The sequence below is a fragment of the Pseudophryne corroboree genome, chromosome 3 (assembly GCF_028390025.1).
Source record: "Pseudophryne corroboree isolate aPseCor3 chromosome 3, aPseCor3.hap2, whole genome shotgun sequence".
NCBI classification, from domain to species: Eukaryota; Metazoa; Chordata; class Amphibia; order Anura; family Myobatrachidae; genus Pseudophryne; species Pseudophryne corroboree.
The window spans coordinates 223,315,113-223,387,201 of record NC_086446.1 but is presented as its reverse complement, the minus strand read 5'-3'; the positions used below and the strand labels follow the sequence as shown (position 1 = coordinate 223,387,201).

Here is a 72,089-nt window from a genome sequence, read left to right as displayed (position 1 = left end):
GAAATGATGGTGCTTCTGCGAAAGCAAGGAGTCACATTTATCCCATACTTGGACGATCTCCTCATAAAGGCGAGGTCCAGAGAGCAGTTGCTGATCAGCGTAGCACACTCTCGGGAAGTGTTGCAACAGCATGGCTGGATTCTGAATATTCCAAAGTCGCAGCTGATTCCTACGACGCGTCTGCCCTTCCTGGGCATGATTCTGGACACAGACCAGAAGAAGGTTTTTCTCCCGGCGGAGAAGGCTCAGAGCTTGTGACTCTGGTCAGAGACCTCTTAAAACCAAAACAGGTGTCGGTGCATCAATGCACGCAAGTCCTGGGAAAGATGGTGGCATCATACGAAGCCATTCCCTTCGGCAGGTTCCATGCGAGGACCTTTCAGTGGGATCTGTTGGACAAATGGTCCGGATCGCATCTTCAGATGCAGCGGCTGATCACCCTATCCCCCAGGTCTTCTGTGGTGGCTGCAGAGTGCTCACCTTCTCGAGGGTCGCAGGTTCGGCATTCAGGACTGGGTCCTGGTGACCACGGATGCAAGCCTCCGAGGGTGGGGGGCAGTCACACAGGGAAGAAATTTCCAGGGTCTGTGGTCAAGTCAGGAGACTTGTCTGCACATCAATATCCTGGAACTAAGGGCCATATACAACGCCCTAAGTCAAGCGGAGCCTCTGCTTCGCAACCAACCGGTGCTGATTCAGTCAGACAACATCACCGCAGTGGCTCATGTAAACCGCCAAGGCGGCACGAGGAGCAGGGTGGCGATGGCGGAAGCCACCAGAATTCTTCGCTGGGCGGAGGATCACGTAAAAGCACTGTCAGCAGTGCTCATTCCGGGAGTGGACAACTGGGAAGCAGACTTCCTCAGCCGGCACGACCTCCACCCGGGAGAGTGGGGACTTCATCAAGAAGTCTTCACACTGATTACAAGTCGTTGGGAACTGCCACAGGTGGACATGATGGCATCCCGCCTCAACAAAAAGCTACAAATGTATTGCGCCAGGTCAAGAGACCCTCAGGCGATAGCTGTGGACGCACTAGTGACACCGTGGGTGTTCCAGTCAGTGTATGTGTTTCCTCCTCTTCCTCTCATACCCAAGGTGCTGAGAATCGTAAGAAAAAGAGGAGTGAGAACAATACTCATTGTTCCGGATTGGCCAAGAAGAACTTGGTATCCGGAACTGCAAGAAATGCTCACAGAGGACCCATGGCCTCTGCCTCTCAGACAGGATCTGTTGCAACAGGGGCCCTGTCTTTTTCAAGACTTACCGCGGCTGCGTTTGACGGCATGGCGGTTGAATGCCGGATCCTAGCAGAAAAAGGTATTCCGGATGAGGTTATTCCTACGCTAATAAAGGCTAGGAAGGACGTGACGGCTAAACATTATCACCGTATATGGCGAAAATATGTTGCTTGGTGTGAGGCCAGGAATGCCCCTACAGAGGAATTCCAGCTGGGCCGTTTCCTTCACTTCCTACAGTCGGGAGTGACTTTGGGCTTAAAATTGGGGTCCATTAAGGTCCAGATTTCAGCCCTATCCATTTTCTTTCAAAAGGAACTGGCTTCTCTTCCTGAAGTTCAGACGTTTGTAAAGGGAGTGCTGCATATTCAGCCCCCTTTTGTGCCACCAGTGGCACCTTGGGATCTTAACGTGGTGTTGAGTTTCCTGAAATCACACTGGTTTGAGCCACTTAAAACCGTGGAGTTAAAATATCTCACGTGGAAGGTGGTCATGCTATTGGCCTTAGCTTCGGCTAGGCGTGTGTCAGAATTGGCGGCTTTGTCACATAAAAGCCCCTATCTGGTTTTCCATATGGACAGGGCAGAATTACGTACTCGTCCGCAATTTCTGCCAAAAGTGGTGTCATCTTTTCATTTGAACCAACCTATTGTGGTGCCTGCGGCTACTCGTGACTTGGAGGATGCCAAGTTACTAGATGTAGTCAGGGCTTTGAAGGTTTATGTAGCCAGAACGGCTGGAGTCAGGAAAACTGAGTCGCTGTTTATCCTGTATGCATCCAACAAGCTGGGTGCTCCTGCTTCAAAGCAAACTATTGCTCGCTGGATCTGTAACACGATTCAGCAGGCTCATTCTGCGGCTGGATTGCCGCCTCCAAAATCAGTAAAAAGCCCATTCCACAAGGAAGGTGGGCTCTTCTTGGGCGGCTGCCCGAGGGGTCTCGGCATTACAGCTTTGCCGAGCAGCTACTTGGTCGGGTTCAAACACTTTTGCAAAGTTCTACAAGTTTGATACCCTGGCTGAGGAGGACCTTGTGTTTGCTCATTCGGTGCTGCAGAGTCATCCGCACTCTCCCGCCCGTTTGGGAGCTTTGGTATAATCCCCATGGTCCTTACGGAGTCCCCAGCATCCACTAGGACGTCAGAGAAAATAAGATTTTACTTACCGGTAAATCTATTTCTCGTAGTCCGTAGTGGATGCTGGGCGCCTGTTCCAAGTGCGGAATTCTTCTGCAATACTTGTATATAGTTATTGCTTCAATAAGGGTTATGTTATGGTTGCATCAGGGTTATCTGATGCTCTGTTGTTGTTCATACTGTTAACTGGGTAAGTTTATCACGAGTTATACGGTGTGATTGGTGTGGCTGGTATGAGTCTTACCCTGGATTCCAAAATCCTTTCCTTGTACTGTCAGCTCTTCCGGGCACAGTTTCCTTAACTGAGGTCTGGAGGAGGGACATAGAGGGAGGAGCCAGTGCACACCAGTATTTCTAATTCTTTCTTAAAGTGCCCTGTCTCCTGCGGAGCCCGTCTATTCCCCATGGTCCTTACGGAGTCCCCAGCATCCACTACGGACTACGAGAAATAGATTTACCGGTAAGTAAAATCTTATTTTTCTTTTGGCTCATGGTGTCCGACATGTAGATATGGAATTCGTTCCGGAAGTAAGTTTTTGTACTGCCATAACCAGAGTTTACAATGTAGCAATATGTCCTGAATAAATAATGTGGTAACGGTACTTTTTTCCATTAATTTCAAGATGCATGTAGCCAGATATCTAGCCGCCGAAGCCATCCAACCCCAACCTGCCCCTCATCCTCCAAGGCAACGGAGCCGTGCAAGGCCTTCTATTTTCCATACCCATGTCACACTTTTTGGGATACCAGATGATGAGGTTGTGCGGCGTTACAGGCTGCCCCATCATATCATCCTAGAAACTCTCTCCATAATAGAGATTGATCTAGATCAATCAATTCGGTATCCTACAGCAAAACCAGCATTGACACAATTTCTTACTGTGTTACATTTCTGTGCCACTGGTTCCTACCAGCATGTAGTGGGCGTGCTGGTAGGAATGTCGCAGGGCAAATTTTCCAATGTGCTGCAATGCTTCCTACATGCATTTATCAAGCGAGTAAAGCAGTTCATATCAATGCCATTGGATGCTGGGGCCCTTGCTGTGGTGAGCAGCAATTCCAGGAAGGGGGTAGTCGCTTCCCACACGTTATTGGGGTTGTGGATGGGACACATGTTCCAATTGTGGCACCAAAACATAATGAGGAAATCTATAGGACCAGGAAACTGTTCCACTCTCTGAATGTGATGGTTGTTTGTGGCCCATCCCTCCAGATCCTGTACCTGAATGCAAAGTACCCCGGCAGTGCCCATGATGCCCACATCATTCACCAATCAGGGATATGGCAAAGATTAAGAATGATGGAAGGCCAAGACATTTGGCTATTGGGTGAGTTTGTAGTTTTTATTGATTATGTAAGTTTTGTGTGTGATGTTGTTAAAAGATGACACTTATGATTTGTCGAAGTCAAAAATATTACATAAATAGAACATACAAACTACACACATATAAGTCGCTATACTTGCAAATACGTGCAGCGAGCACAGCAATATATGGTAACACACGCATTTACACGGACATGGCACAGAGATGGATTCGACACTTATTTCATACAGTACATAAATATAATAATATCAAGCGCCAGACATCATGATGATTTAAAATTATATATAATGAAGTAATGTCATGTATGTGTATTATTTGAACGAAACAAGATAGACCGGTCATGTTTACTATTGAAGCAACCAGATTGATGTGTAGATTCATTTGATGCTTGTTGTGAAGTTGTGGGACATTGCAGCGGATAATTATGATTAAATGTATAAAAGCTGAAATTACTTTTATTAGAACAATAGATATTCCAAACAGGAAACTCAGGCCAGCCCCTTTGGACGTCCCCAAGGCTGAACCTGATCAGCACACGAACAAACCAGTGACTCATCATGAATCCCTCCCCCAAAAACTAGATAACACACTATTGATCACACAGGAGCTCAGTTGCTGTAAGGTCTGAGACGATGATGGAGTTATTGCCAGCTCAGTTCCTGTTTTGGTCTCAGCGTAAGATGGAGTCCCAGCATGATTTTAGAGAGAGAGACATAAGCATTGAGGGAATGGTATTGTATCGCTGGCCTGTAACTGTATGTAACTGTAACTGTATATGTAACTGTAACTATATGTAACTGTATGTAACTGTATGTTTTAACTGCTTACTGTGTGAGTGTAATCATGTAATTATACGTATACTGTACATTGTAATATATATTGAATCCATATCCTTTTAATAACAAATATATACATCAATGAGCTTTGGAACTCAGATAATGTGTGGGTGTATTATTTTCTCTTATGGGATGCAGTGTTTTGCGATGTACAGCGCACTTTTATCGTATATGGTAATAAGATGTGCCTGGCGTCTGCAATATATATTAGAGCGGGCATTTTAAATATTTGTGAGAAAGCAATTTGGCATTCACAGATTGTATTGTGTTCTTACAGGAGATCGTGGATATCCTTGCACCCCCTGGCTCATGACTCCTTACAGCACACCCAGGCCAGGGCCACAGTCCGAGTTTAATTCCGTGCTTACTGCCCTAGACAGCTGGTGGAGCGCACTATTGGGGTCCTGAAGGACCACTTCCGTGTGCTCCACTGCATTGGTGGCGACCTCAAGTATTCACCAGAAATGGTAAGTAAAATTGTGGTCCTGTGTGCCATCCTACACAATATTGCTGTGAGGAGTCGGCTGGAGCTTCCTCAATCCGAGGAATTGCCCAGAGAGGATGAGGAGCCAGGGGTTGGGCGGACATTCTGGCGTGACACGGAGGCCCAGTGTGGTCATGCCATTAGGGCCAGAATAGTGCACCAGCATTTCAGGTATGCTTATGTCCTGAACACATTCTCATTTTTGTTAAGCTACTATTAGATGTGTTTTATTTATGTAGTTAGTTACATACAGTATGTCACTATATTTGAGAGGAATTTAAGTAATATGTTGGTATGGCTAAGATTTAGCTACCCATGGATGATTTAGTGCATTAATGTGTATGTCTTTCGAGTAGTATCCTAACTTACTGTCAACTTCCTACGTCTGTAAATGCTGATAGACCAACAGTATTGTTGCATGTTGTACACATATTTTTAAGAATCCTGCTCATTTTGGTTTTTGCAATTTTAAAAACATTAAGATTGAAACAGAAATAGGAACTTTGTGGTTGTTGCTGTACACATTTCCCATGCACGGCTCTAATTCCCCCCCGATATTTGGAATACAACCTATCCATACCTACAAATTCATACCACTCTCTGGGATTGTTCAGCTGAATCAGGCCTCCAAATGGGGTGAGTGTTGGCTATACATTTATAACAGAGTGTTTTTTTGCAGTGTGTCAGCCGTGAACAGTCGCTTATGCGTATGCAGGGTAAAACACATAACTGTTAAAATACATAATTGTTAATGTCCAGTTATAGTAATAAAGTTTATCAATACAGGTGACACCATCACAGTTTGACCAATCAACAGTCAGCATACAGTATAAATATTAGCCCCTGTTGCTAAAACGCCATTGGCACCATGCGAGCCGCAGCTTTTTCTATGAGGGAGCTGCGGCTACTGACCGCCATTATGGACCACCGTGTAGGCCGCGCGGGACCGTACATTCCGAACTCTCGGAAGCATGCAGCCTACGCGGAGGTCCGCAGAGTCCTGCGGGCGAGGGTCCGCACCAAGCGGACCATTGTGCAGCTAGAGCTCCGCCGCTGCTAGCCTGAGTTGCTGGCGCAACTGCGCCAGCAAATCTGCGTACGTGAGTAATCGCCAATAACACCTTTGTTTGCGTGAGTGTGTATTTTAGCTTGTAAATGGTTAACATTATTAGCAAACAGCATTAGTACACATAGCACCTATATTGTATGCTTTGAGACTGTTTGGGGGTAGGCCTTAGCAGGACACACTGGGGAATGCAGTTGGAGGGGACAATATGTAGGGGTGTGGGCAGTGTCCACAGAAGCTGTAGACAAACACCACTTTGGATTGACAGCCTAATTTATAGTGCATGGAGTGTTGATCTTAATAAATATATCCAGAAATTAGAGCAAGCAGGATAATCACAATGGCTCCCATTAAACGGACATAGTGCTGCATAGTGTAATTGACCATATATATTATGTATAATGAAAGGGACCAAGCTGTAGGTGGAACCCTAGAGGGGCAGGTGGGATGCCAATGCACAGTGGTCCAGCACCGAACTCCGGTGTACTCCTGTGGCACTGAACATCTGTGTGTGTCTGTACGCTTTAGAGTAGCCTAAAAATGAAAAACCAAAAAAAAAAGTAACATTCCAACATAGCAAGCTAGTTACATTTTCTGAGGAAGAAGATGAAAAACAATCCCCCACTCCAGAGGCTGAGCCCCATCAAGCCTCCTCCTCTTCCTCCACCACCTCCCCCTCGGAACCCCCCTCCACCACTGAAGAACCCGGAACCCATCAATCCTCCTCCTCATTCTCCTCATACCCCACCACCTCTCAACCCCACTCAACCACTCGACACCCATCAGTCCTCCTTCTCCTCGTCCTTCTCATCCTCCACCTTTCAGTCCCCCTCACCCTCTCAATCTAACCCCCCCACTCAACCCCCTTCCCCCTCTCAATCTAACCCCCCCTCTCAACCCCCTTCCCCCTCTCAATCTGACCCCCCCTCTCAACCCCCTTCCCCCTCTCAATCGGACCCCCCCTCTCAACCCCCTTCCCCCTCTCAATCTAATCTCCCCTCTCAACCCCCTTCCCCCTCAATCTAACCCCCCTCTCAACCCCATTCCCCATCTGACCCCCCTCAACCCCCTAACCCCTCTAAATCTGACCACCCCTCTCAACCCCCTTCCCCCTCTCAATCAAACCCCCCTCTCAATCTCACCCCCCTCTCAACCACCTTCCCCCTTGCAATATGAACCCCCCTCACCCTCTCAATCTGACCCTCCCTCACCCTCTCAATCTGACCCTCCCTCGCAAACCCAATCACCCATGCAACCTCCTTACCCCACCTCTACGGATACAGCGGAGTGGGCAGCTGAGGCACCCGAGGAGGTGGAGGGTGATGCTCATCCGTCGGGAGATAGTAAGTAATTTTGAACACAGAAATGTTTTTGTAACCTAGTTTACATTTATAAACAGGTACATGCAGTGTTGGACTGGGGCCAGTAGGGCCCACCGGGGAAATGCAGTGGTCGGAGGTCATGTTAGGGCTATGGCCAGTCTGCAGAGGTGGAGTGTCCTGCCAGCTCATTGGCTTGACTAACCATTAGAAAGTGGAATTGATTGACCCCTTCATAAATATATACAGTTATTTCAGCTGCTTCATGCATAATAATATACAAGATTAAGAACAGATTGATAACACCAATTCACTGTAGTCAAAACACCATAGTCCAGTATAAGGTAACATATGTATAATGCAACATTCAAGAGCACAGTCTGGAACCTGATCCTTAGAGGAGGAGGTGGTCTCCTAGGAAGTTAGGCCCACCGGTGCTTTCCCCTGTACCCCTGTGTGACAGTCCAAATCTGGGTACATGTGTTCTTAAAGTGTGACCCTGCAAATACGGTTTGTAAACACATACCAATAAGACCTGTCTCAGCTTATGTATTAAGGCATGCTATCACTGAGTGTGGGCATGCTAGGATATGTAGTTCATCTGCAGATGTCGAGACGCAGTGTGCTGAGGCTGAGTCAACACCCAAAATGGTGATTCCGGGACATTCCAGATGTGGCAGAACTACACATCCCAGCATGGCCTGCACCAGTTTTGACATGGTGTTTTTAACATTTCATTGCAGGACATGCTTGTATGGAAGCTAGAGATGAGCGCCTGAAATTTTTCGGGTTTTGTGTTTTGGTTTTGGGTTCGGTTCCGCGGCCGTGTTTTGGGTTCGAACGCGTTTTGGCAAAACCTCACCGAATTTTTTTTGTCGGATTCGGGTGTGTTTTGGATTCGGGTGTTTTTTTCAAAAAACACTAAAAAACAGCTTAAATCATAGAATTTGGGGGTCATTTTGATCCCAAAGTATTATTAACCTCAAAAACCATAATTTACACTCATTTTCAGTCTATTCTGAATACCTCACACCTCACAATATTATTTTTAGTCCTAAAATTTGCACCGAGGTCGCTGTGTGAGTAAGATAAGCGACCCTAGTGGCCGACACAAACACCGGGCCCATCTAGGAGTGGCACTGCAGTGTCACGCAGGATGTCCCTTCCAAAAAACCCTCCCCAAACAGCACATGACGCAAAGAAAAAAAGAGGCGCAATGAGGTAGCTGTGTGAGTAAGATTAGCGACCCTAGTGGCCGACACAAACACCGGGCCCATCTAGGAGTGGCACTGCAGTGTCACGCAGGATGTCCCTTCCAAAAAACCCTCCCCAAACAGCACATGACGCAAAGAAAAAAAGAGGCGCAATGAGGTAGCTGTGTGAGTAAGATTAGCGACCCTAGTGGCCGACACAAACACCGGGCCCATCTAGGAGTGGCACTGCAGTGTCACGCAGGATGTCCCTTCCAAAAAACCCTCCCCAAACAGCACATGACGCAAAGAAAAAAAGAGGCGCAATGAGGTAGCTGTGTGAGTAAGATTAGCGACCCTAGTGGCCGACACAAACACCGGGCCCATCTAGGAGTGGCACTGCAGTGTCACGCAGGATGTCCCTTCCAAAAAACCCTCCCCAAACAGCACATGACGCAAAGAAAAAAAGAGGCGCAATGAGGTAGCTGACTGTGTGAGTAAGATTAGCGACCCTAGTGGCCGACACAAACACCGGGCCCATCTAGGAGTGGCACTGCAGTGTCACGCAGGATGTCCCTTCCAAAAAACCCTCCCCAATCAGCACATGATGCAAAGAAAAAAGAGGTGCAAGATGGAATTGTCCTTGGGCCCTCCCACCCACCCTTATGTTGTATAAACAAAACAGGACATGCACACTTTAACCAACCCATCATTTCAGTGACAGGGTCTGCCACACGACTGTGACTGATATGACGGGTTGGTTTGGACCCCCCCCAAAAAAGAAGCAATTAATCTCTCCTTGCACAAACTGGCTCTACAGAGGCAAGATGTCCACCTCATCTTCACCCTCCGATATATCACCGTGTACATCCCCCTCCTCACAGATTATCAATTCGTCCCCACTGGAATCCACCATCTCAGCTCCCTGTGTACTTTGTGGAGGCAATTGCTGCTGGTCAATGTCTCCGCGGAGGAATTGATTATAATTCATTTTAATGAACATCATCTTCTCCACATTTTCTGGATGTAACCTCGTACGCCGATTGCTGACAAGGTGAGCGGCGGCACTAAACACTCTTTCGGAGTACACACTTGTGGGAGGGCAACTTAGGTAGAATAAAGCCAGTTTGTGCAAGGGCCTCCAAATTGCCTCTTTTTCCTGCCAGTATAAGTACGGACTGTGTGACGTGCCTACTTGGATGCGGTCACTCATATAATCCTCCACCATTCTATCAATGTTGAGAGAATCATATGCAGTGACAGTAGACGACATGTCCGTAATCGTTGTCAGGTCCTTCAGTCCGGACCAGATGTCAGCATCAGCAGTCGCTCCAGACTGCCCTGCATCACCGCCAGCGGGTGGGCTCGGAATTCTGAGCCTTTTCCTCGCACCCCCAGTTGCGGGAGAATGTGAAGGAGGAGATGTTGACAGGTCGCGTTCCGCTTGACTTGACAATTTTGTCACCAGCAGGTCTTTCAACCCCAGCAGACCTGTGTCTGCCGGAAAGAGAGATCCAAGGTAGGCTTTAAATCTAGGATCGAGCACGGTGGCCAAAATGTAGTGCTCTGATTTCAACAGATTGACCACCCGTGAATCCTTGTTAAGCGAATTAAGGGCTGCATCCACAAGTCCCACATGCCTAGCGGAATCGCTCCCTTTTAGCTCCTTCTTCAATGCCTCCAGCTTCTTCTGCAAAAGCCTGATGAGGGGAATGACCTGACTCAGGCTGGCAGTGTCTGAACTGACTTCACGTGTGGCAAGTTCAAAGGGCATCAGAACCTTGCACAACGTTGAAATCATTCTCCACTGCACTTGAGACAGGTGCATTCCACCTACTATATCGTGCTCAATTGTATAGGCTTGAATGGCCTTTTGCTGCTCCTCCAACCTCTGAAGCATATAGAGGGTTGAATTCCACCTCGTTACCACTTCTTGCTTCAGATGATGGCAGGGCAGGTTCAGTAGTTTTTGGTGGTGCTCCAGTCTTCTGTACGTGGTGCCTGTACGCCGAAAGTGTCCCGCAATTCTTCTGGCCACCGACAGCATCTCTTGCACGCCCCTGTCGTTTTTGAAAAAATTCTGCACCACCAAATTCAAGGTATGTGCAAAACATGGGACGTGCTGGAATTTGCCCATATTTAATGCACACACAATATTGCTGGCGTTGTCCGATGCCACAAATCCACAGGAGAGTCCAATTGGGGTAAGCCATTCCGCGATGATCTTCCTCAGTTGCCGTAAGAGGTTTTCAGCTGTGTGCGTATTCTGGAAAGCGGTGATACAAAGCGTAGCCTGCCTAGGAAAGAGTTGGCGTTTGCGAGATGCTGCTACTGGTGCCGCCGCTGCTGTTCTTGCGGCGGGAGTCCATACATCTACCCAGTGGGCTGTCACAGTCATATAGTCCTGACCCTGCCCTGCTCCACTTGTCCACATGTCCGTGGTTAAGTGGACATTGGGTACAACTGCATTTTTTAGGACACTGGTGAGTCTTTTTCTGACGTCCGTGTACATTCTCGGTATCGCCTGCCTAGAGAAGTGGAACCTAGATGGTATTTGGTAACGGGGGCACACTGCCTCAATAAATTGTCTAGTTCCCTGTGAACTAACGGCGGATACCGGACGCACGTCTAACACCAACATAGTTGTCAAGGACTCAGTTATCCGCTTTGCAGTAGGATGACTGCTGTGATATTTCATCTTCCTCGCAAAGGACTGTTGAACAGTCAATTGCTTACTGGAAGTAGTACAAGTGGGCTTACGACTTCCCCTCTGGGATGACCATCGACTCCCAGCGGCAACAACAGCAGCGCCAGCAGCAGTAGGCGTTACACGCAAGGATGCATCGGAGGAATCCCAGGCAGGAGAGGACTCGTCAGAATTGCCAGTGACATGGCCTGCAGGACTATTGGCATTCCTGGGGAAGGAGGAAATTGACACTGAGGGAGTTGGTGGGGTGGTTTGCGTGAGCTTGGTTACAAGAGGAAGGGATTTACTGGTCAGTGGACTGCTTCCGCTGTCACCCAAAGTTTTTGAACTTGTCACTGACTTATTATGAATGCGCTGCAGGTGACGTATAAGGGAGGATGTTCCGAGGTGGTTAACGTCCTTACCCCTACTTATTACAGCTTGACAAAGGGAACACACGGCTTGACACCTGTTGTCCGCATTTCTGGTGAAATACCTCCACACCGAAGAGCTGATTTTTTTGGTATTTTCACCTGGCATGTCAACGGCCATATTCCTCCCACGGACAACAGGTGTCTCCCCGGGTGCCTGACTTAAACAAACCACCTCACCATCAGAATCCTCCTGGTCAATTTCCTCCCCAGCGCCAGCAACACCCATATCCTCCTCATCCTGGTGTACTTCAACACTGACATCTTCAATCTGACTATCAGGAACTGGACTGCGGGTGCTCCTTCCAGCACTTGCAGGGGGCGTGCAAATGGTGGAAGGCGCATGCTCTTCACGTCCAGTGTTGGGAAGGTCAGGCATCGCAACCGACACAATTGGACTCTCCTTGTGGATTTGGGATTTCGAAGAATGCACAGTTCTTTGCTGTGCTGCTTTTGCCAGCTTGAGTCTTTTCATTTTTCTAGCGAGAGGCTGAGTGCTTCCATCCTCATGTGAAGCTGAACCACTAGCCATGAACATAGGCCAGGGCCTCAGCCGTTCCTTGCCACTCCGTGTGGTAAATGGCATATTGGCAAGTTTACGCTTCTCCTCCGACAATTTTATTTTAGGTTTTGGAGTCCTTTTTTTACTGATATTTGGTGTTTTGGATTTGACATGCTCTGTACTATGACATTGGGCATCGGCCTTGGCAGACGACGTTGCTGGCATTTCATCGTCTCGGCCATGACTAGTGGCAGCAGCTTCAGCACGAGGTGGAAGTGGATCTTGATCTTTCCCTAATTTTGGAACCTCAACATTTTTGTTCTCCATATTTTAATAGGCACAACTAAAAGGCACCTCAGGTAAACAATGGAGATGGATGGATTGGATACTAGTATACAATTATGGACGGGCTGCCGAGTGCCGACACAGAGGTAGCCACAGCCGTGAACTACCGCACTGTACTGTGTCTGCTGCTAATATATAGACTGGTTGATAAAGAGATAGTATACTCGTAACTAGTATGTATGTATAAAGAAAGAAAAAAAAACCACGGTTAGGTGGTATATACAATTATGGACGGGCTGCCGAGTGCCGACACAGAGGTAGCCACAGCCGTGAACTACCGCACTGTACTGTGTCTGCTGCTAATATAGACTGGTTGATAAAGAGATAGTATACTCGTAACTAGTATGTATGTATAAAGAAAGAAAAAAAAACCACGGTTAGGTGGTATATACAATTATGGACGGGCTGCCGAGTGCCAACACAGAGGTAGCCACAGCCGTGAACTACCGCACTGTACTGTGTCTGCTGCTAATATATAGACTGGTTGATAAAGAGATAGTATACTCGTAACTAGTATGTATGTATAAAGAAAGAAAAAAAAACCACGGTTAGGTGGTATATACAATTATGGACGGGCTGCCGAGTGCCGACACAGAGGTAGCCACAGCCGTGAACTACCGCACTGTACTGTGTCTGCTGCTAATATAGACTGGTTGATAAAGAGATAGTATACTCGTAACTAGTATGTATGTATAAAGAAAGAAAAAAAAACCACGGTTAGGTGGTATATACAATTATGGACGGGCTGCCGAGTGCCGACACAGAGGTAGCCACAGCCGTGAACTACCGCACTGTACTGTGTCTGCTGCTAATATATAGACTGGTTGATAAAGAGATAGTATACTCGTAACTAGTATGTATGTATAAAGAAAGAAAAAAAAACCACGGTTAGGTGGTATATACAATTATGGACGGGCTGCCGAGTGCCGACACAGAGGTAGCCACAGCCGTGAACTACCGCACTGTACTGTGTCTGCTGCTAATATATAGACTGGTTGATAAAGAGATAGTATACTCGTAACTAGTATGTATGTATAAAGGAAGAAAAAAAAACCACGGTTAGGTGGTATATACAATTATGGACGGGCTGCCGAGTGCCGACACAGAGGTAGCCACAGCCGTGAACTACCGCACTGTACTGTGTCTGCTGCTAATATATAGACTGGTTGATAAAGAGATAGTATACTCGTAACTAGTATGTATGTATAAAGAAAGAAAAAAAAACCACGGTTAGGTGGTATATACAATTATGGACGGGCTGCCGAGTGCCGACACAGAGGTAGCCACAGCCGTGAACTACCGCACTGTACTGTGTCTGCTGCTAATATATAGACTGGTTGATAAAGAGATAGTATACTCGTAACTAGTATGTATGTATAAAGAAAGAAAAAAAAACCACGGTTAGGTGGTATATACAATTATGGACGGGCTGCCGAGTGCCGACACAGAGGTAGCCACAGCCGTGAACTACCGCACTGTACTGTGTCTGCTGCTAATATAGACTGGTTGATAAAGAGATAGTATACTACTAATATTATATATACTGGTGGTCAGGTCACTGGTCACTAGTCACACTGGCAGTGGCACTCCTGCAGCAAAAGTGTGCACTGTTTAATTTTAATATAATATTATGTACTCCTGGCTCCTGCTATAACCTATAACTGGCACTGCAGTAGTGCTCCCCAGTCTCCCCCACAATTATAAGCTGTGTGAGCTGAGCAGTCAGACAGATATATAATATATATAGATGATGCAGCACACTGGCCTGAGCCTGAGCAGTGCACACAGATATGGTATGTGACTGACTGAGTCACTGTGTGTATCGCTTTTTTCAGGCAGAGAACGGATATATTAAATAAACTGCACTGTGTGTCTGGTGGTCACTCACTATATAATATATTATGTACTCCTGGCTCCTGCTATAACCTATAACTGGCACTGCAGTAGTGCTCCCCAGTCTCCCCCACAATTATAAGCTGTGTGAGCTGAGCAGTCAGACAGATATATATAATATTATATATAGATAATAGATGATGCAGCACACTGGCCTGAGCCTGAGCAGTGCACACAGATATGGTATGTGACTGAGTCACTGTGTGCTGTGTATCGCTTTTTTCAGGCAGAGAACGGATTATAAATAAAACTGGTGGTCACTGGTCACTATCAGCAAAACTCTGCACTGTACTGAGTACTCCTAATGCTCCCCAAAATTAGTAAATCAAGTGTCTCTCTAATCTATTCTAAACGGAGAGGACGCCAGCCACGTCCTCTCCCTATCAATCTCAATGCACGTGTGAAAATGGCGGCGACGCGCGGCTCCTTATATAGAATCCGAGTCTCGCGATAGAATCCGAGCCTCGCGAGAATCCGACAGCGTCATGATGACGTTCGGGCGCGCTCGGGTTAACCGAGCAAGGCGGGAAGATCCGAGTCGCTCGGACCCGTGAAAAAAAACATGAAGTTCTGGCGGGTTCGGATTCAGAGAAACCGAACCCGCTCATCTCTAATGGAAGCCACAAAAAAAACACATCCCTGATGTAGTTACTGTGCGATTAAAGTGTGTTTTGTGCCTTGCTTCGATAATGTGTAACGTGAGTAAGTAATGTAGTTTGTTTGACATTTATTTCAGATGATGCAGTTGGAGATCCCCATGTCCTGATTGGACAAAGCCTGCAGAGGCTGGAGGAGCACTGCACGGGCATGCTGTGTGAAATAAAAATTCTGCTGCAATTTTTTAATGTTGGGAAAAAAATCAACATTCTGTTAAAAAAAAAAAAATAGCGTTTCCCAAAAAAATAAAACTACATTGTTGATTCTCATTTTAGTTTGTGTTGTGTTTTTTTTATTGGGACAAAGGTACAGCGGTTTTACCAAAGGAAATTGGGGCCATTAAAGAGTTAAAAACGGCTAGTTAATAATACTAAGAAACTACACTTCAACACCAAAGAGTGTTTTCTGACAGTTAGGAGCTGATTGCTTTGTTATGTCCAAATCGACATTTTAACACACACTACACCTCAACAAAAAAAACAGGTAATGTACATTAGGACAGGCATGGATAATACATATTTTGTTTTTAAAAAAATATATTTAAAAAAGTCACTTTAATACATCACACAAATACGATTGTTATTGGTCAATTATGTTGACAAAGGGGGTAATTCCAAGTTGATCGCAGCAGGAAATTTTTTTAGCAGTTGGGCAAAACCATGTGCACTGCAGGGAAGCAGATATAACATGCAGATAGAGTTAGATTTGGGTGGGTTATTTTATTTCTGTGCAGGGTAAATACTGGCTGCTTTATTTTTACACTGCAAATTAGATTGCAGATTGAACACACCACACCCAAATCTAACTCTCTCTGCACATGTTATATTTGCCTCCCCTGCAGTGCACATGGTTTTGCCCAACTGCTAAAAAAATTCCTGCTGCGATCAACTTGGAATTACCCCCAAAGTGTTCTGTTTGAATTCTTTGATGACTTAATTGTCCAATAACATTAGAAATCATTACACTAATTGGTATATTAATTGAGGAAGGGATATGCTAAAGTATGTAGGGTTTCCCAAAAAAACAACAAAGTACTGTGCGAATATTTGCAAAGAAACAAAGCTTGTGTACTCCTGCGAAGGCATTGCACAAATACGACGAGGGTGTATTAATAGCAATGCGTATGGTAGCCATGCGATACTACATAATGCACGCCTACTTTGTGCATTGGTACGTGGTCGTTTGTTTGCATTCGTGCGATGTGTTCACTGTTGTGCGTACGCCACTTGCGTACGTTAGAAATAGCGAACAACTCGGAATGACCCCTAAATCTTAACTAAAACAAAGCAAAAAAAAGTGACAAAGACTAAAAGGTGCATACACACTATGCAATATTTTAGTAAATATTGCTCATTTCCCCCCCTTCTGAGCCATATTGACTAAAATATCCCACAGTGTGTACACTACGAATGATGAACCAAGCACGCTCCTGCCAGTCATTAACAAGGATTGCTGTCAGCTGTGCATGCAGCTCAATTTTGGCTTTATCGTTTAGTGTGTACGCCGCCAATGACAAGCGACGAACAACAGCCCAGTATTTACATTTTCCTCCTCTCAGCCTACTGTTGATGACTATGGTATATCGTTCGTCGTTTGTCGTTCATTAGTAATATCGTTCATTGTGTATGCTCAATAGCGTTTGTCCAAAGACACCAGGAAGTTTAAGGGAAACTGTTCAGTGATATCGTTCACGGAGGAAATCGTCAAGTGTGTATGTATCTTTAAGGTCATTTAAAACTAAATTAAAAATCCTTGTCAAATGACACTGTAATTAACACTGGAAGTAAGGTTTTACATTAAATTATATGTTCTAGATATTTGCAGAAAATATATATGACCTGTTGTGATGGAAACAGAATTGTGTATTGCACTTGTTTATTATAACAAACTCAGGGGGTAATTCTGAGTTGATCGCAGCAGCAAGTTTGTTAGCAATTGGGCAAGACCATGGGGGTAATTCCAAGTTGATCGCAGCAGGAAATTTTTTAGCAGTTGGGCAAAACCATGTGCACTGCAGGGGGGGGGGGGGGGGGGGGGCAGATATAATGTGCAGAAAGAGTTAGATTTGGGTGGGTTATTTTGTTTCTGTGCTGGGTAAATACTGGCTGCTTTATTGTTACACTGCAATTTAGATTTCAGATTGAATACACCCCACCTAAATCTATCTCTCTCTGCACGTTATATCTGCCCCTCCTGCAGTGCACATGGTTTTGCCCAACTGCTAACAAATTTGCTGCTGCGATCAACTTGGAATTATCCCCTTAAGGCATTAATTTGTGTATGATATTTGCGAGCACTACGGTAAGTTAGACTCAGTATGTAACCTACTGAGTCTAGATTGCTAAACACACATAAAGTGCATCCAGAAAATATTCACAGCGCTTCTTTTTTTCCACATTTTGTTATGTTACAGCCTTATTCCAAACTGGAATAAATTCATTGTTTCCCTCAAAATTCTACACACAATACCCCATAATGACAACGTGAGAAAAGTTTTTTTGGAGATTTTTGCAAATTTATTAAAAATGAAAAACCAAGAAATCGCATGTACATAAGTATTCACAGCCTTTGCCATGAAGCTCAAAATTAAGCTCAGGTGCATCCTGTTTCCACTGATCATCCTTGAGATGTTCCTATAGCTTAATTTGAGTCCACCGGTGGTAAATTCAGTTGATTGGACATGATTTGGAAAGGAACACACCTGTCTATATAAAGGTCCCACACCTCACAGTGCATGTCTGAGCACAAACCAAGCATGAAGTCAAAGCAATTGTCTGTAGACCTCCAAGACAGGATTGTCTTGAGGCACAAATCTGGGGAAAGGTACAGAAAAATATCTACTGCTTTGAAGGTCCCAATGAGCACAGTGGCCGCCATCATCCGTAAATGGAAGAAGTTCGGAACCACCAGGACTCTTCCTAGAGCTGGCTGGCCGTCTAAACTAAGCGATTGGAGGAGAAGGGCCCTAGTCAGGAAGGTGACCAAGAACCCGATGGTCATTCTGTCAGAGCTACAGCATTCCTCTGTGGAGAGAGGAGAACCTTTCAGAAGGACAACCATCTCTGTAGCAATCCACCAATCAGGAATGTATGGTGGAGTGGCCAGACGGAAGCTACTCCTTAGTAAAAAGTAGAGATGAGCGATTTCGGTTCCCTGAGAACCGAACCCTACTGGACTTCACTACCCGAGCCCGGATCCAAGCCCGGCTCGGGTTTTTCTGCCTGAATCGGAAATCAGAACGAGGCAAAACGTCATCATCCCGCTGTCAGATTCTCATGGGTTTTGGATTCCATATAAGGAGCCGCGAGTCGCCGCCATTTTCACTCTGGCATTGGAGAGTGTAGCGAGAGGACGTGTCTTCATCCTCAGTGTCTGTGCGGGAGGGAAAGTGGGGTGGCAATTCCAGTGCTGTCTTGTGCTACTCAGTCCAGTGTAGTGTCTTATGCTGCATCATTCCAGTCACAGTGGTGGTGTCCTCTGCAGCCATATGTCCAGTGTAGCTGTATAAGTCCAGTGCAGTGGTGCTGTGTTGTCCTGCATCAGTACAGTGGTAGTGTCTTGTGCTGGATCAGTCCAGTCACAGTGGTGGTGTCCTCTGCTGCCATATGTCCAATGCTGCTGTATGAGTCCATTGCAGTGGTGCTGTGTTGTGCTGCATCAGTCCAGTGGTGGTGTCTTGTGCTGCATCAGTCCAGTCACAGTGGTGGTGTCCTCTGCTACCGTATGTCCAGTGCTGATGTATAAGTCCAGTCCATTGCAGTGGTGCTGTGTTGTCCTGCATCAGTCCAGTAGTGGTGTCCCTGTGCTGCTGTACAAGTCCAATGGTACTGCCGTATATGTCCAGTGACACTGCTGTATAAGTCCAGTGATACTGCCATATAAATCCAGTGGTACTGGTGTATAAATCCAGTCCAGTGATACTGCCGTATAAGTTCAGTGATACTGCCGTATATGTCCAGTGGTACTGCCGTATAAATCCAGTGATATTGCCGTATATGTCCAGTGGTACTGCCATATAATTCCAGTGATACTGCCGTATATGTCCACTGGTACTGCCGTATAAATCCAGTGGTACTGGCGTATAAATCCAGTCCAGCAATACTGCCGTATAAGTCCAATGATACTGCCGTATATGTCCAGTGGTGCTGCCGTATAAATCCAGTGATACTGTTGTATATGTCCAGTGATGCTGCCATATAATTCCAGTGATACTGCTGTATATGTCCAATGGTACTGCCGTATAAATCCAGTGGTACTGGCGTATAAATCCAGTCCAGTGATACTGACGTATAAGTCCAGTAATACTGCCGTATAAGTCCAGTGAAACTGCCGTATATGTCCGTCACTTCCGTATAAATCCAGTGGTACTGGAGTATAAATCCAGTCCAGTAATACTGCTGTATAAGTCCAATGGTACTGGCGTATAAATCCAGTCCAGTGATACTACCGTATAAGTCCAGTTATACTGCTGTATATGTCCAGTGGTACTGCTGTATAAATCCAGTGGTACTGGTATATAAATATAAATCCAATCCAGTCCAGTGATACTGCTGTATATGTCCAGTGGTGCTGCTGTATAAATCCAGTGATACTGTTGTATATGTCCAGTGATACTGCCATATAATTCCAGTGATACTGCCGTATATGTCAAATGGTACTGCGTATAAATCCAGTGGTACTGGCGTATAAATCCAGTCCAGTGATACTGCCGTATAAGTCCAGTATTACTGCCGTACAAGTCCAGTGAAACTGCCATATATGTCCAGTGGTACTTCCGTATAAATCCAGTGGTACTGGTATATAAATCCAGTCCAGTGATACTGTCGTAAATGTCCAGTGGTACTGCCATATAATTCCATTGATACTGGCGTATATATGTCCAGTGGTACTGCTGTATAAATCCAGTGGTACTGACGCATAAATCCAGTCCAGTGATACTGCCGTATAGGTCCATGATACATGCCATATGTGTCCAGTGGTACTGCCGTATAAATCCAGTGGTACTGCCAAATAAATCCAGTGGTACTGGCGTATAATTCCAGTTCAGTGGTACTGCCGTATAAGTCTAGATATATTGCCGTCTATGTCCAGTGGTACTACCGTATAAATCCAGTGAAACTGCCGTATATGTCCAGTGGTACTGCCGTATAAATCCAGTGATACTGATGTATATGTCCAGTGGTACCACCGTATAAATCCAGTGGTAATGGCGTATAAATCCAGTCCAGTGATACTACCGTATAAGTCCAGTTATACTGCCGTATATGTCCAGTGGTACTGCCATATAAATCCAGTGATACTGCCGTTTATGTCTAGTGGTACTGCTGTATAAATCCACTGGTACTGGCGTATAAATCCAGTCCAGTGATACTACCGTATATGTCCAGTGGTACTGCCATATAAATCCAGTGGTACTGGTATACCAAACCAGTCCAGTGATACTGCCGTAAAAGTCCAGTGATACTGCCGTATATGTCCAGTGGTGCTGCCGTATAAATCCAGTGATACTGTTGTATATGTCCAGTGATACTGCCATATAATTCCAGTGATACTGCCGTATATGTCCAATGGTACTGCCATATAAATCCAGTGGTACTGGCGTATAAATCCAGTCCAGCGATACTGCCGTATAAGTCCAATGATACTGCCGTATATATCCAGTGGTACTGCCATATAAATCCAATGGTACTGGCATATAAATCCAGTCCAGTGATACTGCCGTATAAGTCCAGTGATTCTGCCGTATCTGTCCAGTGGTACTGCTGTATAAATCCAGTGATACTGCCGTATATGTCCAGTGGTACTGCTATATAAATCCAGTGGTACTGGCGTATAAGTCCAGTCCAGTGGCGCTGCCATATAAGTTAAGTGGTGCTGTCCTGTGCTGTATATTATTTACTCCAAATAAAGGTGTTATTAATATTTAATCCAAATAATTTTTACAGGGTTTGCCCTGTGTGGTGCAGAGGTATTTTGTTATATAACTCCAGAGAAATAATGGAGAACGAAAATTTGGAGGATAAAATAGGGAAAGATCAAGAACCACTTCCTCCTATTGCTGCTGCTGCTGGGAGTTGATCGTCATCCCAGAGGGAAAGTCGGAAGACCACTTGTACTACTTCAACTAAGCAAATGACTGTCCAACAATCCTTTGCTAGGTAGATGAAATATGACAGCAGTCATCCTGTTGCAAAGCGGATAACTGAGGCCTTGACAGCTATGTTGGTGTTAGACGTGTGTCCGGTATCTGCCATTAGTGCAGTGGGACTGCAGGGCCAACCCTGGAATGGCCAAGTGTTTGTGCCACACACTTGTGTCACTCAGCTTAGCCATACAGCTACCTCATTGCACCTCTTTTACTTCTTTGCATGATGTGCTATTTGGGGACTATTTTTTTTAAAGTGCCATCCTGTCGGCCACTGCAGTACCACTCCTAGATGGGCCTGGTGGTTGTGCCGCACACTTGTGTCGCTTAGCTTAGTCATACAGCTACCTTATTGCACCTCTTTTACTTCTTTGCATGATATGCTGTTTGGGGACTATTTTATTTAAATTGTCATCCTGTCAGCAACTGCAGTGCCACTCTTAGATGGGCCAGGTGTTTGTGCCGCACACTTGTGTCGCTTAGCTTAGTCATCCAGCTACAGGGTCGGACTGGCCCACAGGGGTACCAGGGAAACCACCGGTAGGCCCCACTGCCTGAGGGCCCACTCCTTCCTCTAGGGATCAGCTTCCAGACTGTGCACTTGTATTATACGGGATGGGGTCAAGATCCCGCCATCCTGTCGGCCACTGCAGTACCACTCCTAGATGGGCCTGGTGGTTGTGCCGCACACTTGTGTTGCTTAGCTTAGTCATACAGCTACCTCATTGCACCTCTTTTTCTTCTTTGCATGATGCGCTGTTTGGGGACTATTTTTTTTTAAGTGCCATCCTGTCTGCCACTGCAGTGCCACTCCTAGATGGGCCAAGTGTTTGTGCCACACACTTGTGTTGCTTAGCTTAGTCATACAGCTACCTCATTGCACCCAGAATCGCCATCAAGAGTGGTCTGCGGGTACTTGAGTCCCAGGCCCTGTCATAAAGGTGCCCCAGGTGTCAGCAGTGTGGTATATGTAGTTCCGGACCCACCAGTGTTCCAGGTAGTGCGGTAGCAGCAGGCAGTAGCCGGCATATAGAGAGAGACAGGAAGAGCTGCATTGTAAATATGGCATCTGCCGCGAGCCAATCGGAGTTCGAGGACCGGCCGCCAATCAGGAGCCACTGGATCCTGATTGGCTGCCGGTCCACGAGCTATGATTGGCTCGTGGGCCGTGGCCAATTCCACATTTAAAATGCTGCTGTCCCTGTCTCTCTCTATAAGCCGTCTACTGCCTGCCGCTGCAGTGCTACCTGGAACACTGGTGGGTCCAGCACTACATATACCATACTGCAGTGCTGACGCTTGGTCCTGAAGCAGCTGCTGCTATTGTGAACGGAGGCCAGAGGGGGAGGAGGAGCCGCTGAGCTGCATCTCTCCTCTCTGGTCCTTTGCTTTCCCTGCTATGTGACTGCTGAGCTTGGGTGCTGAGGATCTGAGGTCATGTTCTAGTGACCATCCCCAGCGCCAAATGTACAGGTATATAGGAAAGCTGCCAACTGGTATCCAGGCAAGGGGATGAGGTCTGCCTGGAGAAGAGACGGAAGGCCACCCCCACACCCTTCAAAAACCCCTACCCCACCCGCCCACCACATTTCCTCCCTCCTGTCATCTCTCCCCGAGTCCCCTGCGCGTCTTACCTCTGCCAGTGACTGCCTGCTCTCTGAGGAAGTTCTCCACCTGCCGTTGCGACCACTGGGGTATGGGTCATTGGGTCAACCCAATTTAGGTCAACACTCATTAGGTCGACCACTGAAGGTCAACATTGCCATTAGGTCGACATGCATTAGGTCGACATGGGCGTTAGGTTGGCATGTACTAGGTCGACAGGTCAAAAGGTCGACATGAGGTTTTTTACTGTTTTGGGTGTAGTTTTCTCCGTAAAGTGACGGGGAACCCAAATTAGTGCACCGTGTCCCTCCGCTCGGCATGCTTCAGGCAAGGTGTCTCGCTTCGCTCGGCACAGATTACCGTTCCAATCGTAGTCCACGTGGATCGTTAAGTATGAAAAAATAAAATAATGTGAAAAACTCATGTCGAACTTTTGACCTGTCAACCTAGTACATGTCGACCTAACGGCCATGTCGACATAATGCATGCCGACCTAATAGCATTATCAACCTTCAGTGGTCAACCTAATGAGTGTCGACCTAAGTTGTGTCAACCTAACGACCGTAACCCGACCACTGATCTGGATCTGAGGTGATGCTGTAGCTCTGCCGTGCACCCAGGTAAGTAAATTGTAATTAGCACTATGTATATTTATCACCCATTTCCTGTCACGCTTACTCTCTCCCTCTCTATTTCTTCCAGTCACCCACTACCTCTCCCTATCACCCTCTGTCATCCCATCATCCTCTCTGCCACCATATGCCTCTCACCATCATCCTGTCCATGACATCCTGGATGAAAACCTGCTCCAGAACGTTCTTGACCTCAGACTGAGGCGACGGTTCATCTTTCAGCAGGACAACGACCCTAAGCACACAGCCAAGATATCAAATGAGTGGCTTCAGTACAACTCTGTGAATGAATTGTCATTATGGGGTATTGTGTGTAGAATTTTGAGGGAAAAATGTATTTATTCCATTTTGGAATAAGGCTGTAACATAATAAAATGTGGAAAAAGTGATGCACTGTGAATACTTTCCTGATGCAATGTAGTTAAAGGTATGCAAACTTCTCAAGGGAATTTTAGAGAAATGTTCTTCAGCAAAATCTTTTACAGTATCATTAAACTGTTTGCAAAAGTTATGACTAATTTATTGACTAGAATCAGACTAAAATAAAATCTGAGATCCACTGAAGAAATCTTGACTTAAGACCCATACACACTGGGCAATTTTGAGCTGAAAGCAGCTCACTTTTGGTGTGTTGAGCTGCCTTCAGCTCAAAACCGCCCAGTGTGTATCCCCCCGGCGATGAACGCTCATGCGCGCCCCCGCTTCATGAATGGTGGGGTGAACGGCTTTCCATAGCATCCTGCTATGGAAAGTAGTTCAGCCCTGCTGACATCGCTGGGCAGGGGGAAAAATCGCTCAGTGTATATGCACTTTTAAATGAAGCAAAAGAAAAAGACTAAAATGTGACTATAAACCAACTACAATTTTAAGTAAGCGACTAAGACTGAAACTAAATTGAAAATCCTTGTTCAAATGAACAGTTACAAATGAATACAAGTATTCACTCCCTGCCTGCCAAGCACTGGATCATCTCAATGGATTGACAAAAGGGGAAAAAGAAGGAGCAAGCTGTGCTGTATTGGGAAATAAAAAAAAATAAGATTTTACTTACCGATAAATCTATTTCTCGGAGTCCGTAGTGGATGCTGGGGTTCCTGAAAGGACCATGGGGAATAGCGGCTCCGCAGGAGACAGGGCACAAAAAGTAAAGCTTTTCCAGATCAGGTGGTGTGCACTGGCTCCTCCCCCTATGACCCTCCTCCAGACTCCAGTTAGGTACTGTGCCCGGACGAGCGTACACAATAAGGGAGGATTTTGAATCCCGGGTAAGACTCATACCAGCCACACCAATCACACCGTACAACTTGTGATCTAAACCCAGTTAACAGTATGATAACAGCGGAGCCTCTGAAAGATGGCTTCCTTCAACAATAACCCGAATTAGTTAACAATAACTATGTACAATTATTGCAGATAATCCGCACTTGGGATGGGCGCCCAGCATCCACTACGGACTCCGAGAAATAGATTTATCGGTAAGTAAAATCTTATTTTCTCTATCGTCCTAGTGGATGCTGGGGTTCCTGAAAGGACCATGGGGATTATACCAAAGCTCCCAAACGGGCGGGAGAGTGCGGATGACTCTGCAGCACCGAATGAGAGAACTCCAGGTCCTCCTTAGCCAGAGTATCAAATTTGTAAAATTTTACAAACGTGTTCTCCCCTGACCACGTAGCTGCTCGGCAAAGTTGTAATGCCGAGACCCCTCGGGCAGCCGCCCAAGATGAGCCCACCTTCCTTGTGGAGTGGGCCTTTACAGATTTAGGCTGTGGCAGGCCTGCCACAGAATGTGCAAGTTGGATTGTGCTACAGATCCAACGAGCAATCGTCTGCTTAGACGCAGGAGCACCCATCTTGTTGGGTGCATACAATATAAACAACGAGTCAGATTTTCTGACTCCAGCTGTCCTTGCAATATATATTTTTAATGCTCTGACAACGTCCAGTAACTTGGAGTCCTCCAAGTCACTTGTAGCCGCAGGCACTACAATAGGCTGGTTCAGATGAAATGCTGACACCACCTTAGGGAGAAAATGCGGACGAGTCCGCAGTTCTGCCCTGTCCGAATGGTAAATCAGATATGGGCTTTTGTAAGATAAAGCTGCCAGTTCTGACACTCTCCTGGCCGAAGCCAGGGCTAGAAGCATGGTCACTTTCCATGTGAGATATTTCAAATCCACCTTCTTTAGTGGTTCAAACCAATGAGATTTTAGAAAGTCCAAAACCACATTGAGATCCCACGGTGCCACTGGAGGCACCACAGGAGGCTGTATATGTAGCACTCCCTTAACAAAGGTCTGGACTTCAGGGACTGAAGCCAATTCTTTTTGAAAGAAAATCGACAGGGCCGAAATTTGAACCTTAATAGATCCCAATTTGAGACCCATAGACAATCCTGATTGCAGGAAATGTAGGAATCGACCCAGTTGAAATTCCTCCGTCGGAGCACTCCGATCTTCGCACCACGCAACATATTTTCGCCAAATTCGGTGATAATGTTGCACGGTTACTTCCTTCCTTGCTTTAATCAAAGTAGGAATGACTTCTTCCGGCATGCCTTTTTCCTTTAGGATCCGGCGTTCAACCGCCATGCCGTCAAACGCAGCCGCGGTAAGTCTTGAAACAGACAGGGACCCTGCTGAAGCAAGTCCCTCCTTAGAGGTAGAGGCCACGGATCTTCCGTGATCATCTCTTGAAGTTCCGGGTACCAAGTCCTTCTTGGCCAATCCGGAACCACTAGTATCGTCCTTACGCCTCTTTGCCGTATAATTCTCAATACTTTTGGTATGAGAGGCAGAGGAGGAAACACATACACCGACTGGTACACCCAAGGCGTTACCAGCGCGTCCACAGCTATTGCCTGCGGATCTCTTGACCTGGCGCAATACCTGTCCAGTTTTTTGTTGAGGCGAGACGCCATCATGTCCACCATTGGTCTTTCCCAACGGGTTACCAGCAAGTGGAAGACTTCTGGATGAAGTCCCCACTCTCCCGGGTGAAGATCGTGTCTGCTGAGGAAGTCTGCTTCCCAGTTGTCCACTCCCGGGATGAACACTGCTGACAGTGCTATCACATGATTCTCTGCCCAGCGAAGAATCCTTGCAGCTTCTGCCATTGCACTCCTGCTTCTTGTGCCGCCCTGTCTGTTCACATGGGCGACTGCCGTGATGTTGTCCGACTGGATCAACACCGGTTTTCCCTGAAGCAGAGGTTCTGCCTGGCTTAGAGCATTGTATATTGCTCTTAGTTCCAGAATGTTTATGTGAAGAGACGTTTCCAGGCTCGTCCATACTCCCTGGAAGTTTCTTCCTTGTGTGACTGCTCCCCAGCCTCTCAGGCTGGCGTCCGTGGTCACCAGGATCCAATCCTGTATGCCGAATCTGCGGCCCTCCAATAGATGAGCACTCTGCAACCACCACAGAAGAGACACCCTTGTCCTTGGAGACAGGGTTATCCGCAGGTGCATCTGAAGATGCGACCCTGACCATTTGTCCAACAGATCCCTTTGGAAAATTCTTGCGTGGAATCTGCCGAATGGAATTGCTTCGTAAGAAGCCACCATTTTTCCCAGGACTCTTGTGCATTGATGTACAGACACCTTTCCTGGTTTTAGGAGGTTCCTGACAAGCTCGGATAACTCCTTGGCTTTTTCCTCCGGGAGAAAAACCTTTTTCTGAACCGTGTCCAGAATCATCCCTAGGAACAGCAGACGAGTTGTCGGCATTAACTGGGATTTTGGAATATTCAGAATCCACCCGTGCTGTTTTAGCACTTCTTGAGACAGTGCTAATCCCATCTCTAGCTGTTCTCTGGACCTTGCCCTTATTAGGAGATCGTCCAAGTATGGGATAATTAATATGCCTTTTCTTCGAAGAAGAATCATCATCTCGGCCATTACCTTTGTAAAGACCCGAGGTGCCGTGGACAATCCGAACGGCAGCGTCTGAAACTGATAGTGACAGTTTTGTACAACGAACCTGAGGTACCCCTGGTGTGAGGGGTAAATTGGAACGTGGAGATACGCATCCTTGATGTCCAAGGATACCATAAAGTCCCCCTCTTCCAGGTTCGCTATCACTGCTCTGAGTGACTCCATCTTGAACTTGAACTTCTTTATGTACAGGTTCAAGGACTTCAGATTTAGAATAGGCCTTACCGAGCCATCCGGCTTCGGTACCACAAAAAGAGTGGAATAATACCCCTTCCCTTGTTGTAGAAGAGGTACCTTGACTATCACCTGCTGAGAGTACAGCTTGTGAATGGCTTCCAAAACCGTCTCCCTTTCGGAGGGGGACGTTGGTAAAGCAGACTTCAGGAAACGGCGAGGTGGATCTGTCTCTAATTCCAACCTGTACCCCTGAGATATTATCTGCAGGATCCAGGGATCTACCTGCGAGTGAGCCCACTGCGCGCTGTAATTTTTGAGACGACCACCCACCGTCCCCGAGTCCGCTTGAGAAGCCCCAGCGTCATGCTGAGGCTTTTGTAGAAGCCGGGGAAGGCTTCTGTTCCTGGGAAGGAGCTGCCTGTTGCTGTCTCTTCCCTCGACCTCTGCCTCGTGGCAGATATGAATAGCCCTTTGCTCTCTTATTTTTAAAGGAACGAAAGGGCTGCGGTTGAAAAGTCGGTGCCTTTTTCTGTTGGGGAGTGACTTGAGGTAGAAAGGTGGATTTCCCGGCTGTAGCCGTGGCCACCAAATCTGATAGACCGACTCCAAATAACTCCTCCCCTTTATACGGCAAAACTTCCATATGTCGTTTTGAATCCGCATCGCCTGTCCACTGTCGCGTCCATAAAGCTCTTCTGGCCGAAATGGACATAGCACTTACCCGTGATGCCAGTGTGCAGATATCCCTCTGTGCATCACGCATATAAAGAAATGCATCCTTTATTTGTTCTAACGACAGTAAAATATTGTCCCTGTCCAGGGTATCAATATTTTCAATCAGGGACTCTGACCAAACTACCCCAGCACTGCACATCCAGGCAGTCGCTATAGCTGGTCGTAGTATAACACCTGCATGTGTGTATATACTTTTTTGGATATTTTCCATCCTCCTATCTGATGGATCTTTAAGTGCGGCCGTCTCAGGAGAGGGTAACGCCACTTGTTTAGATAAGCGTGTTAGCGCCTTGTCCACCCTAGGAGGTGTTTCCCAGCGCTCCCTAACCTCTGGCGGGAAAGGGTATAATGCCAATAATTTCTTTGAAATTATCAGCTTTTTATCAGGGGCAACCCACGCTTCATTACACACGTCATTTACTTCTTCTGATTCAGGAAAAACTATAGGTAGTTTTTTCACACCCCACATAATACCCTGTTTAGTGGTACCTGTAGTATCAGCTAAATGTAACGCCTCCTTCATTGCCAAAATCATATAACGTGTGGCCCTACTGGAAAATACGGTTGATTCGTCACCGTCACCACTGGAGTCAGTGGCTGTGTCTGGGTCTGTGTCGACCGACTGAGGCAAAGGGCGTTTCACAGCCCCTGACGGTGTTTGAGTCGCCTGGACAGGCACTAATTGATTGTCCGGCCGTCTCATGTCGTCAAACGACTGCTTTAGCGTGTTGACACTATCCCGTAGTTCCATAAATAAAGGCATCCATTCTGGTGTCGACTCCCTAGGGGGTGACATCCTCATATTTGGCAATTGCTCCGCCTCCACACCAATATCGTCCTCATACATGTCGACACACACGTACCGACACACAGCAGACACACAGGGAATGCTCCTAACGAAGACAGGACCCACTAGCCCTTTGGGGAGACAGAGGGAGAGTTTGCCAGCACACACCAAAAGCGCTATATATAACAGGGATAGCCTTATAATAAGTGCTCCCTTATAGCTGCTTTATATATATCAAAATATCGCCATAAATTTGCCCCCCCTCTCTGTTTTACCCTGTTTCTGTAGTGCAGTGCAGGGGAGAGACCTGGGAGCCGTCCTGACCAGCGGAGCTGTGAGAGGAAATGGCGCCGTGTGCTGAGGAGATAGGCCCCGCCCCTTTTCCGGTGGGCTCGTCTCCCGCTATTTAGTGAATCCAGGCAGGGGTTAAATATCTCCATATAGCCTCTGGGGGCTATATGTGAGGTATTTTTAGCCTTTATATAGGTTACATTTGCCTCCCAGGGCGCCCCCCCCAGCGCCCTGCACCCTCAGTGACTGCGTGTGAAGTGTGCTGAGAGGAAAATGGCGCACAGCTGCAGTGCTGTGCGCTACCTTTAGAAGACTGCAGGAGTCTTCAGCCGCCGATTCTGGACCTCTTCTGACTTCAGCATCTGCAAGGGGGCCGGCGGCGCGGCTCCGGTGACCATCCAGGCTGTACCTGTGATCGTCCCTCTGGAGCTGATGTCCAGTAGCCAAGAAGCCAATCCATCCTGCACGCAGGTGAGTTCACTTCTTCTCCCCTCAGTCCCTCGTTGCAGTGATCCTGTTGCCAGCAGGACTCACTGTAAAATAAAAAACCTAAGCTAAACTTTTTCTAAGCAGCTCTTTAGGAGAGCCACCTAGATTGCACCCTTCTCGGCCGGGCACAAAAATCTAACTGGAGTCTGGAGGAGGGTCATAGGGGGAGGAGCCAGTGCACACCACCTGATCTGGAAAAGCTTTACTTTTTGTGCCCTGTCTCCTGCGGAGCCGCTATTCCCCATGGTCCTTTCAGGAACCCCAGCATCCACTAGGACGATAGAGAAATAAATGTTTTTTTCATGTGCTATAGCAGGTAGCACCTTAATATAATCATACTGATTATAAAAAAAATAAGCTGAAATAAAAATCTAAAAGTGCGAGATATATATATATATATATACTAGGTGATTCATCGCGCCCTACGGGCGATCTTCACACCGTCGTAAGGGGCTATGCACACTTAAGCCTTGCACGCCCTTGTGGCGTACAATATTTTTATTATATGGAGTATTACCTCCAATCATAATTGTGTGAGTGGTTAAATATTGCGCAGACAAAGGGCGTGCAATGGTTAAGGGGTCAAAGGCCCTTGCAATGGTGTGAACAGTGCACGCAGGGCCTGATGAATAACATAGTAGGTGCTGTGGTTGGGGGAGTGGCGAGTGCAGGGGAGAGGCAGATGGGTTCCGGGCGTGCCATGGGTGGGGGAGGGGCGGTTGCGGGGGTGCCACGGGTGGGGGAGGGTCTAGTGAGGTGGTGCCACGGGTGGGGGAGGGTGCGTGGGTGCTGCAGGTTGGGTCCGGTGCCATCGCGGGTGGTGTAGGAGTGGTGCGAGGGTGCCGCGGGTGGGCGCTTTGGGTGGAGGAGGGGAGGGGGTGCTGTGGGTGGGGGAGGGGTCCAGAGCCACCACAGCTGCTAGGGGGGTGCCACAGATGGGGCCCAGAGGTACTGTGAGTGGTGGAGGGGCGGGTAATGCTGTCCTCCCTTTGGCAGTGGCTCTCCCGGAGACTCGCACAGCAGCCAGTCACTATTATTAGTGCCGGTGTCCCAATGCAACGCATTAAAGGAAAGAAGATGCACTCAATAAACAACAGCTCTCAGCAGCCCTAAGGGCCTGTATGCTTGTGCGCTAAGGGCTGCTGGGAGCTGTAGTTTATTTAGTGCATCTACTTCCGTGTAACCGTGTAATGCGGCGCATTGTGACACTGGCACTAACAACTGACTGGCTGGCAGAACTGACTGACTCGCTGAATCAATGTAAAAGGTGAGAGTGCTGTCCAGTATCAGTGACACTGCACACCCTCTACACTGCACATCACTGTCACCTTTTACATTGATTCAGCGTCCAGACATTTCCCTCTGCGATATCACTCACTCTATCCGTTACATTAGCCATCTCGGGGCTTCCAGGCCGGCAGCCCAGGTGCTGTGTCGCGGAGTCAGGCCTCTGGGGATCTGGGCGCAGCTGTGGCGGGGAGGCACTTCTGTGACATCACACGCAGAGGAGGCTCCGGGGCTCAGAGAGTATGCAGCGCAGGGAAGGCTATGAAAGCCTTCCGCTGTACCGCTTTCATACACATCTATGCCGGTGGCCAGAGCAGCTTTTGTTACACCTGCGCCGTGGCTAGGGAGTGGAGATTGTTGATGCCGGAGGGGGCAGGCGGACTGCCAGCAGGACATCGGACGTTGCAGTAAAAGGATTTTTTTTCTACCTATCTACAGCTCAGAGACTTGCTGCAGATGCAGTGGCATACCCTCTAGCTGTACCTTTTGGCAGGTACAGTACCTTTTTTTATGGTCTGTACCAATTTTTCGGCTCACCAAACTTCCTTTGAAAGTATAGGGAAAGGGGTGTGACCACACCATTTTACCCGTGGCCACGCCCCCTTTTCGAATTTGTATAGATTTTTATGTGTAAATTGTTGGAGGGTATGTTGCTGCAGATGCAGTGGGCCTATTTTGGGGTGTGGACCTGGAGTTGCAACTCCATCAGCCCCATTGTTAATCCTGCTCTGGGAACACACAGGGCAGAGCCTCCCATTGGATGTAACCTGTGTGGGAGGGCGTTTCTCACCCAATCAGCTGTTGACTGGGTGTGATAGACCTGCTGCTAACCCAATAAGAGCTCCTAGCCACGCCCATCGTTATACACACAGGCACAGAGTCACAGATCTGGGCTATTATATAGGAGATATTGCTTTTATTAATCCTGATACTGAATGACCACAATCCACTCTTAGGAAATAACATTTCTATTCCAGGACAGCTCTGATACCATGGTATTCACCACTGACTGGTTTTGTAATCCATACTTTAAATGTGTTTAATATTATACAGAAAAATATACAGTAATATAAACAGCAAACTTAATAATGTTTAGAACAAACAAAGCACACATATTAGTATACTGTCAAATACAAGTAAGAACTGATGTACAGCACCGGTATGGGTAATGAAATAATGAGCCATTGACAAGCTGGCTATCAGTTTAAACACATCTGTTTCTTCCACAGACAGCTTTCAGTATAATATACAAGTGCATTTTTCAACCACATGCAAAAGTCTCAGAAACAGAGATAATTGTAATATAACAAGAGTAACAGATGAGGACAGTGTGCTTGATAAGATAAAATGAAAGGCAATACTGTTTATCCACAAAAAAATGTAAGTTGATACACAGTTAATTTCAGTGCAGATCTTATCCTCATTTTAGTGAGAATCCAGCCCCCCCCCCCCCCCCCCCCGTTAACTAAAATTTAGGGGTCTATTCATGAAACAGTGAAAAGCGTGGAGAAAAGGAAGCCTTTATCAAGTATACAGGTCTGTTTTTCCACTGTTTTCACTGCTTCATGAATAGACCCCATAGTATATTGCCCATGTGGATTTAAATGATCGCCAGGCAATTCTTTTTATTGTTAGCAGATATAAGAACAGAACTAACAGAAAGACCAAGCTGACCTTTCAGTTAGTTGGGCAGGTTTTGGAAATACTTTATTCAGCAGATGTTCTCTTTGAAAATTATACAAGGATGTAAATGTTGTAGCTTGTCAACTAATATGTGGTATCATCTGTGCACTTGGTCATACATACCAAACATAATCTAAGGGATTCATGCTAATGCTAAAGTAACAGACTCATAATGACAGACTCAAAATCTGTAGTGCTGCTACGTGTAGTGGAACTATACGGGTGAATATAGAACTCTACAACACCAGCAACAACAACATAACTATCTGCAAAATGTAGTTGCTATTAAGTTTTTATGTATGAAACTTCATATATAATGGCATGACATCTGACATTACTGTAACTTACAGAAGAATTGTTTAAAACAGATGTAAATATTTGAATTATAGTATCTTAATTAATGTATTTATGTATTTATTTATTTATTTATTTATTATATCCGGTAGTCAGTAGTGTCATGCAACTCTGGAACATTGACCTAGCCAACACACAAGACATTGATTCAGGTTCCCATCAGTGCTGACAGCTCCTGCCTGCAAATAGCTACTAGGCTGCACACTAATCTAACATTGCTGAAGATGTTGTTCTCACACGCTGTGCCATGTGATAAGTGATAAATCCCTGCTATGAAGAATAAATGTAAATCCCTTTTTACAATCCAAGATTTGAGCAGCTGCCATGCTAGAGCTCCTGCCTTCAGTGCAGGAAGAAATCACGGATCCTTGTGGCCTCTATCCAAGGAATATAAGAGGAAGTTCTGGTGAAGACACTAGGTTTGTTCTCCACTGTGCAGCCGATGGGTCCAAAGCTGACTATACCATGGACTTCCCATCTCTCTCTTCCATTCTGACAAACAAGAGGTCCTCCAGAGTCTCCCTGCAAATAACAGGCAATATGGGCATATATTCATCATATTTATGTACATATAGGGAAATAGATACAACAGAAAATGTGAAAAGGTAAAAGCCCCCACACCCACAATAAATATATTAAAAATATACAAGAAAGGGTGCCCAGGATGAAATGTATACATCAGTGTAACTATATCTACGACTTTCACCATTTTGTAACTTCAAATATTTAAAAATAAAAATAAAACTGTACTTAAATCTGGCTTGGTCATACATTTACGAGCACAGTTTAAGAAACTAGTAAAGGTTGGAATGAGCAACTCAGTACCAATTCACCATATATTATTTATTAAATTGACAAAATGAATCACATAACTAATTTGCAAGTTCAAAGGAAAACTATACATATAACTAACCCCATGGGATTACTTATCAGTCATGACTTTATACCAGTGGTTGATTTAGAGGTCAGGCTGCCCCTAGGCACAACATTATTGGCCACCCTCCATCCTTTACTTATTTTAAAGCCAGGTACAGTCCGTGGGACTGCACTGGCTTCACTGTGACTGGCAGTGACTTTCTATTGAAAGTCCTACCTGCCAGTCACAGATATAACAGTCAGTCCCATTGGGAGGTGTTTCCTCCCCCCAGGACTGCCAGACCGGGTGGCGATAGGCAGAGAGCTGGCTTCCTGTAGGAACCCAGCTCTCTGCCTCGTCTACCCTAGCCGACTACTATGGGCTGCAGCTGATGCAGCCCATAGAAGTAATGGTTTTGGCAAGTGCAGTAAAGCCGCCGCTTGTGCGCATGTGCCGGTCCTGGTTCCTGTCAGCTTCATTATGCAGCCCCCCATCTACACATAGGTAGGAGCCGCCACTGCTTACTACCCTCTGAATAAATACATTGACACACAAGGAGCCAATTTTCCCGAGAAATGCAGAAACCTATCTTCTTTAGGGCTGGAGCTGGCACTTAATGTAAACTGTAGCTTTAAAAGTAAGATTCTCCCCCCCCCCATCCCCCCTCTTTGCAACCCCATGATTCAAGTACGTATTTAAAAGTGTCCGGTAAGGAATAGTAGCAGGGGCATTAGTTCATACCAGGCACCTGGAGGCGATATAGACGATGGGGCCCTACCCCACAGCATCTGTGACCCCCATATACTACCGACAGCATCAGTGGCCTCCATATTCTATCAACAACATTGGTGACTCCCAGATACTACAGACAGCATCAGTGACCCAAGTGACCCCCATATTGGAAGCGGTCACCATATACCGCTAGTCGGGATCCCAGATGTTGCAGTGCTGATGCCGGAATCCCGACCAGTGGGGAAATAACAGCGCCACAGCCTTTCCTCCCTCTATGGGTGTACACGAGAGATGTGTTGCATTTCCAACAAAACCCGAACAAAACCCCAAAGTTTGGGTGTGTTCATTTTTCAACAAAACCCAAAGTTTGGGTGTTTCAGTTTTCAACAAAACCCAAAGTTTGGGTGTGTACAGTTTTCAACAAAACCGAACAAAACCCCAAAGTTCACGTGTGTTCCGTTTTCAACAAAACCAAAACCCCAAAGTTCGGGTGTGTTCCGTTTTCAACAAAACCGAACACAACCCCACAGTTCAAGTGTGTTCCGTTTTCAACAAAACCCCAAAGTTCGGGTGTGTTCCGTTTTCAACAAAACCAAACAAAACCCCAAAGTTCGGGTGTGTTCTATTTTCATCAAAACCCCAAAGTTTGGGTGTGTTCCGATTTCAACAAAACCACAAAGTTTGGGTGTGTTCGGCTTTCAACAGAATTAGAGATGAGTGGGTTCGGCTCCCTGAGAACCGAATCCCAACGAACTTCACGCTCCGAGCCGGTATCCAAGCCCGGCTCAGGACTTCCAGCCAGACTCGAAAACCAGAACAAGGCAAAACGTCATCATCTTGCTGTCGGATTCTCATGGGTTTTGGATTCCATATCAACAGTTGCGTATCACTGCCATTTTCACTCCGAACTTGGAGAGTGAGGGAGACAGACCTCTGTCTCTGTGGGTGGTGGCGTTGGGTGGGGTTAGTGTATGCTCTGTAGTGGTGCTGCTGCAGTCACTGTGGTGTACCTGTGCTGTGTTAGGTGTGCTGTCCTGGCTGTCACTGGTGTTTCATGTGCTGTTACGGCTGGGTGCTTTAATTGTACATGGGTGTTGCTATCACTGTGTTGTACAGGGTGCAGGGGCACTGTCCTCCTGTATGCTGTAAAATATAGGGGTGCTGCTTGCCCTGTATGTTGTAAAAATTCAGGGGCGCAGTTGTTAAAAATTAAAAGCACACTGCTGTTAAAATAACATTACATTGGCCCTGTATACGATAAAATTTCAGGGCTGCAGTTGTTAAAAATTAAAAGCACATTGCTCCTGTATGCTGTAAAATATAGGGGTGCTGCTGTTAAAATAATATTACACTGTCTCTGTATGTTATAAAAATTGAGGGGTGCAGATGTTAAAAATTAAAAGCACACTGCTCCTGTATGCTGTCTAATATAGGGGTGCTGCTGTTAAAATAACATTACACTGGCCCTGTATGCTATACAAATTCAGGGGTGCAGTTGTTAAAAATGAAAAGCACACTACTCCTGTATGCTGTAAAATATAGGGGTGCTGCTGTTAAAATATTACACTGGCTCTGTATGTTGTAAAAATTCAGGGGTGCAGTTGTTAAAAATTAAAAGCACACTGCTTTTTTGGTTATGTGGTTTGCTTGAATAAGGCACCAGTGGAGACAGTTGTTGGACATGGGATGAAAAAGCCCATTGTCATGCCTGGGCAAAATATCAAAAAAGCCACCTCTTCGGCGTGGAATTATTTCTCCACAAATTCGTACAACAGGTGTCAAGCCATCTGTTGCCTTTGTCGATCCATAATAAGTAGGGGTAAGGATGTTAACCACTTAGGAATATCCTCCCTTATACATCACCTGTAGTGCATTCATCATAAGTCATTGTCAAGTTCAGAAACTTTGGGTAATAGCATAAGCAGTCCACTGACACCTAAATGATGTGGTTTTGTTTGAATAATGTTTCTCTGTGAGGATGAGGCTGTAAATACTGAAGGGGGGGGATCTGAGGATGAGGACGACATTTTGCCACTGTAGAGCCAGTTTGTGCAAGTAGAGATGAATTGCTTTTTTTTGGGTGTCGCTGAAATGATTAGTTTGTTAAAGTGTGCATGTTCTGTTTATACAACATAAGGGTGGGTGGTAGAGCCCAAAGACAAAAATTAATCTTGCACCTCTTTTTTTTGCCACATCATTCCAGGGATGCTCCCCTATATGGGGTGCTGCCCCTCTGCCCTATCAGTCCAGGGGTGCTGCCTACTGCCATTTAGGGGTGCTGTTGCCTGTCTGCTGTGCTGTGTATTTCTCCAGGGGTGCTGCCAATGCTGTATAAGTCCAGGGGTGCAGCTCTACTTGATCCTAGGTTTAAACGAAAGCCTAGAGCAGATATGAAACAAGCTTTAACATCACAAACAGATTTGTGAAAACTAGCCGCAAAGGTGGAAATGGAAACTGGCAAAGTGTTTTTAAATAAAGTGGGGAGAGACCACATTTGTGGCCAAAGTCAGTGTGACTCAGATAAGACTGAATCATAATCCAGCGTAACTGCTGGAGAGTTAAAAGTGAGATTTTCTGCCAGAGCATTAGAGAAAGGTTCTTCTCAATTATTTCATGTTAGGGACTCACTCAAATGAATAGCTCCAATTAGTAAACCTTAATTTTGATTTATTATTGATGTTCCACATTTTGGGATTATTTATTTAGAAGATGCGCATTTGTTGTACAGGGATCTTCTTTCCCTAAGGGCTGCATTGGGTTATCGCAAGACCTCGTGGTGTTAGAAGAACATAATGTGAAAAGTCATCAAATATGGAGGTGGCATGTTTGTAGCTAGCTATGATTCTGAGAACTTGGCAAGCTTTTTCCAGGGGGACCACTTGTCACTGAAATGATGGGTTTATTAAACTGCATGTCCTGTTTAAACAACATAAGGGTGGGTGGGAGGGTCCAAGACAATTCTATCTTGCACCTCTTTTTTTCTTTGCATTATGTGCTCTTTGGGGCCTAGTTTATAAAACTGCCATCCTGTCTGCCACTGCAGTGCCACTCCTAGATGGGCCAGGTGTTTGTGCTGCACACTTGTGTCGCTTTGCTTAGTCATCCAGCTACCTCAGTGCAACCTTTTGGCCTAAAAACAATATTGTGAGGTATGAGGTATTCAGAATAGACTGGAAATGAGTGGAAATAAATGTTATTGAGGTTAATAAAATACAGTAGGTTCAAAATTACCCCAAATTCTATGATTTTAGCTGTCTTTATGTTTTTTCTAAAAATCATCCAAAACTGAAACCTCAAAGGGTGGTTTGGGCAAAACCAATCCAGATCCAAAACACGAACGGGGATCCAGATCCAAGACCAAAACACAAAACCTGAAAAGTGTCCGCCGCACATTTCTAAACAGAACCGAACAAAACCCCAAAGTTCCAGTGGGTTCAGTTTTCAACAAATCTCCAAAGTTCAGCGCCATGATAAGTGCAGAGCAGGGCCGTATCTACCCATTGGCCAGGATGGCACTCGCCAGGGGCGCCAGAGGAAGAGGGGCGCCCCCAGTGGTGCCACCCGCGGCCAAGGGGTAGTTTCACTTTGTACAGGCAGCACCAGTCCTCCCCTCCCCATGCAGTTCCTCACCTGCAGTGACGCTCGGCAACGACTAAATCAGTCAGCAGCGCCAACCGCTGTTATTTGCGCTGGTGTCTGGCGGCTCCGCACAGCACAACTATAAAGAAACTGCATAAACTACAGCTACCATCAGCCCTTTCTGCTGTGAGTTCTGGCAGCAAGGGCTGCTGGGAGCTGTAGTTTATGCAGAGTTTCTTTATTGTAGCGATGTGTGGAGCCGCCAGACACCAGCACAAATAACAGTGGCTGCCGCTGCTGCCCGCTGTGGTCATTACCGAGCGTCACAGCGGGTGAGGAACTGCACAGGGAAGGGAGGACTGGTTATTTACATTCACTTTTCTTCCATATGTGCTGGGCATCAGTTCTGCTATATGTTGCCCATAGCGGCATCAACGAGTGACTCAGAGCCACATTAGCTCCTCACTGAGACAGATCCTCCGTATGGGTTAGGAATTCATTGTACCATTTAACATTTACATGCCATCCCTTGTCACAGCTTTTTAAATCTTCACATTGCCCTTTACCCAACACATTTAGGTCACATACTTTGCATACATGTCTGTAGGTATTTAGCCACACTTTATGCACGGATATCATTGGCACATATATGTGAACTGAGTTTGCCTGGCTCCCCTTGCCATTCAGTTATCTTTAAAAACACTGCACAGCATCGGGATTTAAGATCCCGTAGATGCACATTCTGCACAGTACTGTTTATGACATTTAGCATACTGTTATGCCACCATCAAGGATTGATGTGTCATTTAAGGATTTTTATTATGGTAAAATAACTTTTTTTGCATTCATTTGGGTGTGATAGTCCCCATGCAGGACACCAGGTGGCGGCCCTAACCCTCCCCGGTGGTGCCTAAACCTAACCCTCCTCTCTGTAGCCTAACCATGCAGTCTAACCCTAACCCTTCCTGGTGGTGCCTAACCCTAACTTCACAGCAACCTACCCTAAACCCCCCCCCCCTCCCAGCCTAACCCTAACCTACCCAGTGTTGCCTAAACCTACCCCTAGGAGTCCCTGGCATGCTTACGTCCGGGATGTCGGCTGTTGGGATTCCGGCATCCGTATTCTGAGTGAAGTTAGCCAGGTTTTCAACTGCCGGCATCTTGACTCCATTACATATATATATATATATATATATATATATATATATACACTGCTCAAAAAAATAAAGGGAACACTAAAATAACACATCCTAGATCTGAATGAATGAAATATTCTTATTAAATACTTTGTTCTTTACATAGTTGAATGTGCTGACAACAAAATCACACAAAAATTATCAATGGAAATCAAATTTATTAACCCATGGAGGTCTGGATTTGGAGTCACACTCAAAATAAAAGTGGAAAAACACACTACAGGCTGATCCAACTTTGATGTAATGTCCTTAAAACAAGTCAAAATGAGCCTCAGTAGTGTGTGTGGCCTCCACGTGCCTGTGTGACCTCCCTACAACCCACACAAGTGGCTCAGGTAGTGCAGCTCATCCAGGATGGCACATCAATGCGAGCTGTGGCAAGAAGGTTTGCTGTTTCTGTCAGTGTAGTGTCCAGAGCATGGAGGCGCTACCAGGAGACAGGCCAGTACATCAGAAGATGTGGAGGAGGCCGTAGGAGGGCAGCAACCCAGCAGCAGGACCGCTACCTCCGCCTTTGTGCAAGGAGGAACAGGAGGAACACTGCCAGAGCCCTGCAAAATGACCTCCAGCAAGCCACAAATGTGCATGTGTCTACTCAAACGATCAGAAACAGACTCCATGAGGGTGGTATGAGGGCCCAACGTACACAGGTGGGGGATGTGCTTACAGCCCAACACCGTGCAGGACGTTTGGCATTTACCAGAGAACACCAAGATTGGCAAATTCGCCACTGGCGCCCTGTGCTCTTCACAGATGAAAGCAGGTTCTCACTGAGCACATGTGACAGACGTGACAGAGTCTGGAGACGCCAAGGAGAATGTTCTGCTGCCTGCGACATCCTCCAGCATGACCGGTTTGGCAGTGGGTCAGTAATGGTGTGGGGTGGCATTTCTTTGGGGGGCCGCACAGCCCTCCATGCGCTCGCCAGAGGTAGCCTGACTGCCATTAGGTACCGAGATGAGATCCTCAGACCCCTTGTGAGAACATATGCTGGTGTGGTTGGCCCTGGGTTCTTCCTAATGCAGGACAATGCTAGACCTCATGTGGCTGGAGTGTGTCAGCAGTCAAAGGCATTGATGCTATGGACTGGCCCTCCCGTTCCCCAAACCTGAATCCAATTGAGCACATCTGGGACATCATGTCTCGCTCCATCCACCAACGCCACGTTGCACAACAGACTGTCCAGGAGTTGGCGGATGCTTTAGTCCAGGTTTGGGAGGAGATCCCTCAGGAGACCATCTGCCACCTCATCAGGAGCATGCCCAGGCATTGTAGGCAGGTCATACAGGCACGTGGAGGCCACACACACTACTGAGCCTCATTTTGACTTGTTTTAAGGACATTACATCAAAGTTGGATCAGCCTGTAGTGTGTTTTTCCACTTTAATTTTGAGTGTGACTCCAAATACAGACCTCCATGGGTTAATAAATTTGATTTCCATTGATCATTTTTGTGTGATTTTGTTGTCAGCACATTCAACTATGTAAAGAACAAAGTATTTAATAAGAATATTTCATTCATTCAGATCTAGGATGTGTTATTTTAGTGTTCCCTTTATTTTTTTGAGCAGTGTATATATATATATATATATATATATATATACACACACACACACACACACACATATACACCATGTGTATGGGAAGGGAGAGCAGGGGAATGACACTTTGCCCCCTTTTTTTGGCATACACACATTAATTATTCCTAATATGGGGGGCGCCAGTCCCTTACTTTGCCAGGGGTGCTCTGACCCCTAGATACACCCCTGGTGCAGAATATAGCCTGCAATGTGAGTGATTAAGCGTCTGAGTTCCCAACCATTTTAGCCGCATGCCTGCTACAATCCCATAACAGCCTTTTCCCAGGCATAATCCAGGAACACCCAGTCCATTTCTGAGACTGTGCACAAGATGCTTCCATGCAGCTTAGTAGGGGTAATTCAGAGTTGATCACAGCAGCACATTTGTTAGCAGTTGGGCAAAACCATGTGCACTGCAGGTTGGGGCAGATATAACATTTGAGAGAGTTAGATTTGGGTGGGTTATTTTGTTTCTGTGCAGGGTAAATACTGGTCAGGATCCCGGCTGTCAGAAGACTGACGCTGGAATCCTGACACTGATCAGAATGCTGGCGCGGGCCTCTGGAATAGAATCACAATGCTGGTGCCAGCATCCCGACAGCCGGGATCCAGATCGAGTGACTGCAGGGACGTCGGAGAGGTAAGCTGCAGGGGAGGTTATGTTTAGGCTGTGGGGGGAGGGTTACATTTAGGCTGCGGGATGGGGAGGTTAGGTTTAGGCTGTAGGGAGAGGGGGTTATGGTTAGGCACCCCAGGGGAGAGTTAGGGTTAGACTGTGGGGGGGAGGGTTTGGTATAGGCTGCAGTAAGGGAGGCTTGGGGGGTGAGATGTAGTTTGCTTCCTAAACCCTGTGGGGATTCTAAACAGCGGGATGCCGCAGTGGTTATGCTGACCGACTGCATCCTGCCTGCCGGCATTTAAGCCCCAACCCCCAATAGTCAGAGAGTTAAAGAAATATGGATTATTTGTGGGAAGAGAAACGTACCAAAACAATATTTCTGTTTCTTTATACCTCTGATATGTGATTTTACTTGTGTTGTACCTAAGGTGAGTCCAATTTAGTATAATTTGTCATTGGCTAATAGTTTTTTGTGACACTTTAGCTGTATGCAAAGTAAAAACAAGTGGGATTGTTTGGATGAAACAGTGCTGTGTGACATGGTAATATGAACTATTAGAAGTCATGCTTAGTTACCTGGCAGGCAGCAGGGGGTCCTCCAATGTCTCGGAAGCCGGCACAAATCATTGACTCACGGACTCTTTCTCCCCAGAACTTTTTCTGCTTGCATGTCTTGATGTCAATGATGGGAAGCTTAGCTTGGTTCAGGACTTCTGACAGTGTCAGGTTTTCTTTCCCACCTTAAGAAAATAGATTATAGATGAAAGAGCAGGAACCCCACCAGGATTCTGGATGTTCCAATGCAACCTACAATACGTTTTAGAAATGCACTGAATTTAGTGCAATTCACATAGGTCCATTCGTATTGCAGGTCCATACATCTGGACCCAAAGAGGGAAATTGAGGAGTACCTTAGAATCAATCCATGAAAATACAATTTCTACAACTGCTTTTATTTGCAGTATGTGGACTGCAAACTGATTTTCCTCGTTCTACAGAGACATCCTCCAAATATGACTGTCTGCCAGACAATAACTAACTAAAAACATATGAAATCAATTCCCAAGTTACACAATGTCTCATTATGACTATGGTGAGAATGCTTATCAAAACACTGGCCACTGATCAATATAAAACTGGTATATTTAACTAGTATATTTAAGCAGCGTACATAAGTTATACATAACCTAGAATGTTATACACTCTTTGAATGTATGGGCACAATTTTGTGACTGACTTAAAAAAAAAAGGCATTAATTTACTACAAGTACCACAGTAACACTATTAATATTCTGTGGGGATCAATGAAGAGACTGTTTTGTCCTCTTTTGTGATTTTTGTGTCTTTGCTATATCAGATTTAGGGGTCTATTTACTAAGCATTGGATGGAGATAAATATGACGGAGATAAAGTACCAGCCAATCGGCTCCCAACTGTCATTTTTCAAACCCAGCCTGCGACATGGCAGTTAGTAACCGATTGGCTGGGACTTTATCTCCTTCAGATTTATTTCCAGCCAAGGTTAGTAAATAGACCCCTTAGTACAGATGGATTTCCTGAATTATTTCTCCAAGTGCACAGTGACTCAGATTCAGTTATGGGGAGACAAGGTGTGACGCCTTGCTGGCAGTACAGCACAAATCAATATTTAACTAGCACTGTATATCAGAAAATCCTCACTGGTATGCTTTCTATTTAAGCAATGAGAAAACTAGGTTTATGAATTATATGAATGATTTGGCAGAAGATTCAAATCTTCTGTGGAAGGGGATGTGATAATACTGTAAATGCAGTTTGGTTAAATGGTTTTGGCACCCAGTGAACAAGCTTTGGCACTTAAAGCAAAGAAGAGAAAATCTGTGCCTCACTCTCCCCACATTGCAAATGAATATCCCAATATTACTGTTTACACATTATCCGGTGGAACCCCCACACATGAGCACAAGTACCTTTAATGATCCCAGTTATTATACAAAAGGTCGCCCACACTAATTATACCCAAAACAGCTATCCCACACAATACACCAGTAGCCCCAGAACCCATTTCTGTAACAAGTATGAAATAATGATATTGTATGGTAGCCAGTGAATAATAAGCTCCCTATTCTCAGGTGGCCAGTGTACAATACAGCTTCCATTATCTAGTTACCAATGGACAATACAGAAATTATTGCCTGATGGGTAATATAAAAGAGTTGATTTCTTGGTGGCCTTATATACAATTCAGAGCCCTTTCTTTCGTTAGGTATAATTCTCTGGTGGTCAAATACACAATACACAACAGAGCCACTATCTGATCACCTATTGGAGTATAGCCATTTACTGGCGGCCCAGTAGATAATGTAGACATCAAAACCTGGATAATATTGACACCTATACTGGGTCAGAGAGCTGTTACAATGGCTGACAATGGCTTTGTTTCCTGGCCCACACTGCATTCCAGCAGCCAATAAAAGTTGACGAAAATGGACAGTTTAGCAATTGTTAACCCTCTCCCTGAGTTGGTCGGCATTTTCAGCGTCTGCACAGTATCATTGCTTTCACTTCCACATTCCTGCACACCGTAGACTTTGAATGAATCATCCCATTGAGTTCCAAAGAACAAAAGTCAGGCATCAAAACAATGTGCTAGGTAATATTAGGCAATAGAAGTCAGCAGAGTTTGAAAGACTGCCAAACTTTAAATATACAGGTTGAGTATCCCTTATCAAAAAATGCTTGGGAACAGAAGTATTTTGGATATCGGATTTTACCGTACTTTGGAATAATTGCATGGCATAATGAGATATCATGGCGATGGAACCCTAGTCTAAGCACAGAATGCATTTATGTTTCATATACACCTTATACACACAGTAATTTTAGCCAATATTTATAATAACTTTGTGTATTAAACAAAGTGTGTGTACATTCACACAATTCATTTACGTTTCATATACACCTTATACACACAGCCTGAAGGTCATTTAATACAATATTTTTAATAAGTTTGTGTATTAAACAAAGTTTGTGTACATTGAGCCATCAGAAAACAAAGGTTTCATTATCTCACTCTCACTCAAAAAAGTCTGTATTTCGGAATATTTGGATATGGGATACTCAACCTGTACTATTTAATGGAATATATATATATATATATATATATATATATATATATATAATGGCATCTAGCATTTGTACATTTGCCTCTACTTTTCTGTCTACTGCTGAAAGGAAATGCATAGTTCACATCACAAAGGATGATCAGGGATTGTAAGTAAGGCATCAACAGCCCTAAACAATATCAAAGTATATGGTAACATAGCATGAAACATACAAGACTTGGCCCAAAAAACACAAAAAACATGTGCCGACCATTTGTGTCTCAACCATTGTCATATTGACTTTTCGACCATGTCGACCTTTTGTGCCTGCCGACCCTTTGTACCTATCAACCTTTGTACCTGTCGACCATTTGGTGTTGAACTAATGCTTGTCGGCTACGAGGTGATTCTCCAGAAAGTAAACAAAGTCCCGTGCATCACACGCATTTCATTTTGTTTCCCTTTTAAACTGGTCTGTTAAGAAATTGTTGTTATATGAAAACTTAATTGCTTAGTAGTAATGCCTTAGCCTATAACTTAAGATCCACTGAAATCTTGGTATTTTGGAGAAGTATGTCGTTTGAATTTGTGTAGCTGTCCCGTGCATCACAGAGAATCCCCTATAACATTGTCGGTACATTGATCCGCACCCAAGAAATACATAGATATAAATTAATTTAAGAATGGGGAAGTTCAGAACAGAGCAGGGGGAATGAACTGCACACAACTGAGAGTGTCAGATTTGTGAAACAAACAGATTACCTCTGGTGTCTCCCCATCCAGTTACCCAACAGAAGTGTCCTGGGCGCAGAGTGAATTCCTTCTTCGGTAGGCAGGCATAATGTATGAAGTGGGTGGTTAGAATGTCACTCACAGTCTTGACTAAAGCAATATCATAGTCCAGCTCATTTAGATGGGGGTAGCGGAAGCGCTCATGCCTGTATATCCGCTTTACATCATAAACCTTTTCCGTAGGTTCTGTAAGGTTGAGGTTATGCTTCCCAAGGATAATCCTCCAGTTGGCTGCATCCTCTGCCTTCCCCCTTATAAATTAACAAAGTGCATAAGTCTTAAAATGTAAAAATGATGGCAACAAACATAATATATCATTTCTGAAAACTGCCACAAAGAAAAAAATGTGGTGTGACTATAACAAGCAATCAGATGTTTACTTATACTGCATTGTGTACACTAAAACATGGGAAAATCTGGGAGGACAGCACCAATTTTTTTTCTTTAATAAATGTACCCTAATATTGATCACTTGTAGTTTGACTGCTTATTCCTTTTAATGGAGACGTCCCAGTCTTTGGATGTTGTGATAATTGCTATCACATCCTATTTGAGTTATGTATATTTGAAGCATATTTGCTACCGTCCGACCTTTTTAGGTTGAATCGTGATCCGATCTTTTCAATCAGGCTGACGTTGGCAATTCCGATCCACGTGTTTTGTCGGATTTACGGCCAAATCCGACAGCTTTTAGTCCTGTTTTCGACAGTGTCAATCCAACTTTTAAAAAAGTCGGATTGACATTGTCGAGAACGGCCAAAACCTGTCGGATTTGGCTGCAAATTGAATACTGCATTGTCGGATCCTTTCCATCGGAAAGGAGCCGACATGCATTGAATAGACCTAATAGTACTTTTCATTCGCAGCTGGGTCTGCAAATATGCAAATGCTATCTGTAGTAGTTCCACCCATCTTGCCCTGCTCTCTGAAATATTTCCTTTGTGTAGGTTCATTGGTACATAGGGGTAAATAAATACATTTACTAAACTGCGGTTTGGCTATGGATTTGAAACCCCCTCAAATTGCCTCAAAACCGCTGGATTTATTATTCAGTGCTTTGGTTGGTGATTCCCTTACAGCAGGGGTGGGGAACCTTTTTTCTACCAAGGGCCATTTGGATATTTACAAAATCCTTCGGGGGCCATACAAAAATGATCAACTTAATAATTAGCCTGCCCCCATTAGATATGCCCCCAGTAGTTATGCCCCAAGTCAGTAGTTATCCCTAGTCAGTAGTTATGCCCCCAGTAGATATGTCCCTAGTACATATGTCCCCAGTCACTTGGTATGCCCCATTAGATATGTCCTCAGTCAGTTGTTATGCCCCATTATATATGCCCCCTAGTAGCGCCGCTTACAACACACAAACACATTAAAAGAAAAAAACCCCACAATACTCACCAGTCCTGCTCCTGCTTCCAGACCATTGCCCTCCGCCTGGCCGCCTGCTCCTCAGAACTATGGGAGAGACGTCATGACATCTCTCCCATAGCACAGCACAGCCGCAAAAGCACACTGCCAGAGCCGTAAGCCGGAGCTCAGGAGTGAGCTCCTGCCTCCGGCTGCTGCTGAGGGGAAGAAGCCGGGCGCCCGCTAGTAACAAAATCTCAGCGTGTGCCCGGCATCTCCCTCAGTTAGGTGATCATGGCCGGGCCGGATCAAGTGGCTCTGCGGGCCTTGTATGGCCCCCGGGCCTGAGGTTCCCCACCCCTGCCTTACAGAGATGCCCACCAGTGGTTCAGTCACAAGTGCCAGAAAAAATGCAATAAAACGAATCACCATATCTATCTGGCCAATAAGAAGGTGTTTAGTAGTATTAAGCGAGCAATTTCTTTCTTTCTTTCTTTCTTTCTTTCTTTCTTTCTTTCTTTCTTTCTTTCTTTCTTTCTTTCTTTCTTTCTTTCTTTCTTTCTCTCTCTCTTTCTTTCTTATAGTAAACAGGTAGTATTAATGAATTGTTAATTGGTGTAATGTTTTTATGAAAGAGCAATATGGAGGGCCAGATTCAGAGGTGAAAGCACCTGACTCAGCCGCCATCTTGTGCACATTGCTGTCCACTGCTGGCTTCTCACATCCACTGCTCATGCAAATAAGCAGAAACATCAGGAACATCGGACACACATCGGTCACACAATCGACTCTATGCTGTTTTAGACTGAGCTGCGTTCCTAAGATGCTGGGGCCTCTCCAGTTGCAAATTAATTCACAGTGTCTGACTGGGCAATGCCTAGAAAATGTCCTGCATTTTTTAAGCCACCCCTGTTACCTACCCCAAATGCTGACAACATTTTGAGAAGAAATTCTCTGTGTGTCCGCAATCACTATTCAGTTGCCAAGCGAGCGCAGTGCGGCTTTACCACATACACAGTAGCAAAAAACAAAAAACAAATGCTTCATTGCATCAGGCATTGACATTGTGTCCACTAATAAATAAGACCCGTTGTTGGGGACAAAACATGACGATGAGCAACATTCAAATATATTACTGTAGGGTCATGAGAAAACTTACTTCTGAAAGCAGTGGGCCGCAGTGAGTACCCAATTTTTGTGAATGAGCGTCCCACCGCACACGTGAACATATTTCTTACTTCCTCTAGCCCGAAACTTGCAAAATAAAGCACAATAATTAATTCATTTTATGTACAAAGAATCTGTCAAATGCAGGCAGTATATTGAATGCATAAGTGATCACAACTGCAAGTTGTTTTTTAAAGTATACAAACACGGCTTCATTTTTCTCCAATAATAAAATTATTGTAAAAACTTGTTTTTCTTTTTAATCTATTTTTGAATTCTATTTTTATCTTAATTCTACAAAAACTTCCATAATTGTAAGCTTGCCCGCAAAACTGATTGTATGAATTAAATTAATAGTTCATAACAATCAATGACAATGTTGTCTGTATTCTGCTGGTCTGTGTTACGTTTACGTTTACGTTTACTAAGAACTCAATGCATAGGAAGCAGCACATGTCATATACTGTTGGAGGACTATTTATCAGCTAGGCAAGCTCAGACATGTATGATGTTAGTTTTTGTAAATGCTGGATGTTCTAGATGAAGCACACTTACGTGAATTGCACTAAGGGGGTCATTCCGAGTTGATCGCTCGCTAAAAACATTTTTCTGACTTGCCATCAGATAGTCGCCGCCTATGGTGGAGTGTATTTTCGCTTTGCAAGTGTGCGAACGCGTGTGCTGCCGAGCAGGCCGAAAAATGTTTGTGCAGTTTCTAAGTAACTCTAGACTTACTCAGCCCCTGCGATCATTTCAGCGTGTCTGGTCCAGATTTGACGTCAGACACCTGCCCTGCAAACGCCTGGACACGCCTGCGTTTTTTCCAACCACTCCCTGAAAACGGTCAGTTGACACCCATAAACGCCTTCTTCCTGTCAATCACCGTGCGTTCGGCTGTGCGAATGGATTCTTTGTTAAATCCATCGCTCAGCAACGAACCGCTTTGTACTTGTGCGACGCGCCTACGCATTGCGGTGCATATTCATGCGCAGTTTAGCCACGGTTGAGATGATCGCTATGCTGCAAAAAGTTGTTAGCGAGCGATCAACTCGGAATGACCCCCTAAATTCAGTGCATATCTAAAACGTCTTGTAGATTGCATTGTAGCATCCAGAATCCTGGCGGGGTTCCTGCTCTTAAATCCATAATCTATTTTCTTAAGGTGGAAAAGAGAACCTGACACTGTCAGAAGTCCTGAACCAAGCTAAGCTGGATGTTCTAGTTGCAGCACAGATCATTATTTAACCAGCACTGCACTGCTGTTGCATACAAATACCAAAGATCACATGACATGCTAGGATCCACAATGGCCTTTACTATTGCCTGTGAGTATATAGACCCTAAACAGGGCCAGCAAGGCACCCTAGGTCCTGCTACTAATCACTGGCGCTCCTCCTAGGGCACTGACCCAGACAAACTCAGTCTGCCTCATTTTAAGCTCAAACTTGGATCACAGAGTAAATCATGGGTCTTCAACCTGTGGCCCTCCAGCTGCTGTGAAACTACACATCTCAGCATGCCCTGCCACAGTTTTGCTACTAAGGTATGCTAAAACTGAGGCAGGGCATGCTGGGATGTGTAGTTCCACAGCAGCTGGAGGGCTGCAGGTTGAAGACCCACGGTCTAATCATGTAGAAAACTAGTAGCAATGTTGAGTTTGACTCAGCTAGCCTTGTGTGGATTTCGTTCACACGATCTGGTGTCCTCTCGGTAGCTTAACTGAATTGTTCAAGCTACGTTTGCGTTCTCATATATGTTTGATGCTTGTGGCAAGGGAAATAGATTGTAAGCTCCACTGGAGGAAGCACTTTAGAGCATAATTTTGTGATAGGTTTGTACAGGGCTATGTAATCTGTTTATTTCAATAAAAGTGGCTGATAAAAAATACTAATGTGTTCATATTCATACCAATTTTCTATAGTTAGAGTGACTGTAATCTCAAAGCACTTATTCAAAATCAAAACATGTTGTAATTATAAGAAATACATATGTCTCCGTCTGTGTTCGGCTGGGTACACAACTAGCAAATCTATTTGCCGCCTCAACATCGTGCTGACTGAGCGTCTGTTTCCGGTAAGCATATACACTTACCGATCTGCCGTTCAATGTGTTGGTCCTGGCATCCAGTTGGGTGGGCATTTGAATTTGCATGCCCAGCTGTGACGTCAGTCCCTGCAGCCAGTGTACAGGTGGTAGGCGTAGCCGTACACACACACACACACACACACACACACACACACACACACACACACACACACACACACAAAACTATGTTGTTTACAGACATATCAGGTGTACACAACCGCCAACCCATTTGCAATATAGATCGAATAGACAATTATCGGCCAGTGTGTAAAAATTATTTTACCTGCAAGGAAACCTGCCAAGGCCAGGAGAATGGGCGTACTTCATTCCCAGACACAATCCTCCCAGCTGTGTTTTGTTGGAAAAATGAAACGCCGCAATCTGCCGGCCAGTCTGAGAAAGTCAAGAAAGTACATGTTAAAGATAAGGTCTTTTCCCACGTCAAGTAATACCAACACCACCATACCGGCGCCGGAATCCCGACCGCCGGCATACCGACATCTTTTCTCCCTCTTGGGGTACCATGACCCCCCTGGAGGGAGAATAGATAGTGTGGCACGTGTAGCGTGGTGAGCGCAGCGAGCCCGCAAGGGGCTCATTTGCGCTCGCCCAGCTGTCGGTATGCTGGCGGTCGGGATTCCGGCGCCGGTATGCTGGTCGCCGGGACCCTGACCGCTGGCAAACCATACTACACCCCAAACTACAGCTGTGTCTAAGAGACTTTTTTTTGTGTGGAACACTTCTGGAATACATTTGGACTACTATTGGAGACAAAGGGGTAAATTTACTAAGATGGGAGTTCTAGATAATACCTGGACTCTAATTGGTTGCTATGGGCAACATCCCATCTTAAATAGAACTCCCATCTTAGTAAATTTACCCCACTTTCTCCTGGAGTAATGTTACAGGGAGCTGGCGGTGGAGCAGTTGGTTTAAGCTTTGGATGACACAGGCAATGTTGGGATAGTCAGTGAGTTCAGCAATGCTGGTATAAATGGGTGTAGAGGCACTGATGGCATCATATATGGGGGTACTGTGTGCATATCCAATGTGGGGATACTGCTGGTATAATAATTTTGTGATGTGTGTAATAAATATACAGATACTGTAGCACTGGTAATGGTTTCTGACAGGGAGACTAAAAATAAAAACTGGTTAGTTTAGGACATACAGCAATGATCAGGTACTATAATTCAATGTTACTTTTGTCGCTGAAGATTTTGACTAAAAGTATTCATCGACCGCAGTTTATTTCAGGACTAAAATTAGACTAAAATGAAAACTGAGATCCTCTGATGTTTACTAAAACAAAGCAAAAAAAAAAAAAATGACTAAGACTAAAACTAAATTTAAATCCATGTCAAAGGACACTGGAATTAACACTGGAAGTAGGGTTTTAAATGATATGTTCTAGATATTTCCTGTGAAGGAAATTGGATTGTGTATTGCACTTATTTGTTCTAACTAACTAAAGGCATTAATTTGTATATGATATATGGGAGCACTATGGTAAGTCAGACTCTCTATGTGACACATTCTCAGCCTACTGAGCTTAGATTACTAAACACATAGTTAAAGGTATGCAAACTTCTCAAGGAATGCATTTGGTTATCCTTAGTACAGTGGACCAAAACCGGTAAGGCGAACTGGCATGTTATGCTTTGATATTTATCCTTTTTGTCCTATACTAGCAGGGTTTTGACATTTACCTAGGAGATCTTTGTATGTCTGTTATGTATCTCTGGGAGAAAAGTAAATGGTGTGATGACGCAAGTAGTAACTGTGTAGCAGCATCAGGACAAAGGCCTTTTTTGTAATCTGATGATACTCAGTTGAACTGTGAAGGGAAAAATTATCTTGGTAAACTTACCAAATTTCATCATAGGTTACAACTAGCTCTTGCTTATCTGCTGATAATGCTGGAGGTATTGTACTTCTTCCTCACCCCAGTTCAATAGTCTAAAGCATTTTAAAGCAAAAAAAAAAAAAAAAGAACAGTTGGCACTTACTGCACATTGGGTGTCATTCCGAGTTCATCGCTCCGTAGCAGTTTTTAGCAGCCGTGCAAACGCTATGACGCCGCCCACTGGGAGTGTATTTTAGCCTAGCAGAAGTGCGAACGGTTGTATCGCAGAGCTCCTGCAAAAAATGTTTGTGTAGTTTCAGAGTAGCTCAAAACCTACTCAACGCTTGCGATCACTTCAGACTATTCAGTTCCGGATTTGACGTCACACACCCGCCCAGCCACGCCTGCATTTTCCCTGGCACGCCTGTGTTTTTCTAAACACTCCCTGAAAACGGTCAGTTGCCACCCAGAAGTGCCCACTTCATGTCAGTCACTCTGCGGAAACCAGTGCGACTGAAATGCATCGCTAGACCCTGTGCAAAACTGCATAGTTCGTTGTGGCCGTACGTCGCGCGTGCGCATTGCACTGCATACGCATGCGCAGAACTGCCGTTTTTTTGCCTGATCACTGCTCTGCGATCAAATGCAGCTAGCGATCAACTCGGAATGACCACCATTGTCATTATGCCAAAACACTCAGCAGGATGGCATAGAACCCAGAGGCAAGTTCTAGTGCACATCACCACGCTTACCTGGCATTTGAGCCTTAGGGGCCCATTTATTATTATTTAGATGCAATAATTAAAATTTCTTATCACTGCTATTCGCCGCAAAAAGAAATTCTATACCACCCGGACGTATTAAACATCATGGGCCTGATGCAGGAAGCTAAAATATGCGGGTAAACTTTCGAAAATGCAGTTTCCGGAGGATTGGCTGCATTCCGCCTATGCACAAAGCCCCGGAATGCGATAGATTACGGGGCTTGGATGCGATGGGCAACGTCACCTTCAGATGGAGTTGCCAAATAGAAGCCTATGGGCTTCTATCGCACTGCCCCTTCTGAGAGGGATACAATTGAATCCCTCCCAGCACCCCCCATGACACGTGCATTACTCAACGCATGCACAGATAGGACTCTGGGTCATAAACAAGAAAGTCCTATCATCGCAAAGGACAGCTCTTACTGCAAGAGCTGTCCCTTGTGATTTTCTTCATGCATACGGTGTTAGTTAATGCTGATATGCATGCGGAGGATAGCGGATTTCATCGCAAGCAAAATGAGATGATTGTTGCATCCCACCATACAGTATATCCAGGGACAGGGGTGTGTAAAGTAAAGTGATCGCATTAGAGATTATTTTTTTTCTCTGTGTTGTCCCACTGTGCATACACAGTCATCCAGCAGTGTGGTCATCCGACAGCACATGTGTGAGTGTCTATTACCAGGGGATCTCTCTCCTGGTAAATTATGGGATATGTCGCCCAAAGAGGCTACCGCATTCCGGAGCCTAGTAAATTTCACAATATAGAGGCCACAATATCTGCTGCAGAACCCCTGTAATACATTTAGGGAGTACTTACATTTTGCTGGTATCCCCTTGTAAGCATCAGTTTTTGGGGGGATTTCCCACTAAATACTAAATATGTATAATAAGTATGCCCCTTAGTGATGTCACTGGCCGGGTCCCAACAAAACCACATACTGGGACTTATCTGGAATGCCGATGTTTACAGAGATGAATGAAGTTTTGCTACTGCACATGTTTTTATGTCATTAAAAGTCACACAGCACATCCGCAACATAGGGGGTGATTCAGACCTGATCGCTGGGCTGCTAACTTTGCTGTCCTGCATTCAGACAGTCACCGCCTCCAGGGGGAGTGTATATTAGAGATGAGCGGGTTCGGTTTCTCTGAATCCGAACCCGCCAGAACTTCATGTTTTTTTTCACGGGTCCGAGCGACTCGGATCTTCCCGCCTTGCTCGGTTAACCCGAGCGCGCCCGAACGTCATCATGACGCTGTCGGATTCTCGCGAGGCTCGGATTCTATCGCGAGACTCGGATTCTATATAAGGAGCCGCGCGTCGCCGCCATTTTCACACGTGCATTGAGATTGATAGGGAGAGGACGTGGCTGGCGTCCTCTCCATTTAGATTATAAGAGACTGAGAGAGATTTACTGGAGCTGACTAGGAGGAGTACTGTTACTGTAGAAGTGTAGAGACTGAGTGGAGAGAGTTTACTAGTGAGGACAGTGCAGTTTACTTTATAATCCGTTCTCTGCCTGAAAAAAGCGATACACAGCACACAGTGACTCAGTCACATACCATATCTGTGTGCACTGCTCAGGCTCAGGCCAGTGTGCTGCATCATCTATTATCTATATATAATATTATATATATCTGTCTGACTGCTCAGCTCACACAGCTTATAATTGTGGGGGAGACTGGGGAGCACTACTGCAGTGCCAGTTATAGGTTATAGCAGGAGCCAGGAGTACATAATATATTATATAGTGAGTGACCACCAGACACACAGTGCAGTTTATTTAATATATCCGTTCTCTGCCTGAAAAAAGCGATACACACAGTGACTCAGTCAGTCACATACCATATCTGTGTGCACTGCTCAGGCTCAGGCCAGTGTGCTGCATCATCTATTATCTATATATAATATTATATATATCTGTCTGACTGCTCAGCTCACACAGCTTATAATTGTGGGGGAGACTGGGGAGCACTACTGCAGTGCCAGTTATAGGTTATAGCAGGAGCCAGGAGTACATAATATATTATATAGTGAGTGACCACCAGACACACAGTGCAGTTTATTTAATATATCCGTTCTCTGCCTGAAAAAAGCGATACACACAGTGACTCAGTCAGTCACATACCATATCTGTGTGCACTGCTCAGGCTCAGGCCAGTGTGCTGCATCATCTATTATCTATATATAATATTATATATATCTGTCTGACTGCTCAGCTCACACAGCTTATAATTGTGGGGGAGACTGGGGAGCACTACTGCAGTGCCAGTTATAGGTTATAGCAGGAGCCAGGAGTACATAATATATTATATAGTGAGTGACCACCAGACACACAGTGCAGTTTATTTAATATATCCGTTCTCTGCCTGAAAAAAGCGATACACACAGTGACTCAGTCAGTCACATACCATATCTGTGTGCACTGCTCAGGCTCAGGCCAGTGTGCTGCATCATCTATTATCTATATATAATATTATATATATCTGTCTGACTGCTCAGCTCACACAGCTTATAATTGTGGGGGAGACTGGGGAGCACTACTGCAGTGCCAGTTATAGGTTATAGCAGGAGCCAGGAGTACATAATATATTATATAGTGAGTGACCACCAGACACACAGTGCAGTTTATTTAATATATCCGTTCTCTGCCTGAAAAAAGCGATACACACAGTGACTCAGTCAGTCACATACCATATCTGTGTGCACTGCTCAGGCTCAGGCCAGTGTGCTGCATCATCTATTATCTATATATAATATTATATATATCTGTCTGACTGCTCAGCTCACACAGCTTATAATTGTGGGGGAGACTGGGGAGCACTACTGCAGTGCCAGTTATAGGTTATAGCAGGAGCCAGGAGTACATAATATATTATATAGTGAGTGACCACCAGACACACAGTGCAGTTTATTTAATATATCCGTTCTCTGCCTGAAAAAAGCGATACACACAGTGACTCAGTCAGTCACATACCATATCTGTGTGCACTGCTCAGGCTCAGGCCAGTGTGCTGCATCATCTATATATATTATATATCTGTCTGACTGCTCAGCTCACACAGCTTATAATTGTGGGGGAGACTGGGGAGCACTACTGCAGTGCCAGTTATAGGTTATAGCAGGAGCCAGGAGTACATATTATATTAAAATTAAACAGTGCACACTTTTGCTGCAGGAGTGCCACTGCCAGTGTGACTGACCAGTGACCTGACCACACTGACCACCAGTATAGTTAGTAGTATACTTATATTGTGATTGCCTGAAAAAGTTAAACACTCGTCGTGTGACTTCACTTGTGTGTTTGTTTTTTTTTTATTCTATAAAAATAAAACTCATTCTGCTGACAGACAGTGTCCAGCAGGTCCGTCATTATATAATATATAATATATACCTGTCCGGCTGCAGTAGTGATATATATATATTTTTTATATCATTTATCATCCAGTCGCAGCAGACACAGTACGGTAGTTCACGGCTGTGGCTACCTCTGTGTCTCTGCACTCGGCAGGCAGTCCGTCCATAATTGTAATACCACCTAACCGTGGATTTTTTTCATTCTTCTTTATACATACATAGTTACATAGACATCTTCTCTTTATCAACCAGTCTATATTAGCTGCAGACACAGTACAGTACGGTAGTTCACGGCTGTGGCTACCTCTGTGTCTGCACTCGGCAGGCAGTCCGTCCATAATTGTATACCACCTAACCGTGGTTTTTTTTCATTCTTCTTTATACATACATAGTTACATAGACATCTTCTCTTTATCAACCAGTCTATATTAGCTGCAGACACAGTACAGTACGGTAGTTCACGGCTGTGGCTACCTCTGTGTCTGCACTCGGCAGGCAGTCCGTCCATAATTGTATACCACCTAACCGTGGATTTTTTTTCATTCTTCTTTATACATACATAGTTACATAGACATCTTCTCTTTATCAACCAGTCTATATTAGCTGCAGACACAGTACAGTACGGTAGTTCACGGCTGTGGCTACCTCTGTGTCTGCAGTCGGCAGGCAGTCCATAATTGTATACTAGTATCCATCTCCATTGTTTACCTGAGGTGCCTTTTAGTTGTGCCTATTAAAATATGGAGAACAAAAATGTTGAGGTTCCAAAATTAGGGAAAGATCAAGATCCACTTCCACCTCGTGCTGAAGCTGCTGCCACTAGTCATGGCCGAGACGATGAAATGCCAGCAACGTCGTCTGCCAAGGCCGATGCCCAATGTCATAGTACAGAGCATGTCAAATCCAAAACACCAAATATCAGAAAAAAAAGGACTCCAAAACCTAAAATAAAATTGTCGGAGGAGAAGCGTAAACTTGCCAATATGCCATTTACCACACGGAGTGGCAAGGAACGGCTGAGGCCCTGGCCTATGTTCATGGCTAGTGGTTCAGCTTCACATGAGGATGGAAGCACTCAGCCTCTCGCTAGAAAAATGAAAAGACTCAAGCTGGCAAAAGCAGCACAGCAAAGAACTGTGCATTCTTCGAAATCCCAAATCCACAAGGAGAGTCCAATTGTGTCGGTTGCGATGCCTGACCTTCCCAACACTGGACGTGAAGAGCATGCGCCTTCCACCATTTGCACGCCCCCTGCAAGTGCTGGAAGGAGCACCCGCAGTCCAGTTCCTGATAGTCAGATTGAAGATGTCAGTGTTGAAGTACACCAGGATGAGGAGGATATGGGTGTTGCTGGCGCTGGGGAGGAAATTGACCAGGAGGATTCTGATGGTGAGGTGGTTTGTTTAAGTCAGGCACCCGGGGAGACACCTGTTGTCCGTGGGAGGAATATGGCCGTTGACATGCCAGGTGAAAATACCAAAAAAATCAGCTCTTCGGTGTGGAGGTATTTCACCAGAAATGCGGACAACAGGTGTCAAGCCGTGTGTTCCCTTTGTCAAGCTGTAATAAGTAGGGGTAAGGACGTTAACCACCTCGGAACATCCTCCCTTATACGTCACCTGCAGCGCATTCATAATAAGTCAGTGACAAGTTCAAAAACTTTGGGTGACAGCGGAAGCAGTCCACTGACCAGTAAATCCCTTCCTCTTGTAACCAAGCTCACGCAAACCACCCCACCAATTCCCTCAGTGTCAATTTCCTCCTTCCCCAGGAATGCCAATAGTCCTGCAGGCCATGTCACTGGCAATTCTGACGAGTCCTCTCCTGCCTGGGATTCCTCCGATGCATCCTTGCGTGTAACGCCTACTGCTGCTGGCGCTGCTGTTGTTGCCGCTGGGAGTCGATGGTCATCCCAGAGGGGAAGTCGTAAGCCCACTTGTACTACTTCCAGTAAGCAATTGACTGTTCAACAGTCCTTTGCGAGGAAGATGAAATATCACAGCAGTCATCCTACTGCAAAGCGGATAACTGAGGCCTTGACAACTATGTTGGTGTTAGACGTGCGTCCGGTATCCGCCGTTAGTTCACAGGGAACTAGACAATTTATTGAGGCAGTGTGCCCCCGTTACCAAATACCATCTAGGTTCCACTTCTCTAGGCAGGCGATACCGAGAATGTACACGGACGTCAGAAAAAGACTCACCAGTGTCCTAAAAAATGCAGTTGTACCCAATGTCCACTTAACCACGGACATGTGGACAAGTGGAGCAGGGCAGGGTCAGGACTATATGACTGTGACAGCCCACTGGGTAGATGTATGGACTCCCGCCGCAAGAACAGCAGCGGCGGCACCAGTAGCAGCATCTCGCAAACGCCAACTCTTTCCTAGGCAGGCTACGCTTTGTATCACCGCTTTCCAGAATACGCACACAGCTGAAAACCTCTTACGGCAACTGAGGAAGATCATCGCGGAATGGCTTACCCCAATTGGACTCTCCTGTGGATTTGTGGCATCGGACAACGCCAGCAATATTGTGTGTGCATTAAATATGGGCAAATTCCAGCACGTCCCATGTTTTGCACATACCTTGAATTTGGTGGTGCAGAATTTTTTAAAAAACGACAGGGGCGTGCAAGAGATGCTGTCGGTGGCCAGAAAAATTGCGGGACACTTTCGGCGTACAGGCACCACGTACAGAAGACTGGAGCACCACCAAAAACTACTGAACCTGCCCTGCCATCATCTGAAGCAAGAAGTGGTAACGAGGTGGAATTCAACCCTCTATATGCTTCAGAGGTTGGAGGAGCAGCAAAAGGCCATTCAAGCCTATACAATTGAGCACGATATAGGAGGTGGAATGCACCTGTCTCAAGTGCAGTGGAGAATGATTTCAACGTTGTGCAAGGTTCTGCTGCCCTTTGAACTTGCCACACGTGAAGTCAGTTCAGACACTGCCAGCCTGAGTCAGGTCATTCCCCTCATCAGGCTTTTGCAGAAGAAGCTGGAGGCATTGAAGAAGGAGCTAAAAGGGAGCGATTCCGCTAGGCATGTGGGACTTGTGGATGCAGCCCTTAATTCGCTTAACAAGGATTCACGGGTGGTCAATCTGTTGAAATCAGAGCACTACATTTTGGCCACCGTGCTCGATCCTAGATTTAAAGCCTACCTTGGATCTCTCTTTCCGGCAGACACAAGTCTGCTGGGGTTGAAAGACCTGCTGGTGACAAAATTGTCAAGTCAAGCGGAACGCGACCTGTCAACATCTCCTCCTTCACATTCTCCCGCAACTGGGGGTGCGAGGAAAAGGCTCAGAATTCCGAGCCCACCCGCTGGCGGTGATGCAGGGCAGTCTGGAGCGACTGCTGATGCTGACATCTGGTCCGGACTGAAGGACCTGACAACGATTACGGACATGTCGTCTACTGTCACTGCATATGATTCTCTCAACATTGATAGAATGGTGGAGGATTATATGAGTGACCGCATCCAAGTAGGCACGTCACACAGTCCGTACTTATACTGGCAGGAAAAAGAGGCAATTTGGAGGCCCTTGCACAAACTGGCTTTATTCTACCTAAGTTGCCCTCCCACAAGTGTGTACTCCGAAAGAGTGTTTAGTGCCGCCGCTCACCTTGTCAGCAATCGGCGTACGAGGTTACATCCAGAAAATGTGGAGAAGATGATGTTCATTAAAATGAATTATAATCAATTCCTCCGCGGAGACATTGACCAGCAGCAATTGCCTCCACAAAGTACACAGGGAGCTGAGATGGTGGATTCCAGTGGGGACGAATTGATAATCTGTGAGGAGGGGGATGTACACGGTGATATATCGGAGGGTGAAGATGAGGTGGACATCTTGCCTCTGTAGAGCCAGTTTGTGCAAGGAGAGATTAATTGCTTCTTTTTTGGGGGGGGTCCAAACCAACCCGTCATATCAGTCACAGTCGTGTGGCAGACCCTGTCACTGAAATGATGGGTTGGTTAAAGTGTGCATGTCCTGTTTTGTTTATACAACATAAGGGTGGGTGGGAGGGCCCAAGGACAATTCCATCTTGCACCTCTTTTTTCTTTTCTTTTTCTTTGCATCATGTGCTGATTGGGGAGGGTTTTTTGGAAGGGACATCCTGCGTGACACTGCAGTGCCACTCCTAGATGGGCCCGGTGTTTGTGTCGGCCACTAGGGTCGCTAATCTTACTCACACAGTCAGCTACCTCATTGCGCCTCTTTTTTTCTTTGCGTCATGTGCTGTTTGGGGAGGGTTTTTTGGAAGGGACATCCTGCGTGACACTGCAGTGCCACTCCTAGATGGGCCCGGTGTTTGTGTCGGCCACTAGGGTCGCTAATCTTACTCACACAGCTACCTCATTGCGCCTCTTTTTTTCTTTGCGTCATGTGCTGTTTGGGGAGGGTTTTTTGGAAGGGCCATCCTGCGTGACACTGCAGTGCCACTCCTAGATGGGCCCGGTGTTTGTGTCGGCCACTAGGGTCGCTAATCTTACTCACACAGCTACCTCATTGCGCCTCTTTTTTTCTTTGCGTCATGTGCTGTTTGGGGAGGGTTTTTTGGAAGGGACATCCTGCGTGACACTGCAGTGCCACTCCTAGATGGGCCCGGTGTTTGTGTCGGCCATTAGGGTCGCTTATCTTACTCACACAGCGACCTCGGTGCAAATTTTAGGACTAAAAATAATATTGTGAGGTGTGAGGTATTCAGAATAGACTGAAAATGAGTGTAAATTATGGTTTTTGAGGTTAATAATACTTTGGGATCAAAATGACCCCCAAATTCTATGATTTAAGCTGTTTTTTAGTGTTTTTTGAAAAAAACACCCGAATCCAAAACACACCCGAATCCGACAAAAAAAATTCGGTGAGGTTTTGCCAAAACGCGTTCGAACCCAAAACACGGCCGCGGAACCGAACCCAAAACCAAAACACAAAACCCGAAAAATTTCAGGCGCTCATCTCTAGTGTATATTCGCCGTGCAATTGTGTGATCGCATGTGTACGCCGAGCTGCAAAAATCCACTGTGTGCAGTCTCTGAGCAGCTCAGGACTTACTCCTACAGTGCGATCAGAACAGTCTGATCGGGGCCGGAGCTGACGTCAGACACACTCCCTGGAAATGCTTGAGCACGCCTGTGTTTTTCCGGACACTCCCAATAAACGGTCAGTTACCACCCACAAGTGGCCTCATCCTGTCAACCACCTTGCGAACGCCCATGCGTGCCCTGTTAAGGCTCAGCTGCTGTGCATGCATGACCTGTGCAGATATAACATGTGCAGAGAGAGTTAGATTTCGGTGGAGCGTGTTGAAACTGAAATCTAAATTGCAGTGTAAAAATAAAGCAGCACAGAAACCCTGCACAGAAACAAAATAACCCACCCAAATCTAACTTTCTCTGCACATGTTATATCTGCCCCCCCCCCCTCTGCAGTGCACATGGTTTTGTCCATTAGCTAACAAATTTGCTGCTGCGATCAGATCTGAATTACCCCCCTTGACCCAGTGCATTGGATTTGCCAAACTGATGGGTTCAGAGAATTATACCACATGGAAATTCACTATGCAGTTAAAGTGGGCAAAACTTTGGAAAGTCACCAGTGATCTCAGTGATAACCCCAACTTTGATGATGTGGAAATGGCCATTTAAACCATATGCTTAGCTGTATAGCAGCATGTATATTCCATTATTCATGGGAAGGTGACGACCAGAAACGGACTGCCCATCTGGCACTTCTGGCAAATGCTGGAAGGGCTCATGGGCTGGCGGGCCGGTCCTGTCACATAAAGAGCTGGGAAGGCCACGCTGTCCGCTCTGGCCACTGGCCCGCACACCCTCCCGTCTCCATGGAAATGGAGGTGTGCCGCGAGTACACGCCTCCCTGACGCGCATCAAACCCTGTGTGCCGTGTCGCGCCCCCCCCCACTCATCCATCTCCATGGAAATGGGGGCGTACTGTGAGTCCACACACCCCTTAATCATGGTACGCCCCCGTGACGACCAGGAACGGACTGCCCATCTGGCACTTCTGGCAAATGCTGGAAGGGCTCATGGGCTGGCGGGCCGGTCCTGTCACACAAAGAGCTGGGAAGGCCACGCTGTCTGCTCTGGCCACTGGCCCGCACACCCTCCCGTCTCCATGGAAATGGAGGTGTGCCGCGAGTACACGCCTCCCTGACGCGCATCAAACCCCGTGTGCCGTGTCGCGCCCCCCCCCCCCCCACTCATCCATCTCCATGGAAATGGGGGCGTACCGTGAGTCCACACACCCCTTAATCATGGTACGCCCCCTTGTAGTGTCTGCGCGCCACCTTTCGTGGCATGCGTGCCCCTGTCATGTGCACGTGCGTTGAAGCCAAGCGTGTGCATGCACATGCCAGGGCCAATTTCGCCCCTCAGTCCATCCCTGGTGACAATACAAGTGTGGGTAACATCAAAGAAAAATGCTTAATAAGATCAATCATCCTGAGGCTCACTTTGTACGGCACTAAGCTAAGTGCATGCAAGAATATGATAAATATATACATACATAAGATGCTGCCTATATTTCAGTAAGTAACTTCTGTAGGTGGCCAAGAAGATGGGAGGAACTGGCATTGCATACATTCTACTGTTTATAGCTGAGTTTTATGTTGTGGTTGATGTGTGTGTGTGCTTGGGAAGGGAGTGGGTGTTCATAACCAAGTCTGTGTCCACAAAATGATCTATTTCAACACATTGCACTTGTTTTATTGTAGTAGTATTATTGTTGTTTCAGTAGTGTCATGCTACTACATTTATGCTTTTACAATAAACAAAAACCTACCATGCACCCATTAGCCCTTGTGCATAAGGGAGACTATAGGAGCATCTGCTTCCCTTTCATTTTTGTTCACTCTCTTTCCTGCAATTTCTTAGGTGTCTATAAACTCTGTTGACATTGGGATCTACACGGGAGAATTTCTGGTATGATAGATTATTATGTCATAGAACCTGAATTAGAACAGACCGTTTGGCTGGGTTGAAGACCAAAATCTTACCAAACAGTTTAGCTTGTTTAATGCTCAATTTGGGATATGCTTATGATAGGACAAGCAGAACAGACTGATATTATTATAATTATTCAGCTTACTTTCATGTCTCTGCATTTCAATAAATTAGAATATATTTTCAGTTAATATTCTGATTAATGCCACCACGGAGCAACCTTGTTTTTATCACAGAACACTTCCGTACATACTGTAGGTGCAACATTACCCTGCCATGGTGCCACCATGTCATTAGGAAGTACAACTAATATACAATCAATCTCAAACAGATCTACATTAATAAGTTCTATTCAAATTGGGTTGAGGTTACCTAAAGGTTAAAAAAAAGTGGCGGACTAGATGGGCCAAGTGGTTCTTATCTGCCGTCACATTCTATGTTTCTACATTACTAAGTTTACTATGGGGGTCATTCCTAGTTGATCGCTGGCTGCCATTGTTCGCAGCGCAGCGATCAAGCTAAAAATCAGCATTTCTGTGCATGCATATGCGGCGCAATGCACACGCGCGACGTACGGGTACAAAGCCTGTTGTGGTTGTGCACAGGTTCTAGCGAAGTTTTCAGTCGCACTGGAGGTTGCAAGAAGATTGACAGGAAGGGGGCATTTCTGGGTGTCAACTGACCGTTTTCAGGGAGTGTTTGCAAAAACGCAGGCGTGTTTGAAAAAACGCAGGCATGGCTGGGCGTTCGCTGGGTGGGTGTATGACGTCAAATCCGGACACGAATAGGCTGAAGAGATCGCAAGCGCTGAGTAGGTTTAGAGCTACTCTGAAACTGCACAAACTGTTTTTGAAGAGCTCGGCTGCACAAGCGTTTGCACTTCTGCTAAGCTAAAATACGCTCCCCAGTGGGCGGCGGCATAGCGTTTGCACGGCTGCTAAAACTAGCCAGCGAGTGATCAACTCGGAATGACCCCCTATATTCCATGTCTATGTGTATAGTAAAAGGTGAGCCATTTATCAAGGTGATGTTGTTCACAGTTTGATCAGCCTTCTGAATATCTACATACAGTAAGTATAAAGGGGAATGCACATAATGCACAACTGACATTTTGGTGCTAATTGTACACTATCCTCTGGATGGAATAAACATATTTATTATATATTATTAATTCATTTCATAATGTGGACATTGCCCTCTGCACTGAAATGATGCATGATTATGTAAAATAATAGCACTATTATACTACATCCAGCACTCAGCAGATGGCTCAGTAGCAAAAACGCGTGTGTTTACCCATCAGTAAACCCTGAGGGATCTTCTTGCTAGAACCCTCTGTCACCAATGCTCTGAGTCTCTGTAAACTACACACAACTGTATAAAGAATCATGTTTTTTTTTAACATATATTCTGCAGTCAATATAAAAAATAAACCAATGTATTTTCTCTCTAGGTATCAATGTGCCACAATGCCATAACACATGTAAAATCTGCCATATTCATGAGAAAAGAAATAAAAACTGAAAACATTAAGAAATAAAATAATTGATGATATATTTTAACTCTAAAGCAAAAAATAAAACATTATGTACAGGGTAATAGAGTTACCTACCCAGGTGCAGAAACTTGGGATGGATGATGTGCTGGGGTGAGGTTGCCTGTGCTACTGACAGCACAAAAAGCAGGATAAGACCTTTTAAAAACATTTCCAGTTGTCTGAACTGCTGTAATGAGGGCAGTGTTGGTATTTATACCACAGAGGCAGTGACATTATCAGTTTTACACAGGGGAAACAACACTAACTTTTGCTGTTACCAGGGTCCTGATAAATGAACGTACTGTATAACAATGCACACTGATCAAAACACATGGGCCTGGATGGTTCTACATGTGCCCAGCATTCTCTCATAAACTGACCACCGGGACTAATATCAGCAGTTTTATACTGGCTGACAGAAAACAGGCTCAGCTGGGACTATATGTGAGGTATCACGGCATAACAGTACAGAAAAATAAATATAGCTCTCTTCATTTTAAATACGGTTCCTTTATAGCTTTACACAACAGAAATGATTCCTAAAGTGTGCTTATGGTTATCTATTATTTGTAAAATGCTATCGCTGTATATACATTGCACGTTCTAGAGAGACTGGCCTGGGGGCTACTCAGTTGTAGAAGATGGCCGCAGCACTTCTCAACCACCAAAATTGGCTACATTGGGATATGGAATACATACCTATTACCGGCAGCCGGGATCCTAGCCACCAGTATGCCGGCAGCGGGTCGTGGACACCCACAGATGGAAAAAAGCCTGTGTTGCCAGGAATTACGGCGGTGGCATTTCACCACCTGTCAGGATTCTGGCGTTGACATTGAGACCGCCGGGATCCCAACAAGCGGTCTCGTGATTGCCTCCCTGGGATACCTCATTCCACTGTCATTTGTGCAGCTAAACATCACAGAGAACTGAATATGAGCATCTACTGTGCATCTACCTCAACATCCGAATTTGCTCAGACTGCTGTGTAGTGTTTCTAAGCATTTACTAAGAGGAATGTGAGCCAGAATACACTTGCTATGGACAGTTACTTATTAAAACCACTGCTATTTAATATTCATTCAAATAACACAGCATCATTTATTAAGATTGTATTAGTAAGTCAAAGCACTGTGCTCACTCCTGTCTCAAAATAATAAGTGGCACAGACACACATTCAAATTTGAATACTATATAAGAAATGAGGATAAAGATAGACAGACAGACCGACAGACCGACAGACAGACAGACAGACAGACAGACAGACAGACAGATTATAAATAGACAGGCAACAATAGCAAAATGCATGCAGGATGTGATTTTTCTCCTCAGTATGCTGACCATGTGACTTGCTTACATCATAAACATCCTTTATGATGTCACACAGCTATGGCTGAAAGATCATTTCTCTGTTAAGAACTGTCAGTTATGAACTGTATCTGCTGATATGACATTTCATTCCACAATGTAAGGTATGCCTATTTTAACCTAAATGTTATGTGAAAATGTTTGATGAATATAGATAGATAGCAGTGACGTGTGAGGCAGATGAGGCAGAGCCTTTCCCATCATACTAATGTATACACCAGAGTTTTGACTATATAAAATGTATGTAAAATACAAATAATTTATTAGAAATACCTTCTTTGTATTAATTTAATCATTTTTATACTCAAAACTCTTGAGTAAAAAGTCTATGGCAGGTGACACATTGCCTCCCCTGCCTATCTTTCCACACAGCTCTGATCAAAACTCACCAAATTTCCAGCAGTAGATACTGCTGCACCTGTGTATACTGCCCACATGAGCCATTGGGCTCATATATTGTGTGTAAATCTGGCTCTGGTACTAGCCGCACGTCCTAGATAGATAGATAGATAGATAGATAGATAGATAGATAGATAGATAGATAGATAGATAGATAGATAGATAGATAGATAGATAGATAGATAGATAGATAGACTGCAATAGTGAAATGCAAGTAGGATGTCATTTATAACCTCAAAACAGAGATAAAGTACCAGCCAGTCAGCTCTTAACTGTCATTTTTCAAATCCAGCCTGTAACATGGCAGATATGAGCTGATTGGCTGGTACTTTATCTCTGTTTACTTTATCTCTCTCCAAGGCTTAGTAAATAGACCACTTTATCTGTTAATACAAATGTGTCCTCATACACTATGGCTTCAGTTGTGCCAAGAAAACAGCCCTTCACCTCTATATGATGGTCATGTGACTTGCATAATTTATAAACAGCCTTTGTGATGTCACTCAGCTTTGATAGAAAGGTCACTTCTGTGTAGAGAATTGTCAGTTATCAACTGTATCTGCTGATATGACATCTCACGTAAGGTATGGCTATTTAACCTAAATATTATATGAAAATAATGTTAGATGAATAGAGATAGATAGATAGATAGATAGATAGATAGATAGATAGATAGATAGATAGATAGATAGATAGATAGATAAAAATAGTGAAATGCAGGTCCGGTGTGATTTATAATCTCAGTAGGTTAATCATGTGATTTGCTATAGAACTGTCAGTTATCAACTGTATCTGGTAATAGAGTATGTCTACTGACTGTGTAATGTAAGCTTGTTTTAACCTAATTGCTAAAATAGATATAGATAGATAGATAGATAGATAGATAGATAGATAGATAGATAGATAGATAGCAATAGCAAAATGCAGGCAAGGATGTGATTTTTAACCTCAGTATGCTGACCATGTGACTTGCATTCATCATAAACAGCCTTTGTGATGTCATACAGCTTTGGTAGAAAGGTCACTTTTATGTAGAGAACTGCCATTATCAACTGTATCTGCTATTATGACATCTCACAATGTAAGGTATACCTATTTTAACATAAATATTATATGAAAATAATGTTAGCCAAATAGAGATAGATAGATTAGATTTGATAGATGATAAATAGATTGTAATAACTATGCTAACTACTGTATACGACTTGATTAATTGTAAACAGCCTTTGTGATGTCATACAGCTTTGGTAGAAAGATCACTTCTATGTAGAATATTATATAAAATAATGTTAGATGAGTAGAGATAGATTGGATTAGATAGCTAGCTAGATAGATGATAGATTGCTAATAGATAGTAAAATGCAGGTAAGGATGTAAAAAGAGGGCATCAGGCAGAGAGAGAGAGAGGGGGGAGAGAGGGGAGAAAGAGAGAGAGAGAGAGAGACAGTATCAAGGAGAAAGAGAGAACAGTGAGAGAGAAAGAGGGTGTCAGAGAGAGAAAGGGTGTCCGGGAGACATAAAGAGAGAGAGGAGAAAGAACGAGAGAGAGAGAGAGAGAGAGAGAGAGAGATGGCGTCAGGGGTCAGGGAGAGGGAGAGAGAGATCCTGACTGGCAGTCTTGTGATTGCCTCCCCTCTATGTGTTGAGTATTGATATCAGTACAGGGTTCTGTATATGTGCTACTTAGCAATGACTTCCATCCCAGCGTTCTATGTTCTAGTCACCAATATGCCCCTCTCTCCTGTCATACTGTCATGCATCCTGTGGTTTTATGAATGGTGAAGCCTGACCTCATTCTGGAGGAGTGGGTTACATGGATCACCTGCCACCCCTACCCTTGTACTAAGACATGCCATTGAGCTGTCCAAAAGTGTAATCAGAATTGGAGAGCTAGCTGTATACCATCCCGCTGTATATGGCCCACAGTCAGAGTCGGACTGAGGGGAGGAGAGGCGTGTGCTGCAGTAGAGCAGCAGTAGCAGCGGGAGTGGCAGCAGAGCTTGGGTGATGCCAAGTGTCTGCCTGTGTGAGGCAGAGTCAGTGGCCCCAGACACAGGAGCAGCAGCAGAGCCCAGGCGGCGGTGGTGAGCAGCACTGTGGGGGCAGTATCTGTGTATATGGCACTGTGGGGGCAGTATCTGTGTATCTGGTACTGTGGGGGCAGTATCTGTGTATCTGGCCCTGTGAGGGCATATGTATATGTGGTACTGCACTACTGGGGGCGTATGTGTAACTGGCACTGCTGGGGGCATATGTGTATCTGGCACTGCACTACTGGGGGTGTATGTGTATCTGGAACTATTGAGGGCATATGTGTATCTGGCACTGCACTACCGGCGGCATATGTGTATCTGGCACTGCACTACTGGGGGCGTATATGTATCTGGCACTGTTGGGGGCAGCATATGTGTATCTGTCACTGCACTGCTGGGGGTGTATGTGTATCTGGCACTGTTGGGGCAGCATATATGTATCTGGCGCTGCACTACTGGGGTGTATGTGTATCTGGCACTGCACTACTGGAGTAATATGTGTATCTGGCACTGCACTACTGGGTTGTATATGTATCTGGCACTATTGGGGCATATGTGTATCTGGCACTGCACTACTGTGGGAATATGTGTATCTGGCACTGCACTACTGGGGGCGTATGTGTGTCTGCCACTGCTGGGGGCAGCATATGTGTATCTGGCATTGCACTGCTGGGGGAGTATGTGTATTTGGCACTACTGAGGGCGTATGTGTATCCAGCACTATTGGGGGCATATGTGTATCTAGCACTACTGGGGGCATCTGTGTATCTGGCACTACTGGGGGAACATGTGTATCTGGCACTAAGGGGGGGCATCTGTGTATCTGACACTACTGGGGGCGTATGTGTATCTAGCACTATACTGGGTCATTATATGTATCTGGCACTATACTGGGTCATTATGTATATCTGGCACAGTGGCACTATACTGGGTCATTATGTGTATCTGGCACTATACTGGGGTCTCCTGGACAACCGCCCCATCTGTTGAGTAACTCCCGCCCAGCGCAGCTACTGCTCGTCGCTGCCCCTGGTCGCAGCGGCTGCATGTGACGTTATGCTGCTGCTGTGGCCCGACCCTGCACGGTCCGGCCATGCCTGCGTTGGCCGGACTGCGCCCCCAAAACGGTGGCCAAACGCCGCCCCCTCCCGCCCAGCACCCCCTCACGCCCATCATGATTGACAGGCAGAGGTGATCGCTAGGGAACGATAGCCTTCAGCCGTCTGGCATGCTCTGGCACACTGCGGCGCCGGCGCATGCGCAGTTCCGACCCGATCGCTGCGAACAAGTGCAGCGAGCGATCGGGTCGGAATGACCCCCAATATTGTAATGTAATTAAGCTTCCAGCAGAGCTGAGATGCAGCATAAGAAATCCATCTATCAAGTGACTTTCAGTGGAATTGCCAATACAGATGTCTGCAATGCATGCACGAGCGGGGAAGGTTTTCTTTTACATAGTAGGATGTCAGTCAAAATGCACCCACCCCGCCAGCGGGTCAATTAGCCTTTAGACACAGTATACATGGGTTTATTCAGGCCATCTATATTGTTTTTTTCCAAGGTTGTTTTTCCAGGGAGATCAGTATTGCATATATTGTGTTTGTTTTAATAAATGTATTATATTTATTTATTGATGTTTCTCCTGTTTTGGGCACCAGCCCCTTTTAACTATTCTTTGGTTAACTTTTTTTTACCAAAGCTGAGTGACATCACAAAGGATGTTTATGATGTGAGCAAGTAACACTGGTGCTCATTCCGAGTTGTTCGCTCGTTGCCGATTTTCCAGGGCGCATGCGCTTAGTTATTTAACTAAAAACTTAGTAGATTTGCTGTGTATCCTGCGGCGCTTTTCAATCGCTCTGCTGATCGGTGAGTGATTGACAGGAAAGGGGCGTTTCTGGGTGGTAACTGAGTGTTTTCCGGGAGTGTGCTAAAAAACGCAGGCGTGTAAGGGAAAAACGCGGGAGTGTCTGGAGAAACGGGGGAGTGGCTGGCCGAACGCAGGGCATGTTTGTGACGTCAAACCAGGAACTAAACGGACTGAGGTGATCGCAATCTAGGAGTAGGTCTGGAGCTACTCAGAAACTGCAAGAAAATATTTAGTAGCAATTCTGCTAATCTTTCGTCCGCTATTCTGCTAAACTAAGATACACTCCAAGAGGGAGGCGGCCTAGCGCGTGCAATGCTGCTAAAAGCAGCTAGCGAGCGAACAACTCGGAATGAGGGCCTCTGTCAGCATACTGAGAAATGACAAATGACATCCTGTCTGAATTGCTATCTATCTATTCAGGGCCAGATTAAAAATGAGGCGAATGGGATGACAGCTCTAGGCCTGCCCATAAAAATATGCCTATTGTCATGATGGCAAAATTATGACAAGACACGTAGCTTGCGACATGGTCGTGACGTCCATTAATCATAATATTAAACTTGTATTTATATTTTTCTGACAAAACTATGCAATAAATTCATATTGCATAATTTTGCCCCTAAAATAGAAATACAAGTTTATGGAGACACTGGGGCAGATAGTTTAGTGGGGTGTACACACCCACATGGCTCTGGCCACACACACACAACAAAGTAACAGCTCTTGGGCACTTGATTATATTCAGGCCACATGGCCCACTGCGATCTATCAGTAAACCAACACCACTGGTTAGAGTGTGTGCCTATATTACTCTGCAATATCAAAAAGAAACCATATTCATATATTTCTAATGTATATGCAGTCAGGCCTGCCATCAGTCGGGTGCTGCAGGCACAGATGTCCTGGGCCCGGCCTCTCTAACAGAGAGGAGAGGGCCCGGGCCGCTCCTGCCGCCGCCCGCCCACCGCGATGCTCCGCCCACTTTTCATTACCGAGTTCTGGCATTGTCAAAGGAGGGGGAGAGGACGCTTCAAGCTTCTATTGTCAACGTCCCTCCAAAAATGGCCACTGCCTCAGAGGAGATAGTTATTAAAGATACTAGAGGAGGCTCAGTTGTGTCTAGGGCTCCTCTAGTATCTTTAATAACGGTCTCCTCTGAGGCGGCAGCCATTTTTGCAGAGACTTTTCAATAGAAGCTTGCAGCATACTATCCCCCCTCCTGTTACAGTGCCAGATCTTGTAATGAAAAAAGGGCGGAGCTTCACAAATGTAGGGGGCGGAGCTACACGGGACCAGGCTGCTACAGTCCGGCCAGCCTGTGTGATAGGTAAGTTGAGGGAGAGTGAGTGGGAGAGAGAAAGTGTGTGTGTATATATATATTTATTTTATATGCTTTATATATGTATATTTTATGGGGGGGGGATTTGGGGGGGGCTGCCTGTTTTGTGAGTCCCGGGCCCCAGTGCACTTGGGCCCCTGGGTCCAGGGTGTCCCACACTGCACACATTGTACCCAGTTTATTTTAATACTCACCTTTCTGGAGTCCCGCGACGAGCTGCAGCCACAGCTGTCAAAGCAAAAAAATCACATCCAATATGTCTGCTACGCATGCACAGTAGATAATTAGTCTCCGGACCATGGCAAGCGCCATGTTTCCAGAGACCTGCGCTTA

The 72,089-nt window shown here is 45.4% G+C and overlaps 1 protein-coding gene and 1 long non-coding RNA gene across 3 annotated transcripts in view; one reads left to right on the top strand and one right to left on the bottom strand.

Annotated features, from left to right (window-relative positions):
- LOC135055147 (uncharacterized) overlaps positions 1 to 15,268 on the top strand; it is a 48,273-nt gene extending 33,005 nt beyond the window's left edge. Inside the window, exons 2-3 of one of the 2 annotated variants that reach the window (XR_010243656.1) lie at positions 3,588 to 3,702; positions 15,188 to 15,268. This is a non-coding gene — a long non-coding RNA (uncharacterized LOC135055147). Of the gene's footprint in view, positions 1 to 3,587; positions 3,703 to 4,182; positions 4,460 to 15,187 lie in introns of those variants that run through there. The other variant, XR_010243655.1, reaches the window with a different exon arrangement.
- A 17,406-nt stretch (positions 15,269 to 32,674) lies between these two features.
- LOC135057631 (elastase-1-like) lies at positions 32,675 to 64,945 on the bottom strand. Its single transcript, XM_063963454.1, has 6 exons — positions 64,823 to 64,945; positions 50,547 to 50,656; positions 48,171 to 48,265; positions 45,632 to 45,912; positions 42,363 to 42,526; positions 32,675 to 33,746 (listed from the first exon to the last, which is right to left on the bottom strand). The coding sequence occupies exons 1-6, from the start codon at positions 64,914 to 64,916 to the stop codon at positions 33,567 to 33,569; spliced, it is 924 nt and encodes a 307-aa protein (XP_063819524.1). The 5' UTR covers positions 64,917 to 64,945; the 3' UTR covers positions 32,675 to 33,566.
- Between the last annotated feature and the right edge of the window lie 7,144 nt (positions 64,946 to 72,089).

Bases quoted from the DNA above. Each gene is read 5' to 3' on its own strand.
- LOC135057631 (XM_063963454.1), bottom strand. From the start codon at position 64,916: ATGTTTTTAAAAGGTCTTATCCTGCTTTTTGTGCTGTCAGTAGCACAG. The intron at 50,657-64,822 runs GTAGGTAACTCT...TGACTTTCTCAG, and splicing joins TCCCAAGTTTCTGCACCTGG to ACTGGCCGGCAGATTGCGGC. The intron at 33,747-42,362 runs GTAACTAAGCAT...TGTTATTTGCAG, and splicing joins GACCCCCTGCTGCCTGCCAG to GGAGACTCTGGAGGACCTCT.